Source organism: Leucopleurus acutus (genome assembly GCF_964270905.1).
Source record: "Leucopleurus acutus genome assembly, chromosome: 16".
Classification (NCBI taxonomy): domain Eukaryota; kingdom Metazoa; phylum Chordata; class Mammalia; order Artiodactyla; family Delphinidae; genus Leucopleurus; species Leucopleurus acutus.
The window spans coordinates 8,297,821-8,351,221 of NC_139158.1; the positions used below are offsets into that span (position 1 = coordinate 8,297,821).

The window sequence follows — 53,401 nt, forward strand, 5'->3', positions numbered from 1 at the left end:
GATGACCAGAGGAAGCCTTGCTTGGGACGAGGGGGCTGGCGTAAGGGCCACTGCCAGGGCCAGGCCATGTGGTTTGAGGTTCTGAACCTGCCCCCACTTGCAGTCTTCAGGACACTTGGAGGAAGGGCCTGTTTGGGGGCTGCCAGGAGGGGCCAGCTGGTGAGACACATCAGGCTCTGTAGCCTGTGGGAGACGGATGAGTGGGACCCAGGGGTGTGGCAGGGACAGCAGGTGGGAGGAGAAAGCAAGTCCCCAGGACGGGGGGAAACAGAGCAGGGGCAGTGGGGATGCGCAGAGACTGTGCTGGCGGCCCGGTGCTTGGCCACCCCCACCCGCAGCTGACCCCCATCTCGAGATCCCAGAGCCTCCACAGTCATGGCAGGTTTATTGTGGGCAACAGAGCGTCGCGATGCTCTCCCAGGGAGCACAGCTGTGGCCACGAGGGGAGCAGGGGTGGTGGTGGCCAGGAGCAAAGGGGGTGCTGAGGTCCAGGCCTCCCTCCTGCCTCTCTGGGTCCAAGAAGCATCAGTCCATCTGGGTGTGGACCACCCTAGAGGGGGCTTTCTAGCTGGGTCCACCCTGGGCAGGAGAGGAGGGACCCTGGGGAGTCTGGGCTAGTGGCAGTGATGGCTGTGGGGTTGGCGGGGAGCAGCCAGGCCTCACAGAGGAGCAGGAACCCCCGAAGTCCCCTGGAGATGTCAGGTGGGTGATGACGGGCCAAAACCGTATCAGCTCTGGATTTCCGGACCCCCTGGCTCCCCCAGCTCACTCAGCCCAGGAGAGACCCAGGCCGTGCACCCCAGTGAGAGGGACCGAGGTGAAAAGCTGAGAGTGCACGGGGGTCTCCCAGCACCTGGCGGGGCTCAGCGCATCGTGCGGGGCGGCCTCATGTCTGCAGCTCCAGGACGCGGCTGGGCTCCAAGGGGGGGGAGCCAGCTGGGCTGGACCTATGGGCCTCCCGGAGGTCCTGCAGTACCTGGAGCAGCTGGGCCACTGGGTCCTCGGGGGCTGGAGGCAGATGCAGGATGAGGGCAGAGCAGGTAGGGTCGCGCCTGTCTGGAAGGCCGGAGGGCCCCTGGGAGGGAGGCCCCACCCACCATCCCCGACAGGGGGCTCAGGTGGGAAGCACCTACCTCCTCCGGGACCCGTGAGCACAGGGCCTGCCTCTGGGTCCGCACTCAGCTGTCGGTGCTTCTCCCTGTGGGTGAGGACAGGATGTGAGGGCTTCTGGTGCCCTCGCCCAGAAGGCTGGGTGACCCAGGGTGGGCCTCCTGAGCTGGAGGGGGCTCCTGGGGGCAGGGGGCTGCTTCAATGTACAGGAAAAAGTGTGGACCCAGGTCTCGGCCCCCGGTCGCCTCCCGCTTCCGCCGTCCAGCCTCCTCCTCTGGTCCCCCCCCAATCCTCCACCTCAGCAAAGGTGGATCAGCAGAAGGCACTTTGGAAACCAAGCTTGAACCGTGTCACTTCCTTTTCAGAGGGCCCTTGGGGAGAGATGCAAGCGGGGCCTGAAAATCCCCTCGTGTTACCTGGCCACAGAATGAGTTTCATTCTTATGGGAACAGGAGACAGGGACATTTTAAGCACGGCTCCTACCCGGGGTTCACCAAAGGTCCCGGGGTCGCTCAGGTACAATCCTGTGCGCTTACTCGGAGGGATGGTGGGCAGCCTCGCGGACCCTGTGCTTGAAGCTCCTTATTTAGGAACTCTGCTGGCTCGGCGCCTTGACCATCTCCCTGATCTATTCTGGATAAAACAGATCAAACTCCTCCTCGTCAGCTGCCTCCTAGGCCCTAGAGGGTCGTCTGACCCCTGACCCCTCTGCTCACGTGCTTCTTCCGCTCTTACTGTACGAGGATAAGCCTGTGTTGTTTAGGCCACCAAGCGTATGGTAATACGCTACAGTAGCCACAGGAGACAAACCCTAGGAGAGCTGGGGAGGAGGCAAGGAGGATGCGCGGCGCCCCTCCAGGCCCCGGGGGCAGGGGTGTGGGAGAGAAAACTGCCCCCTTTCGAACAGACTCCGGGAAGCAGTGCTCTCAGGAAGCGATGGCTTTAAAATATCCCTGTGCTGAACCCGCACCCGACCAGAGATTCTGAGTCAGTGGGGTAGGGCCCAGGCATCCTGTTTTTAAAAAGCGTTCTGTGTTCGCTAAGCTGGAGCCAGGGCTGAGAACCACTGAATTAAGTGAGTTGGCTGAGGGCAATGCTGGTGCTCTGAGGGCACCAAGGGAGGGCTGGGCAGATGAGGGGGCCGGGCCAGCCGGGGGCACGGAATAGCTACAGCCTGACCCTGGGCTTCCACCTTCAACCTAAGATGAGCCAGCCTCATGCTGCAGAGATCCAGATGCCCTCCGGTGTGGCTGCCACAGGCAGGAAGGGGCAGAGCCTGATTACGAGGGAAGAGACCAGCCACTGCGGAGGGGCCCTGAGCCCGAATCCCGGCTCCAGCACCCCCCAGCACATCCCCCGGGGCTTCCCAGGCTCTGCCGCGTGGGACTCGCTGCCCCTGCACAGGCCTCCTCACCGCAGCGTGGCCTCTACGCCCAGCAGGTGCCGGTAGATGAGCTGAGCCTCCAGGTCGTGGTCGAGAGGGTCATTCCACTCCTGCAGGGTCACCCGGGACCGCGTCTTGTCGCAACCCAGATCTGGGGGCAGAGAGAGGACAGAGTTACAGGCAGGCACTGTGAGCGCTTATGTCCAACTTCCTGGAATGCAGATGGGGAAACCGAGGCCTAGAGAGGGCAAGGGACGCACTCAGGGGCCCCCAGGGCGGAGCTGGGCTGGGGGCACAGCTGGGAAGTCTGGCCCAGGGCCTGCCTGTGGCTCCCCACACTTCCAGGGGGCAGCCCCTCATCTCTCTCGGGTTCAGCTCCTGAGCCGTGACTGCAGGATGTGGGAGTTGTGCAGAATACAACTTAGGGAGCTGGACCACTTTCTGGAAGATTCCTGCCTGGAAGGAAGCAGGGAGCAGCCTGGAACTGTGAGATCATGGTGAGGGGAGCCGGGGTTTTGTGCCTTGGAATGAGCCGGCCCTGCCACGTGCTGCTTTACAACCTTGGCAGAGACGCCTGCGTTTGCTAAGCCTCGGTCTCCTGCTCCACAAAATACGGCTGCCCAGCCCTGCCTCGTAGCGCCCTGGGGAGCCCCACTGCACCGATGACAAGGGTTACTGTCACAAGGCTACAGCCAGAGGCTGCAGGTCAGGTCAACCAGCCAGGGACGCCCTCGTGACAAGCTGCCACTGCTCAACCTCAGAGCCAGGGCTGGGCTACAGCAGGTGGGCCAGCTTCTGAGGGCCTGGACCCCACCGGGCTCGAGGGTCAGCCTGGCCTGCAGGCCAGGGGCTCCAAGTGCTGAGTCTCCTCTGTGACTGGGGTGCAAGAATTTTGTAAAGCAAAGGGGACTTCCCTGGTGGCACGGTGGTTAAGCATCCGCCTGCCAATGCAGGGGACACGGGTTCGAGCCCTGGTCCGGGAAGATCCCACATGCTGTGGGGCAACGAAGCCCGTGCGCCACAACTACTGAGCCCGTGTGCCACAACGACTGAAGCCCGCGCACCTAGAGCCCGTGCTCCACAACAAGAGGAGCCACCGCAGTGAGAAGCCCGCGCAACGCAACGAAGAGCTCGCCGCAGCTAGAGAAAGCCTGCGTGCAGCAACGAAGACCCGACGCAGCCAAAAATAAATAAATTTATTTTAAAAAAATTTTGTAAAGCAGATAGGGATAAGGAAGGAAGATCTTGAGCATTCTAGAACTTTACTGTCCAAGAGGGTAGCCACTAGCCACATGAGGCAATTCATATTTAAATTAATTGAAATTAAAATAAATTCAAAACTCAGTTCCTTGGCTGCACTAGCTACATCACCAGTGCTCAATAACCACATGTTCAGGCCCGGCACGTGCACAGTATTGGACAGTACAGATACACACCATTTCCATCATCACTGAAAGTTCTAGGAGAAGTTTCTCTCTGCCATCCCTCCAGTGCCCAAGGCCCAGGGTGCCCCCAACTCACAGCTCCAGTATGGAAATATGCAAATTAGGGGGCTGTCTTCAGCCCTCATTAGCAAGGAATTCCTAAAGTGTGTTCCTTGGAACACTGGTTCTGCAAGAAGCTCATTCACTGGGCCAGAAAAGTGGTCCCTGGCAAAGGAATTTGGGAAGTGCTGGGCTACATGGTGTCAGGTATGGGATTCTAACTCATTTTCAGGCCTCCTCCAGGGCCTCTGAGGTACCCACATGCATCACACACATCAAGTGGCATTTCCCAAACCACCTGGTCACAGGACCCTTTCTGCCCAGAGCACCTGCGGGGCCTGGTTGGCCTCAGGTGAGTGCCCACAGGTGCCCAGGTAGCTCCCCGCCAGGCCAGCGAGGCGGGGCTCCAGGGGCCTTTCGGGGACAGACGCAGTGCCATGGGGCCCTGGCCTCCATCCCACCTGTCTTGTCCCTCTGGTGGCAGCAGCTCCACTTGTCCCCGCGGAAGACTCCAGGGTGGTAGGAGCCTAGCAGGCCGGTGTTGTTGATGCTGACCTTCCGCAGTGCAGACAGCCACTGGTTCAGCTCGTTCACACACTACAGGGGGCGTGGGGGGTGGGCACTGATAAGAGGTCACCTCCTCCAGGAAGCTCTCCATCCTTGAAGCTGTCCTGTCTCTCAGGACTACACAGTCCCTGTGAGCCCGCTCGGCAGCTTTGGGTGAATTAGGAAAGGCTGCCCTTTCTCCAGACGGATGCAGCCCGCAGCTGGCACATGGCTTGGTGAGCAGAGTGTGGGCTGGATTTCAGCCACCACTGGCCCCCTCGGCCATGCCCGTGGGCAATCCACAACCTGCCAACTATATGTGGTGGCTCTGCTGTCACCACTTTTTCCCTGTGGCTCTAGACTGACCCAACAGGGAGTCCTTAGAGGTGGGGCCCGTGGGATGGGTCTGTGACCTCCCACCCGTGCGCCCAGGACAGTCACTCGGGGGAACAAAGCACGCCCCCTCCCACTTCACCCTCCTCCTTGCTCAATGTCCCTGCTCCGGTGCTGCCTATCAGAGGTCCTCCCTGAGCACCGCTTCTGCTACACCCTCACTCTGTCCTTTCCCCGTCTCTCAGTCTCCACTGGTTCCCGTTTGACATTTTAAATATTTATTTATGGGTCCATCTTCTCCCCTGGGATGGAAGCTCCACGAGGGCAAGGACGCTGTTTTGTCTGCCACCGTAACCCCACCATTTAGAATAGTGCCTGGAACCCAGAAGGTGCTCAATAAATATTTTTTAGATGAATGAATGAATGAATGAGTGAGTGAATGAATGAATGAATGAATGAGTAAATGAATGGATTAATACGTGAACAGAGGAGAAAGGGACTTGAGAGTGTGCACCCAGAGCCACACACTCGCATAAGTGTGTGACTGTTATGTGTAGATACACACACACACACACACACACACACACACACACACACACACACACAGAAACACACAAGCAGCAACTCAGATACTTGGAAATACAGTTGCCAAAAACATGCACAATGTGAAGCTTCAAGACGTGGGGACACGCCAGTCCACGCACCGGACCACACCCAGACCTACGTGCGGGTGCCAAAGCAGGGCCACGCAGAGACATGGGCACGGCCTCCCAGGCACCCAGCCCCCAGGAGACACACACGCCGCACTCACGTCAGATTTCACACCCCTGCTGTGCCTGACACGGCCGACAAGGGGTGGGAGGCTCACTCGATCCTCATTCCAGCCCACCCAGGCATTCTCCCACAGTACCCCTATTTGCAGGTGCCCCCTCGGCCTGGCCCACACCTTGCACTGCAGGTAGGCGGTCTGGGACCTGCCCGCGTCGTCCGTATAGATGACCTGCATGACGTGGGGGCTGCCGAAGCTCTTCTCCTCCACCTTTTCTGCTGCCCGGATGTGGGCAAGCTTGATGAGGGTGCTTTTCTGGGCGAGAGGGGGAACAGGGGAGAGGAGGCTCAGGGTCCTAGCCGGGGTCACTCCACTTCCTATCTCTGGGCCTCAGTCTCCCCTTCTGCAGCATCAGGGGTTGGTGTTGGGGATCCAGAGTGCCTGCCCTCCCAGGAGCCTACTCTGAGAGTGACCTCAGCCAGGACAGAGCGCAGACACATGTGCCTGGCCTCTGTGGGCTCCCAGCAGTCCTGGGAGGTCTGAGCTTTAGCAAAGGGCCAGGAAACGCAGCTTTCCGGGGCTGGAGAGCACTGCCTGCTGTGGACCAGGCCCTGTGCCTTTGCACTTATTTTCCCAACTCACCTTTGTTCTCGCAGGCCCTAAAGGTCACATCCCACCTGCCAGACCCTGCCCCACTCCTGCTGTCATCGAATTTGATGAGATACAAATGGGACAGACAGAAGCTCTGGACCTAAAACGTCCATGACCCTGAGGGACTCCCAACCTGCTAAAGCTGAACTACGCTGCCAGCGCCCAGACGCTGTTCTCCTTGCTTCGGGAAGTCACCAGCGCCCTTCAGCATCCGAAGGACCAGTCCCCACGGCCCTCAGGCATCCAAGCTCACCACCCCTGCTGGCCTCAGGGACAAGCAGAGAGGGGCAGTGCCATCTCTTGGGAGGAGTGGGGAAACCTGGAGGGGAGCCCTGAGGACCCATGTCTGAGCTGTCTCTGGGTGGGGCTTCCCAAAGGATAGAAGGGACAGTCCAGAGGAGGATGTGCTGCGTGTACTGGGGTGTCTGCTGGAGATGAGGCAGAAACGAGGCAGTAGTGCGGGCGGTGCTGCACAGGGGGATACACGGGGGTGCCCAGAGGATGGCACAGCTCCGTGCCTAGGAGCGGAAAGGGGCCCAGAGCAGGGTGGGTAGCCAGGCTTTGCCCAGGGAACCCGAGGGCCGGGCAGCTGCCCAGAGCGAAAGAAGCTGGAAAGTGGGAGGCCTGGGCTGAGGGGCCACCTGAGCTCCTTCACTCCCTCTGCCCCCACCCCAAACCGCACAGGGCTGGTTGGGCATCCCTGGAGACCTTCCCCCAGATCCTGGCTGACTGGGGGTTAGGTTGGCCCTGCTAGGGGGTCAACAGGTCCATTCAGGAAGTATGCGCTCAGCCCTTTTTGGGAGCAAAGTGCTCAGGAGAGGCCAGCCCAGGGGACGTAGTGTCTTCAGTAATACCACTGGTCTAGATCCTGCTCTGTGCCAGGCTCTGGACCCTTAGAGAGCTCATCTCATCTAATTCTCAACAACCTGGTAAGTAGGAACCATTATCTCCAATTTACAGGCCAAGACACCAAGGCTCAGAGAGGTTGACACACTTCCCCTAGGTGCACAGGGCAGGAACCCAGGACGCCTCTCAGCCCCTCTCTGCTTCCCTGAGCTCCCAGTGCCCCATCTTCCTCATGCACCTGACCTAGAAGCCAGGGCTAGACACTGCAGCCGCTGCCCACACCAGGACCCCCTGAACAGAGGACCTTCTTTCTCACGGGTCTTAAGTGACCTTGTGGCTGACACCAGGAGCCTGCATCTGTCTGGCTTTCTTCTGATCCCGGTGGACCCTGGGATGGGCTCCGAGGAAGCGAAAGGTGCCTCCAGGGTGTTATAACCCCTCAGAGTGCTGCTTGCCCTCATCCTTCCTTACCCACCTTGGAGCTGGGTGTCTTGGCAAAGCTGAGGGCCTCCGTGGTGAGGGAGAAGTGGAGCTTCTTAAAGGAGGAAGACATGAGGGGGCCCTTGCCCTTGGTCCTGTGTATGAAGAGCGGCCCCTCCTTCACCAGCGGCGCCTGCAAGCTCAGGGCCCGCTGCAGGTCCAGCTCTGTAGGCCAGGGAGGGAAGGTGACAGGTGAGCCCAATGGAGGGGAAGGAAGGGCGGACCGAGGCCGGGGACTGGGGCGGAGCAAACTTCAACAGCAGGTTGTGGGTGGAGCTGCGAGAGGCACTGAAGGGGGCGAGGCCATGGGACGGGGGGGGGGGGGGGGGGCGAGGCCATGGGACGGGGGCGGGGCAAACGTGATCGGCGGGTGAGGGCGGGGCCGCACGGGGAAGCGCTCACCCTCTTTCTCCTGGATGTCTACCAACTTGGTGATGAAGTCCTTCAGCTGGGCCACGCCCTGGCGCACCGTGGGCTGCAGCGGTTCCATCCAAGCCTCCTTAGCCCTGGAAGCTGGTGTGTCCATGTTGCCCACATTCTGGACCGCCTGGGGGTTGACAGCAAGAAAGGCCAGGCTCTGCTGGGTCAGAGGCCGGGCCACTGCCGCTCCCCCCACCCCCACCCAGTCTGTACTACTCCCACTGTAGACACGGAGGTTGAGATGGCCCAGGCTCTGCTCACGGGCCTACTCTATCCCCACTGGGGGTCAGGGGTGAACGATCACAGCTTGAGACCTTTCGGGGACTTACAGTTGAGACCACTTGGGCCCAACCTGGTGACCTTCCTCTGCAGATTTAACAACAGATTCTGCTCCACTGGGTACCCTGGCCCCAACCTGGTGCCAAACACATAAGTGCAGTCTGGGAGTGAGTAGATCTGGGGGTTAGAAGACTCCAGTTCACCCCTGACAGGCTGTGAGGCCTTGGGCGACCTCCTGCTGTGGACCTGTTCCCTTATCCATGAGACTGGGTGACCATGAGAAAGCTCTGTAGACTGTGAAGCGCAGTGTCACATGAGGGTACCGTGGCCTGCCACAAGGCTTTCCTCGAGCCAATGAGGAACACACGGCAGTCCAGGCAAGGACCCCTATTCAGCAGCCAGCTAAGCACCTCCCGCCAGCGTCCACAGTCCCGGACCTTGGCCAGCAGGAGCAGGGTGCGGCTGGTGCGGGCGTCCGCGTGCCGCTCCCGCAGGTGGAAGAGCTTGGGCGCCATGATGGCAGGAGAGATGAAGCGCAGGCACAGGAAGCTGGTGACGGCGATGAAGGGCACGTTCTGGAGGGGTGAGCGAGCGTTGGGGGCTGGACTCCCCTAAGCCTGGGCTCTGACAGCCCCTTTCCCTTTGGCGCTGTCCCCACAACTCCGCATCAACTTCCCACCCCGGGCCCCAGCCCCGCCCTCGGCTTCTAACCATCAGGCCCTTCCTACCACATCTTGGGGCTCCACCACTTCTTTTCCCCCCACTTTCTCCCCTCCGCCCAGTCCCACCGGCAGCGAGCGCACCTCGTCCTGGGCGCTGGGGAAGCGCTCGCGCACGCGCCGGAAGAGCTGGCGGAAGGTGGCGCGGACCACGGCAGGGCATGCGCGAACCGAGCGACTGAGCGAGCTCAACAGCGTCCCCAAGTGGGCGCGCAGCGTCTGCGCGCTCTGCTCCAGCACTTCAGCTTCGGTCTGCGGGCGGTGCAACCCGGAGCACCTGAGTGAGCCCGGGGCAGACCCGCAGAAAGGTCGACGTCAGCGCTTGCACTCATGACTCGGACAGGGGCACCCGGAGACACAGGCGTAGAAAGACATCAGCCAAGACAGGGACACAGAGACCACGCCCAGGTGGGCAGTGCGGACGAAAGGTAGACCAGGCAGAAAGAGCACTTAAACACACACTTGAAGAAAGGGCCTGACTCCCCGCACCCCCCCCCCCACCGCGCCTTCAGGGATCACCCCTGGCCTCACCCTACATCCTTGACCTCCACCTTGCTGGGGTCCAGCTCCACGTACTTCTTCTCCTCAAACACCCTGTCAATGATGGGGCCCAGGACGCCGTGCAGATACCGCATTCCAGCCACCTGGGGGCCACCGCGAGCCGCATTGGTCCCATCTCCCACCTCCTGCTGCCCGCTATCTTCCTCGCAGCTGGCCTCCCAGCCACCTCGGGCATCTATCCACCCAGGATAGAGCCAGGCACACAGGGGAAGGTGGCTCAACAAACTGCAGCTACATGAATGAATGAATGAATGAATGAGTGAATGAGTGAATGAGTGAATGAAATTCTTATCCTTAAAGGGCCCTGGACGGGAGACAGAAGAGTCAAGTTTAAGTTTCAACTCTGTCTCTTAGCCTCTCTGAACCTCAGTCTCCTCATCTATAAAACAAAAACAATATACTATGCAAACTCACCTTCAGAAAAGACTCCATGGACTTGGAGGCCAGAGAATTGCTTCGAAACAGGGTGTTGGCCTCACCTACGAGCAGAGGTCCCCAAGGGTAGGGGGTTGGCAGAGGGACAAGGCTTTGGGGAGGAGGATGGAGGACCTTGGGGCTGGGGGCTCTGTGCTGGATGCTCAGTAAAGAGCCTCCTGGCCACCTCCCAACCCAGCACCCCACCTCTGCCTTTTGCTCTTTCTTTTGCCTCCTAATCTGACCCTTCTCCCTCCTTAATCGGACCCATCAGCCTCCTACAGGAGGACTTTGAGGTTTCTCTCCTCCCAGCATCCCTGGAGTCCTGGGCTCTGGTCCCCCACCATGCCCTCAGACCGGCCACTCCCTCCCAGGCCTCACTGGTGCGACCCAGCTCTAGCTGAAAGAGCAGGTCCAGGAAGTCTTTGGCCAGTCCCTGCCCCAGGAAAAGCTTGAGCAGGGTGGTGGCCACGTCCTGGCGGCATTCCGTGCTTGTCGTCTCCTCGATGAGTAGGATCAGCTGCCCTGGGCTCTGCGGGAGGCAGCAAGGAGAGGTGCAGCTGCAGGACGCACAGGGGAAGCCAAACCCTTCACTCTGAGGACCGCAGAGGACCATGGGGAAGGGGGGGCACTTTCCCAAGGGACGGAGGGGCCCTGGGCACTGGCTGGTGCCTTACCATCCTGACAACTCAGGTCTCTGCTCTTCAGAGTGGGTTTAGAAGGACAGGGAGGACACACGTACTGTCCCTGGACCCTCCCACCTTCCCCCAGGGGCCCGCTCACCTGGGTGCCCAGCTTCACCTCATGGCAGAGCAGCTGCACCAGGGGCTGGTAGCAGCCGGAGGGCAGCACCATCTCGTCCCGCAGCCGCACCTCCAGCTGCAAGGAGCCCAGGTTGCCCCTGGAACGGGCAGCCTGTGACCTCTCCACCAGGGACCCAGGCTGCCCGGGGCCGTGCCCCCTTCCCCACTGCCTCCGTTTTCCCTGCGGTCTCTCCGTGCGTGCCCTCCACCGTGGTTCCCTACACTGCCTCCCCTCCCATCTTCTGCCCAGGCTGTTCTCTCCGTTTGGAAAGCTTTTCCTGCCTCCATCCTCCATCCGTCTTCAAGGCCTGGCTCCCCGCCACCTCTAGACTCCTGTGTACTCTAGGCTTCACCCATGTGGACTCTCCAGCCTTGAGCCTGTCAACTCCCAGAAAATAGCTCCCGCATGTATATATTTTACACTGGAAGCAAATCAGATCCCCAAGCTTCAAAACAACCTGCCAGGGGAAACTGAAGCTCAAACAGGGTAAGCACCTGGCCACATCAGACCTAACTTCCAAGCTCCCTTGCTCTGACCCTTCTAGGGGAGGCTGATGACCAAGGCTTGACAGTCTCTACGGCCCCCCGCTACCCGCAGCACAGCACGGCTAAGTGACACGTGGCTTCTAGAAGCCATCAAGTCTGCCGTGGCTGGTTCTGTGGAAATGCCTTGGAGCTGGACACAGGCGTGTGCCCAGCCCCTGCCCTGCTGAGGGTGGGGATGGGGGGGCCTGGGGCCTCCTGTGGAGAGACAGAGCTGAAGCATCCGAGGGGGGGGACACTGCTGGTCCTCCACTTCCGGGCTAAGTAGTGGGCAAAGAGGCCAGAGGGCTCCCTTGATAAGGCTGCCAGATTTACCAAAATAAAAATACAAGACACTCCAATAAATTGAGTATTTGTAATATAAGTTTGTCTCAGATATTGGATGGACATACGCTAAAAAATTATTCAAGGTTTATCTGAAATTCAGTTTTACTGAATATCCTGTATTTTATCTGGTAATCCTATTCCTGGAAAATTGGGAGGAGCTATGGCTCAGGGACACTGCCTCAGAGCTCTGGGGACTTGAACACTGGGCTAAGTAAGGTCTGCAGAGAAACCCTTAAAGGGAAGGTATCTGAAGGCTTGTTCTAGAATCTGCCAGAAGACAGAAGGCAGGAGACGTGTATTGCCTTGGAGCTCTGAGGGCAGGGCTGAGTCCAGGACTGTGAGAAAGAGGGAAGAGGCGGGATCCGGCGAGATGGAGAAGGATGCTGGCCTGGTGGGCGAGGGCCACAAGAAACCTGGGGCGGCATCACCCACCCGTTACCAGCACACCTGTCTCCCTGCTGGCGCCAACGCTCTGCCTCCTGGGGCCCAGAGCCCGCCAGCCCTGCCAACCCTGCCACCGAGCCACGGGCACTCACTCTTCTCGCCGACTCTTGGACTGGTCGGGCTGCAGCCGGAACCAGCCCTCCTCCTGCTGGGCCGCCCGGAGTCTCTGGACATTGAACACCACCTGGGGGTGGGGCAGAGGCGTTATGGGTCGGGGGACATCCTGGGGCTGGGATCCTCAGGTCTCTTCCTTGCCAACTACTGTTCTTTTAAGAGGGGGTACCTTCCGAGGGTCCCTGAGCGCCAGTGGCTGGCTCTGGGGAGTCCCGGGCCTCCTGGGGATGGCCGGACAGGATGGCCGGGAGGGAGGCCGGGCGGGTGTGGCCTGAAGGGGCAGGGTGCTCACTTTGCCCAGGAAGTCATTGCGGCTGACAAGGTCCCAGTCCCAGGCCTCCACACACAGCGCCTCCGCCGCCCCCTCTTCCAGCTCGAATTCAAACGTCTCATTCCAGCGTGGGTAGCGTGACTTCTTCACGATCTGCCCAGAAAGGGGTCAGCGGGGGCAGGGCTGATGCCATGCGGCTCCCCAGGCCCAAGGACAGACCCCCCCACACCGCACCTTCCCCGCAGGGGTCCTGATGCAGCTTCTTCTCCTCGGTCCGGGCAGAGGCCCCGAAATAGCAGAGGTAAAAACTTCCTGTCCAAACCCCTACTCGGTTCTCAAGTGGGGAAATTGAGGCCCAGAGTGGGTAAGGCACTTGCCCAAGGCCACACAGCAAAATGGTAGCAGGTTGCACTGAGAACCCCGGTCTCGACATCCTCCCCGCTCAGGACTGAGCTCACCACCCTGGCTGTTCCCCAGAGGTGAGAAAAGTCGCGTGGGCAGCTGTTGGACTTTGCAGATTAACCGCAGGTGGGCTGTCTTGGCCCATCTGGGCCAGGAGTGAAAGGCGGCTGAGGCCACAGGAGCTGGCACCAGAAGGGCTTGGACCCACCGTGCACTCTCGGAGAGGTGGTCCCGCTTTTCTGAGCCTCCTCTGTAAGACTGCAGGCCCAACCTGACCTCCCAGGTGATGGTGAAAACCCCCCTGCCCCCTCCCGGTCCCCCAGCCTCCTCACCGAGGTCTCCTGCGTCCGGCCGTTGTAGCGCACTCGGACAAAGGGGTCAGATGCACCATTCCGGTCCTTGGGGGCTAGGTCCCTGCGAGGGAGGAGAGCATCCACTTGTCACCAAGCGTCCCCTGGGCTAACACCCCGCCACTGTGGGGTAACCCCACGCCGGGCTGGAAAGGCCTGGGCTCATCCTGGGCCTGGCCAGCTGGGTGGCTGTCAGCCTTCCAGCCGTTCCCACCATGGTCACCCCATGGACCCCTGGGGTGGGGGCGTCCTCCAAGGCTCCTTCTGACTCGGCCGCTGCAGGTCGGCCGCTGCACCTCCTCTGGCGGGCGGGGCAGGCAAGGCAGGCTCAGCCCTGGGTCAGCCCGGGCCAGGGGCGCCCCCCCTCCCCCTCCCCCTTTCCAGGGCAAGGGCCACCTCCCTGAGGCTCCGTTTCCGCATCAGTAAAATGGAGAAGATAATCCCTTGAATTGAGATGATGGGCTTCTAGAAGGCCTGTCCCCACAATACCCCCCTTACTTGAGGGAGGCCTTGGTGGGCGGCCCCGACCACCATCCTGCCCTCTCTCCACAAACGGTCCTTTAGGAAGCCCAAGGCTGGCCGCGGTGCCCCCAGCTTAGAACCCTCTGGAAGAAACTCAAAGCCCAGCCCCATTCCCCTCCCTGGAAATATTATTTTCTGCTCTTTTCCGTCTTTTCCATTTTATGCCTCTCGTGACTGCTTTTCTTTCCTCCTCAGAACTGTCTAATAAAATTCCAGAGTTTCGCCTTGAGAATCTGCCCAGAAAGATGAGGAGGAAATGTTCTGTTTCTGCCACGAAGGCAGCTCCTTATGGGGGTTGGAGCCAAGGAGCCTGGGGGACGAGTGCCCTCACACGCCAGACAGAGGGCTGACTGACCACTGCCCTCCTCTCCCACCCAGGCACTTGCTAAGAGGAGGCCGGGCTGGCCCAGCCGTCGTGTCCCCGACAGTCTGGGCAGCGTGTGTGCACGTGTGTGCGTGTGTGCGAGTGTGCGTGAGCGTGTGAGCATGCGGGTTACAGAGAGCCTGGCCCGGGCGAGGCTGAGGAAGGAGGAAGTGGGTGAGCAGAGGCGTGGATGGCCCGCGAGGATGACAGAGCGTGAGGGACGTGACTGTGATTCTGCCCAAGGCCAAACCTTTTCCAGCTGGCCCTGCCTCTTCCACATACCCGCCCCAGGACAGAAAATAAAGCCGGTGGAGCCGCAGGCCTCATGTTCAGGAGGGAGGTCTTCCTCCCAGCGTGGCCAGCCACCCCGCGGCTCCTCCACAGGTGGCGCCTCCAAGGGACGCAGGCGGAGGCTGGGGGCCACCGCCTGCTCCCACCCCAGAGCCAGGCAAGCAGCCGGTGGGGGTGAGTTGGAGCCAGACAGGAAGGTGCTTCTCATGGAGTGTATGTGACTCACACTCAGGCCCAGGTGGGAGTGGGGCCTGCAGCTAAAAATACCCTGCTAGGGGTGGGGGGTTCCCTGTCACAGGTGACAGGCCCATCTTCCCATCCAAGTCGCTGTCGCTCCTGGAGAGAACCCCGCCCCTCCCATCTGGAGGTTTTCAGCAACTCCTTCCAACCCCCCCCCCACCCACCTCACAAGTGGGGCCAAGTTCATATTGAAGATAAAGCCAGGGAAGCCCAGTCTTGGCACTGGGGCTGTATGATCAGGGTTCAGGGTCCCCTGTCACCCATCACCCCCACTGCTCTAGGATGCCTGAATTTCCAGCATTAGAACATCATCCCTTCCCCTAAGAGACACAGCCTCCTGAGTGGGGTCACCTGGGAAACGCCTTCAGGTCAGAGAAGCTGCCCCCATGTGCCCAAGAGCCCGCTGTCCAGGGAGGAGGCATGGGGTCAGGAGGCGGACTCGGGGAAGAGGAGGCCCAGCGTCCACAGTGGATTTCTCTAGTTGTTTTGTTTGTTTGTTTGTTTGTTTGCGGTATGCGGGCCTCTCACTGCCGTGGCCTCTCCTGTTGCGGAGCACAGGCTCTGGACGCGCAGGCTCAGCAGCACGGCTCACGGGCCCAGCTGCTCCGCGGCATGTGGGATCTTCCCGGACCGGGGCACGAACCCGCGTCCCCTGCGTCGGCAGGCGGACTCTCAACCACTGCGCCACCAGGGAAGCCCGGGTTTCTCTAGTTTTGTGGGGCCCACTGCCTGGTCTCCCAGGGCTCACCTGGCCTCCAGCACAGAGCAGCGCAGCCGGCAGGCCTGGGTCCCCAGCACCACTTCCAGCCGCAGGTGGATCTCGCCCTGCACCTCCTCATCAGGGTCGACCTCCGTCAGATGGGCCCATCCACTGAAACCTGAGGGGCCGCGGCTCAGCCAGGGCGCTGGCCCTTCTCTCTCAGCCCCTCCAGGCACCACGGGCCCCTGCACAGGCCCCTCGGAAGCCTGTCAAGCTCCCACGAGGCAGGGGCTGCTGTCCCCAGTGACAGATGGGGAAACTGAGGTTCAGAAGCTGAACAACAGTGGTTAGAAGAGCCTGGGTCAAAGTCCAAGTCCTCACCCTTGGGCCACGCTGCATTTGGTGGCCCTGACCCTGACCCATCCTGGGATCGGCCTCTCTGCCTCAGTTTCCTCATCTCAAAACAGGGGGAGAGTGGCTCTCGCCCAGGGGTGCTGGGAGGAAGGCCTAAGCCCAGATGGGGGTGCGACGAGGCAATGGCATCATTAGGGCCACTGGCCCCCAAGGGGCTGGCTGGGGCCACAGGCAGGACGGGCCTCAGGCCTGGCAGGGGCCAAGAGGCTCCGTGAGTCAGCAGACGCCCCTGCCCCCAGGCCTGCCCCAGCCTCATGGACAGGAGCAGGTGTGTGCCGGGAAGGCCCCTTGAGAGTCACAGGGGCTCCGGCAGCAGAGTCTGAAGCATCTCAGAGCTCCTGGTCTGAATCTTCATTGGCAGATGGGGACTCAGTCCAGAGGAGGCAGCACCACGTCACACGGTGAGGCTAAGGCAGGGCTGACCCCTCCAAACAATGTCCGCATCCCCAGAATCCTCCAAGGCGCTCTCCAGCCTGGCCCCGCTCCAGGCCGACCCCTCAGACTTAGGACACTAGGACCCAGGCTGAGGGGACCCCGTGGGGTACAGAGCCAGCCAGATTGGGAGGAGGGGTTCCCACACCTGGGCCATGCAGCACAAAGAGGCCCCTTCCTCTGCCTGCAGAGGCCTCAGATTCCACCACTAGCAGCCCCTCTTTGCCCTGGGGGGATGTGGTCCCAACTGAGGGTGGGGAGAATGGGGCACAGAGGCCGGGGTGCAGGAGTTGGAGAGGGCCACAGGCCCTTCTGGGGAGGGTAGAAATGGCTTTTCCTGAGCATGGGGGCCTGAAGGAGCCCAGAAGAAGGGTCTCATAGTGGAGGATGGGCCGGGGACTAGGCAGACAAGTGGGGGGCCAGGGAAGGGAGGCCAGGGGAGGAAAAAGAGTGGGCTCCCTCCCGGGATCTTACCCTTAGGGTGAGTAGCCAGGGTGTCCCTGGTAAGGCAGACCTTCCCGATGACGTCGTCCCGGCTGGAGGGTGGAGAGGGAGCCAGAACTGGGCGGGGCTCGGTGCGGAGCCCAGGACCCCCTCCCACACAGGTCGGAGCCCCTGGCGGGAGCAGGGAGACTGACACTCCAGTCACTTACCGGAGCCCACGGAGCCAGACCCATGACCCTTCTGTAGGCCCTCTCATGGGCATGGGATATGTTTCCGCACGTGGACTGACACACATGCCCACAAACATGCCAAGCTCTTCTCTCCAGGGGCCTGTTTCCTAGCTTGCATCCCCGCGCACACACAGCCCGGTGCACGTGCACACGCGTGATGTGGTGGGAGCACAAGGAATCCACACACACATACACAGACACCGCACATCCAAACCCTGCACCTTCCAGATCCCCCCGGGCTCCCCCTCCCTCCAGGCTGTAAAGAGGATGCCGTGACCAGCAGTCCCAGCAGTGAAATGGGCCAGAGAGGGACAAGTGGTGGGGTCTGGGCCCCAGCTGAGGACTGGGGTTCCACCCACCTGAGGGCATCCTCGTCCATGACGTAGAAAGCCACCGAGTGGAAGGTGGGCAGCAGGTGCACCTGATACTCCTCGCCCCAGAAGGGGCACAGGGTCTTCCACACAGTGGCTGTCCTGCAAGAGAGGACCCTCAGCACTTGCCTGGGCCGCCCGCAGGCCCCGGGCTGGGACAAGGCGGGGCTGTGTGGCTTGAGCCCACCTTTCCCCACAGCTGCCTCCATTCCCGGGAGAAACTGCTCTGCTAGGTGATGATTCTCCCTGTCCCGGACCCACCGTCCATCACCAATCATTCCCTCCTGACCTTCCTCTCTGCCCTGGGTGGGGCACAGGCTGCATCTATCAGGCCATTTTCCATTGGGGGAAACTGAGACCAGAGTTGGCAGTAGCTGGCCTCAGGTCACACAGCAGGACAGTGGCAGAGCCAGGACCAAAGCCTCCCCCTGGCCCCTGATGCTGGACAGACTCACTGTAGAGGCAGGGGGATGGCCAAGTTGACTCTGGAGACAGAGTCCTCCTGGGGGCTCTGAGAGCCAAGGTCTGGGTCCTGACCCACAGAGGTCCTGTATGGGCAAAGCCTCACCCAGTTCTGGCCGAACCCCCCAGGACAGAACCTTCATCACATAGGGCTCAGCAGGGTATGTGGATGCGGGGAAGCTGCAACTCCCCAAGGACCCAGATGAAGGCTCAGGGGATCACCTTCATCCCAACCAGTTCTTGGACAGGTCACTTGAACTCTGGGGCCTTGGTTTCTCTGTCTGTCATTGAGACAATCAGAGCATGCATGTCTCCCCCCTCATGGTGCCCATGCTCAGGAGAGAATCTGGAAAAAGGCGTCTGCAGTGAGAAGAACTGTGTACGGCAGCCTTGGTTCTCAATCAGCAGAGGACACCCAGATGGGCAGAAGAGCTGAGCTGAGCTTTGGCCATGAACTCTGAGGCAAAGGCCTGAGTGAGAGAGGGGACCAAACAGCAAAGACCCTGCCGGAATCATGGAGCCCATGGAGAAAGGGATGCCCAGGGGAAGCGGCCCTTCTGGACAAGTTAGTTCTTCTGTAAACAGGATGTGACCCTATTGTACGGAGCTCACTGGAAGCATTGAACGGGCTGGAAAAGGTTTCTCACAGGGCCTGGCAGAGACCACATTCCCTAAGTGACGGCTGTGGTAACTAGTCATCATCATCTGTCCCTTCTGCGGGTTGTAAAGAGTGACAGAGTCGGGAGAGGCCCTTGCCTGAGCACCCAGCCCACGGTAGATGATCCCTCCATGGGCGTTAAGGTCAGCAATTAGCAAGACTAGTGGGTCTTTCTTACCTCCCAGCAGGCTGTTAGGGCCTGATGGGCTCCAGGGGATCAGATGCTCCAAGCCCTCGCCACGCAAATTTCACACACACACACACACACACACACACACACACACACGCGTGCGCGCGCCAGATGTATGAGTTCAAACGGGCCCGGGGGCAGCCCATCTCACTCACCCTCGGGTGGGGGTGGGGCGAGGGCGGTACCTTATGATGGGCTCGTGGTCCACCTTCACGATGCAGTAGGGATCACTGCTGCCCGTGCTGCAAGAGACAGGCGGGGAGGGGCTGACTGATGGGGGGGCCGGCCGTGGGCACCCCTCCTTCCTCCTCCAGGGGCTCCCAGCGACCCCAGGAAAAAGACAGTCAAGGCTGAGGCACCAGGTCCTGGGCTGGGACCCAAAGATTCCTCAGGCAGGAAAGTACCTCCACCCTCAGTCTGGGAGGGGGCTGGTGAGGCAAAGGCAGGATCGTGCGGCAAGGCTCCCCTGCCTGCTGCTTCTCCAGCTCGGGCGGGTGGGGGGGGGGGCGGGGGGGAAGGTGCTTCTCCTTCCTGCTGGCTCCCACAGCGCCCCCACCCCGCCCCGCCCCAGCCAGGGAAGATAGAAACAAGTCACAACAGCCTACCCCCAGCCAAGTCAGCCCCTCACTCTCTCCGCTCAGACTTGCTTCCTCCAGTGCCTCCCGCCTGGACTGTCTTCCCACTCCTCCCAAGACCCCTCCTCAGTCCCCTTCACTAAGAGCCCTCTCCTGTCCCAGAGGCCCGGAGTGAGGGCTCCCCTGCCATACCCCTGCCAGCCCCCTCCCTGGCACGTTTCCCTCCATCCCAGCACTGCTAGCTGCCTCCCCTACCCGTCTATGAGCTACCTGAGCGTGGGGACCACTTCTGTGTTGACAGGATCCCTTGAGTGTTTGTTGGATGAATGAATGAATGAACGAATAAAACCATTGGCCTCAAGCTCCCAGCCATCTGGAAAAGAACGAATGGGCCAGGCAACCCAGACCGCTTGGTTCCTCCTGTCTCTGTTGGTGGGGAATTGATTCCTGGGGTTGAGGGCAGCACCGGCCTGGCCCAGGGCCACTGTTGGGCAAGAAGCGGGGGTGGGGGGGGTGGGGGGGTGGGGGGGTGGGGGGGTGGGGGCGGCCTGTCTTCAGAAGTGCCCTTCAGGCCTGGCATCCATAAAAAGGAAGTGTATTTGCATGTTGGAGGTTGGGGAATTCCAAGCCCAGCTTCCCTTCTCAAAAGGGGATCTTCCGGCAGAGGAAGCTACTGGAGACAAACATCTCCAAAGGTTCTCCTTACACTGATGGGAAATGTCTCCTAAGACTGGGCACTGCCCACTGCGCAGCTCAATGAATGAATCCCTACTGAACAGTGAGGTTTGGGGCTCCTGTTGCAGGCGGGGTCACTGGGGTGGGCAAAGGCCTGCAGGCAGGAACAGACCTGCAGGGCAGCCATGAGCTGGGGGGCTGGATCAGAGGGGTGGAAGGGGGCAGTGTCAAGAGTGGGCTGAGCCCAACTGTGGCTGGCCCAGCCTGGCTCCTTGTGGGGCCTCTATATTTGGGGCCTTGGCAGTCTCCAGGCTGTGGAATGGGGAGGATCAGGGTAAACCCCAAAATAGCCCCGGGCCCGTCCCCAGGGCCACTGGGCGTGGGAGCCAGTGGGTCACTGGTCACCATGAGACTCAGCTCCTGTATGGCTGACCCAGGCACCCAAGGATGGGAGGAAGCATGACAGAAACAGGTGGGCTCTGGAAGCTGTTGGTGATAGGGTGCACAGCTGTGCTCTGTGCCCTTAAGGGGACTAAAAACCTATGAGTGGAAGTGGCCGGGAGGCAAGTGGTCACTGTGTGATGACGCCCTTCCTCAGAACTGCCTCAGTCAAGATGGGTCACCATGGATGGAAGTGAACTCCCCGTCCTCAGAAGCATGCAAGTCCCAGCTGGAAGGGATGCTGCTCGGGAGACAAGCTGGGGCTGATGAGGTCCAGTGGGGCAGGCTCACCACCCCCCATGCCTCCAGCACTTGGGGAGGGTCTCCTGTGATCTCCAAACCCCCGCCATGCCTGAGCCAACGCTCTGCGTGGCATTTGCAAGGCTTGGTCCCCACTGAGCGCCCCCCGGCAAGCTTGCAACCTGGGTCCAGCTCGGTTGGCCTGTCAGCAGCAGACTGGGTTTGAATCCTGACTTCTCCCCCTACTGGCTGTGTGGCCTTGGAAAAGGACTTTCCATCCTGAGCCGCGGTTTCCCCATCTACAAATGGAGCATATCTACGTTATAGGGTTAATAAGAGGATTAAATGGGAAGGTCCTGGACACATCTGAATCTCCCCTACTGTGGACCAGGCGTCCCAAGGGACCTGGCATGCCAAGACGAATGAGTCATGGTTCCTGCCCTTAGAGTCACGTGGTGCAGGCAGCCCACGAAGAAGCAATTGCTATCAAGGGCTTCGTCCTAATTCCAGCTCACCCGAAGTGCCAGAAGGCATGGAGCAGGGGCAAGGAACCCTGCCCAAGGGCACCAGGGAAAGTCCTGAAGAGGAGTAGAAGTTTGGAAGAGGTTTTAAAGGGTGAATAGGAGTTTTCCAGTGAACCCTGAAGGGGAGTCCTTGAAGGCAGAAGACTCACACATGTGCAGAAGCAGGGCTGTGAAGGCCAATAGCCCAAATGTGAGGGGCTGGGGTGGCGGAGGTTCACAGCTGGATTTAAGAGATGGTTGACGGTCAGAGCTGTGCACACCAGCCTCTGTGCGGAAGGCAGAGGAAAGGAGGTAGGGGGAGGTGAGGAGGCAGGAGGGCAGGGCAAGGAAAGAGATTCTGGAGGCAGAACGCTCAGAACTTGGGGGCCCCTCCCCTGGGGATGGAAGCACCTGGTGGTGTCCCTCAGCTGTGCAGAGGCAGGGCTGGGCAGGGAACCCGGCACCATGGCTCCCAGGTAGGCAGAGTCCACAGTTTCACCGCCCTAGGCTGGTGAAAGCCTAGAGTCAGGCACTAGGGCCAGCGCTGCAGGGATGGGGAGGGAGGCAACAGATGGAGGGGCTGCTCCTCCCAGGCGCCACCAGCCAGAGGAGGCCAAGCTGACCTAGATACCAGTGCCCGCATGGGGGGCGCTTAGATGCTGGGCCTGGAGGCCGAGACCCTTCTCAGAGCTCATCTGCCTTCCCACCTGAGAGACCACATTCCCAGCTCCCGCCCCAACTCCCCCCCACGCAGCGAAACCCACCTTGAGACAGCCCGCCCAGCACCCTCCCTCACCCATTGCCATGGCAACTGCTGAGCCAGGCCTCCTCAGGCCCAGGGGGCCTTGAACTGGAACTGCTCATGGCGCTGAAAGTGCTGGGAAACTCACAGAGGCCACTGTGCGCGTGAGGGAGATGCCCTTGCCCCGTCCTCCTGCACCCCACTCCCCAGTCCACCACCTCTCTGCATCCGGGAGCTCTCTGAGGAGCCCGGGGGTGGGGAGGCTGCCAGACTTTGGACCATATGCTGCCTCCGGCTCCCCCGTCCCCGCCCCCTCCCCTAGGCAGCCAGTCCCCTCAAGCTTCGTACTTTCCACCGCTCTTATCCGAGAGGGATTCCCACCTCCAGTTTACAGCAGGGAAACTGAGGCTTTGGGGACAGTGAGCTGCCTAAGGCCCGTGCAAGGGAGCCAGTGATGGGGTTGGACTGCTCAGCTCTGGTACCTATTGAGGAGGGTGGGGGCTTCAGAAACCTCCTCAAACCTGGCCAGGGGCCAGGGAAGGTCCTAGGAGTGCTTGTTAGGAGCCCTAGACTCAAGGCCTTGCTCCGCCACTTGGAGCCAGCGTTTCACGTCTCTGAGCCTCGGTCTCCACATCTGTAAAATGGAATGGTGAGAACGACCTTGCTGGGTGGTTGTGAGGATTAAAGGCAATGGCTCAGGTGAAGCCGAGGCTACAAGAGCAGCTACTACCCAGCCACCCCATCCTGCACCGGTCCCAGCCTCCTGACCTAAGGTCCACTCTTCAGGCCAGGCCCTCCCTTCCCAAATGCACAGCAGGAAGCCCCAGGACAGCCCCTGGGCCCCATGGTGTTTCCCGTGCACTCCCAGGTACTAAGGGTTCCAGAACTACTGAGGAAGACCCCTCGTTTCTAGGGGGGCACCCCACACCCTCCAGCCACACCCCGCTCCCCCCCCCCGCCGGCAGTGCATGGAGACAACTCCTTTTCGATGTCTCCCCCACGCCCAGCTCCTGTCCTATCAAAGCCCCTTCCCCTCTTGAGGGGCCGTTCTCTCCCTCCCTATTCACTAAGGCCCCTTACGGATCCCCGCCCCCTCCCCAGACCCCGGCCCTTCCCTGTCACCCCTGTCCGGTGCTCGCAGCAAATCTCACTGTCCCCATTTCCCTGCCAGTCTCCCACTGCAGCCACACTCGCCACACCCTCACCACTGCTCTACTTGTGGGCGGGCCGTGTGGACCCCAGAAAGGTCAGGCAGGCATAAGGGGCAGCGCCCCTCCCCGGAAAGTTGGGGTTCCCTCCTCCGGCCGCGCTCACATGTCCTTGGCGGGCAGGTTCTTCCCCTCCACGATGCGGATGAACAGCGAGCTGCGCTTGGCCATCGTGGGTCCGCGACGCGGGGTCCTGGCACGGGGGAGCCGGACGCCAGGGTCCAGGGCAGCGGCAGGCGGCGGTCTGGCGGGCGCTGGACTGGGCGCAGGAGGGGCGGGCCCCGCTGGGCCTGGTAGGTAAGCGCGGGGGCGGAGGAATCGCTCCCACTTCATTCACCCCGCCACCGCCCCATGTGAGGAGGGGGGGACACAGCGCCCGGGAGGACCAATCGGAAGCCGGGGCTCCCCGGGGTGGGCGGGGCCGGCCCGAGCCGCGGCGCTCATTGGGCACCTGGGGCGGTTTAGGGGAGGGGCCTGCGCTGAGGGGTTGGGGATCGCAGGCTGGAGCTGAGCGGCGTTGGGCGCCCGTCTAGTCTAGTGGAGCCGTAGGGCCCCCGGTGGCTTGCGCCACGGGTCCTTGTGGGCGGCGGGCGTGGTCCGAGTGCCTGTACCCAGGCGCTCAAGGGCTGTGGGCCCGAGTGTGCTCTGGGAGGCGTGAGCAAGTGCGGGATGCGCGGGGGGGGTCGTGAGAGGAGGATAGCCCTGGCCACCCGAGGCTGACGCTTGGAGGCCCTGCAAAGGAGTAAATTGAATGGATGAAAAATCGGATGAACTTAGTAAACAATAGGAGTGTTTGTGTTAGAGTTGCGTGGACCCAGAAGGAGGTGAAGCCGGACAGCTCAGAGATTTGGGGGATCCAGAGGTGCGGGGGCCAGTCTGAAAGACCTGGATTATTTGGGTGAACCTGCTTGTGAGGAGGGAGCTTTCGCAGTCTCACCTCGTTTACGGCTTTTACATCCCCTCAGTGGGAACCTGGATGAGGCGCTCAGGTTCAGAGAGGGGAAATTACTTGCTGGAGGTCACACAGCTGTCCCCTGGCAGGGCTAGGCCTGGCTTCCCCAGAGCTCCGTGACTGAGGGCCTTTCCACAGGGGGCACGACCTTTCTCCCAGACTTGGTGTCTAGAGCTGAGTTTCTAGAATTGTCCCCCTTCCCAGATCTAGAGGTCACAGTCCGGGGCTGGCACAGCAACAACTGGCCCTGGGCAGCTGGCTCCTGGTGAAGGTATTGCCCCAAGCATGACGGCAGACTTGGGTCCTAGCCCCAGCCCCACTACTCCCTTGCTGGGTGATGCTGGGTGGCTCCCTGAACCTCTCCGAGCTGGTTCCATTTCATCACCTGCAAAGAGGGAGCAGTGACACCTGCCCAAAACACCCAGGACACACTTCGTGTCGGGGTGCCTAGCAGGTTCTATTTCCTATCACATTTTGTTTTCTTTTCCTATTTTGTTATTTATACACTACATGCATGCTTTTCCAAATTCAGAAGGCATTGGAGGTTTACAATGCCTTCAGTGAAAAGTCAGTCTCTCTTCTCTCCCAGCCACTTCCACTCCCCTGAGGCAGCCACTATTCCTGATCCCTTGTGCATCCTTTTGGACAGTCTCTGCCTACAGTGCATCAGTAAACATGTGGTTTTCTTTTTTTTCGTTCACACACAAATAGTAGCTTAGTGGTTACACTGAGAGTTTCACTTTTTTTTATCTTGGAGAGCCGTGCATATCTGTACACAAAAAACACCCTTGTTCTCTTTGCCGCTTACCCAGTTTTCTGTTGTGTGGAGGTACCATCCATCATCTCTTTGATGTCCCCTGCTAGTGGATGAGCAGGTTGCCGCCATCATTTGCTTTCACCGAACAATAGCATGGCTCACATGTCATTTTGCACGTGAGCAAATGTAACCAAAGATAAATTCCTAGAAATGGAATCCCTAGGTCAGAAGACATGTGTGGACGGGACTTCCGTAGGATGTGCCAAATTTCCTGCTGCAGTGGTGGTTTCAGTGCACACAGCCATCAACATACAGGAGAGTGCCAGCTCCCCTGTGTCCTCGCTAGCACGCTAATTATCAATCTGTGACCTTTGGCTAAGTGATCAGTAGGAAAATAATGGTTTCTCAGCGTACTTAGGGCTATTTTTTCAGGTGGTTTATCAAGGTCCTTATCAGTCATCCTCAGCTACTGAGATTTGCCCCCTCTGCCTGTTCATCCTTCAGGCATGCGCCCCCACATCCCTGGGTTTGGGCGAGGCCCCCTGGGGAGTAAGAAGAGGTTTGTTGGCTTCTTGGTAAATTTGGGGCTCACTCCCCACCACCGTGGGCTGTTCTCCCGAGAGCCTTCAGCCTACTCAGCTCCAAGTCAGGCTCCCCTCCCCCACTATGAATTCTAGACCCACGCTGACCTGGTCATTGTCCCCCAGTAACCTCCAGTTTGTCACGAGCGCTTCTGGAATATAGCTTCCAGCGTGGGGCTGGGCCTCCCTTCTGTGCTCTTGCTTCACAGAGCAGACATGAACAGATCAAACCCGCCCTTCTTCTGGGCACTAGATCTTTTTTTTTTTTTTTTTTTTGCTGTACACGGGCCTCTCACTGCTGTGGCCTCTCCCGTTGCGGAGCACAGGCTCCGGACGCGCAGGCTCAGCGGCCATGGCTCACGGGCCCAGCCGCTCTGCGGCATGTGGGATCTTCCTGGACCGGGGCACGAACCTGCGTCCCCCGCATCGGCAGGCGGACTCTCAACCACTGCGCCACCAGGGAAGCCCTGGGCACTAGATCTTTAATGATGCTACTCACAATCCCCTTAGCTTTGGGGGGCCACACTTCCCAGATTTCTGGTTTGAAACAACAGAAACCAATTCGGACTAATTTAAATAGAAAGGGGTTCATTAGAGGCTATTGAGTGTGTCATGGATTCTCCGGGACAGCCAGAGAACCAGGCCCAAAGGCCACACCCAGCCAGGGACAACGCCCCAAATCACACGCCAGAAGCGGCTTGGCGCGGACACCCCCACTGACGCCCTGGCCAGACCCCTCATCTCATGCCAACTCTGGACGCCAGGTGCTGCCAACACAACTGTTACCCAGCCGCACCCCCTGCAACCCCATGGAGCTGGGAAAGCTGGGGTGGCATCTGTGCTGGGAGGGGCCTGCCTCCGAAGATGGGGTGGGGGGAGGGAGGAAGGCCCTGGACAGAGGAAGGGGGTTCAGGTGCTGGGCATCCCAAGGGGTGACGGCAGTCCCTGCAGGGTCTCGAACTTCTCCATGTTGCACCCCAGATGACATCCCTTTAGCACCCACTAGATGCCACCTGGACTCTGGGCACCCACAGTTTTCTCATTTGGTTCTCATGACAACCTACGAGTAGGTGCTGTCATCCCTTTTTTCCCGGTGTTTCCCGTGGTGCCCGGCATCCTGCATCACTCCACTTCAGAAGAAAGGGAGGAGGCTCCGTGGGGGCTGCCGGGAGGGCCTCAGGCTACTGCCCACCCTGACCCCATCCCCACTGACACGCAAGACCCTTTCCTCTGCACTGCCCGGTCCCTGGCCCAGTGTCCTCAGAGCACAGCCTCTGAGCACAGGGACTCCTGGGGCAGAATGGGGTCTACACAGAGGATTCAGCCAGGGAGGCAAGCCGAGCTTCCAGCACTTTCCCAGAAACCAGTCTCTGGGGAGGGGGTGAGTCAGAGGGTGGGACGGGGAGGGGACCTCAGCCTGGCTCCACCATCAGTCCAGACCCTCCATCTACCGGGGGGGGGGGGGGTGGGCTACAGAGGGGATCCCTTTCCTAAGTGGACCACTGCTCTCATTTCCTATTTCCCTCATTCATTCAGTCAGTCATCTGTTTATGTCGTCAGCATTCAAGGACTGGTGCTGGGGATCCATGGGAAAACAAACTGCCCTGAGGGGGTTCACAGTCAAAGGGAAGAGATGGACGTCGAAGGGCAGGTAAGCGCTACAGCAGAGAATGAATGAGGAATACAGAGGAGGGAGGGGCCCAGGATCTTCAAAGAGGAAGTGACATTTGAGCTGGCTTTCAAAAGATGCACAGGTGTGCATGATGGGGTCCAGGTGGGAAGGGGCAATGCTCCCAGTGGAGGGGGCAGCCTGAGCAAAGGTGTGGGGAGCGGTGAAGCCTGGGGTGTTCTGGAAACATCCAAGAGGGAGGTGTCAGAGGCCTATGGAAGCTGAGCCTGCGAGGGCAGATGAGAGCCAGCCAACGGAGGGTCTTGACCGCTGGGAGGGAGCTCGGATGTCCTCCTGGGCAGGGTTCGGAGCAGCAGAGTGACGTGGATGGACTTGGGTGCTGGAAATTCAGTGGGCTGACATTTTGAAATGTTAGCATGTGGGTCTCCTTCCCACCCTGAACTTCCTGTGCCCCTAACCCACGTCATTTGAATCGAGTACCCCTGCCCACATATTTTTAGGGACCTACAAAATGTTTAAATTTCTTTTAGAATCAGAAGGAAGAATGAATATGTACCAACGAATCCAGCCTGGATTGCATCCATCTCTATACCAGAGTGGTCGTAAAATATGTTTTAAGACCTTGACCCACACTAGCAAAAGTGCCTAAGCCTCGTGAAAGTCTTAGTGCTCCTGGCACAGGCCAGGAGGCAGCTCTTGAGTTTCGAAGCACGTCTATGAAATTCACGGCAAATCAGTAGCGTAGAAAGAAAAAAGTGTTTGAATTGCAGAGTCTGGGGTTTTGAGCATCAGAGGAGACTTGGAAGGGCCGGGAGGACCAGCTGCCCCTCCAGCCTCTTCCAGGGATGAGGAAAGAGGCTTAGACAAAGGAGAGCCCCCTGGGTGCTACCCCAGGGAGGGGGTCGGATCTGAATCAGCTGAGATGAGAAGTGAGGGTCTGATCAAGATTACATTGAGTGATAGGAAATTAAAATTTTATTTCTGGATCTCCTGAGCTTGTGTACTGCATGCCTTGCCCGTCACACGGACTATTTTTGGAGCTGCATCAGCCAGGGCTCCACTCCACACCCCAACAAACATTTTAAAATGCACCCAGTGGGGTGTGTGTGGGGGGAAATGAGGGGTGGTCCAAAGGTACAAAGTTCCAGTTATAAGATAAATAAGTCCTGGGGAGGTCATGTACAGTGACTATGCTGTATTGTATGTTTGAAAGTTGCAAAGAGAGTAGATCTTAAAAGTTCTCCTCACAAGAAAAAACTTGCAACTATATGTGGTGACGGATGTAAGCTATTGTGCTGGTCATTTCCCAGTCCATACCTATATCAAATCATTAACCTACAACAAATGTTGAGTGTCAATGATATCTCAGTAAAACTGGAAAATAAATTTTAAAAAAGCCACCCATACCATGTTCCTCAAAAGATTAAAAATAGGATTATCATATAATCCAGCAATCCTACTTCTGGGTATATTTCCAAAAGAAATGAAAACAGGGGTTTTCACACCCTTGTTCATTGTAGCTTTTTTTTCACAGTAGCCAAGAGGTAGAAGCCATCTAAGTGTCCAGTGATGGATAAATGGATAAAGATAATGTGGGGCTTCCCTGGTGGCGCAGTGGTTGAGAGTCCACCTGCCGATGCAGGGGACACGGGTTCGTGCCCCGGTCCGGGAAGATCCCACATGCCGCGGAGAGGCTGGGCCCGTGAGCCACAGCCGCTGAGCCTGCGCGTCCGGAGCCTGTGCTCCGCAACGCGAGAGGCCACAACAGTGAGAGGCCCGCGTACAGCAAAAAAAAAAAAAAAAAAAAAAGATAATGTGGTCTATACACATACAGTGGAATATGATTCAGCCTTTAAAAAGGAAGAAATATGGACACCTGCTACAACAGGGATGAACCTTGGGGACATTATGCTAAGTGAAATAAACCAGTCACAAAAGACAAATGCTATAAATTTTACTGATACATGATGTCTAGTGCAGTCAGACTCAGAAAGAAAAAGTAGAGCGGTGGTTGCCAGGGTTCGAGCCTCAGGGAGGGAGAATGGGGGGTTGTCGTTTAATGGGTATAGAGTTTCTGTTTTGCAAGATGATAAACTTCGGAAGACTGGTTGCACAGCAATATGAACGTACTTAGCAGTACTGAGCTGTGCCCCTCGAAATGGTTAAGGTGATACATTTTATGTTACATGTTTTTTGTTTTCTTTTTCACCACAATCAAAAAAATGCACATATGCCCCAACTTTATATGCATTTCTGTGGCTGTAAAAATATTTGAAAATAATTTTATAGTTTAGCTTTGGAAGCTCTTTGGATTCCAGGAACTCCTTTGATTTGCTGCTGGCCTTGATTTCTCCACAAACATCGTGCATTCTTAGGAATCCTGGGGATTCTTCCAAAGTGAGAGAATGTAAAGTGACCTCCAAATTGTTTTCAAGCACAGTGACATGTCTTAAAATGCTAAATTTAACAACGGATGAAACTGACATTTAGAAGAAATTTAAGTAAACATTTACTATTTTAAAATTTGTTTTTTTTTTTTTGTATTTTGGAGCCAAGTGCCCTTCCCCTTCCCCAGACTTCAAGGACTGTAATGAACTGGAGACCTCTTGCCCACAGGGTCTCCCAGGGAAGCTGTCCCTGCCCAGATGAAAGGCATGCCGCCCTTCCGTCCTCCCCGCTCCCAATGCCAAGTCTCGGCCGGGACCCAAGAGAGGACTTCTGGGAGGAGACAGAACCCAAGAGAATAGGGCAGTGCAGTCATTGCTGTAAGTTAGAGAGGAGGCCAGAGAAAGTGGATCACAGAGAGGAGGGGGGTGGGGGGAGGGAGCTGGGTGCAGGTGCTGAGGGGGGGCAAGGGCACCCCCACACACAGGGGTCAGAGGGGCCCAGCTATGGACCCACAGAGGTTGAGTGCAGAGCTCTAGACTGAGCCCGGGGCCACGGGGAGCCCTACCTGGCAGGCTCTAGGCCGAGTGAGTGACAGCAGTGTGCCAAGAGGTCTGGACTGGCCAGGTGTGAGATGCCTGGAGGGGGCCGGCTGAGAGTCATTCACAGGCAGCAGGTTCTGTTCCCAGCTTCCCCCTGCCAGGCCAATCTCGACACCCCCGCCTTCCCCGTTTAGTCGGAGAGCATTAAATACAAGCTTAAAACCGAGGCCCGCAGTAAAGCACGTGGGCGCTGGAGCCAGACCACCGAGTTCCAATCCCGGCTACACTACTACAGTGAGACCTGCTGTGTGACTGTGGGCAAGTAACTCAGCCTTTCTGAGCCTCATTTGCCTAATCTGCAAAGTGGGGCAATGGTAGTGGGGCACATCATAGCATGGCTATGAGTAGAGCTCGCTGATGTCAGCAGAGGCACTTTTCTGTGCTGAGAACTTCGGGAACATCCTCTCACTAGTCCTCCCAGGAGCCAGGGGCCATTCCCATCATCCTCCTTTTATGGACGAGGAAGCCACAGACCGAGGCCGTACTATGTGCGGGCCGTGCCTCATCGTCCTTGGTCCTCACCACAACTCCGGGACAAAGGGCTGGGGTTATGTCTGCTTTGTAGACAAGTTGCTGCAAAGGCATTTTGACAAAGTCACGCACTCCTAGCATGGCCCCCAATCTCCCTGGGACGACAGAGAAAAAGAGAAACAAGTGGAGAAAAACAGAAGCAGAGAGACAGACAGGAAGTCAGAAAGAGAAAATACAGAGACAGAGGGAACGTTCTAGACCCTGACTGAGCTGGGGGCAGGGCGAAGTGGAATGTTGCTCCCTGCCAGTTCTCCCCAGGGACCCCTTGTGCGGGGCCGGGGAGAGACTGCAGGTCCCTTGGGGCAACCCAAGGTGGCCCAGAGTGGTCTTGGGCCGAAGCCTAGGTGGGCAGGGCAGGCACACAGGTGCTGACTGGTGTCCCTAAGGTGCCCTGTGGGCATGGGGTTCCCGACGGTGGCCGAGCAGGGCTACCAGGAGGAGCTCAGGGGTCCCCTTTCTCTGAGGCCTCCCCAGAGCTGCAGTCACTTATGCCCCTCAGCCCCAGCACCTGTGGCTGAAAACTGCCCCTTCCCAAAGCGGAAAAATGAGGCAAGGCAAGTGGAAAACCAAGAGACTTGGGTTTTGAAAGATGAGGGTTGGGAATCCAGAGTCTTGGGCCCAGATCTCTGCCCCAGCCTCTCGGAGCAACCAAGGGCACCCCCTTTCCATGGAGGGTAGACACGTTCCGAGTGGACTTCCTGGAAGAGGTGGCACCAGGCTGGACTTGAAGGAGCGGGGCTGGGGCTGGGAGGTGCGGGCAAAGGGGCCAGGCACAGCTCTCAGGGCACCCCCTGAGCAGAGGTGGTCCAGAACTGGGGGGGCACGGCGTGATTCTGAGGAGACCCTGAACTCCAGAACCCTGGCTGAGCCTCTGCCAGCTCCCAGGCGAGAAGCATGACTATGGGCAGGACAGGGGACTCGGCGCGGGGCCAGCACAGCAGGAGCCACAACGTAAACTTGTCGCGGCTCCTGGCGCCACCGCCTCCCTGCTGCAGCTCTGCACAGGCCCTGGCTGGGCTGACAGACGCCAGGAGCCTTGGAGCCACGGTGAGGTGGGGGGTGGACGGCTGGCGGAGCGGGGTGGGACAGGTTGGGGAGGCGGCTCCTGGAGGGCTCCAGCACACCCTTCACCCCTGCTCAAAGGGCTCTCCACGCCGCCACGTCAGCTTCTCCACTCTCACAGCTTCGGTGCTCGGTGGGTGTTACCGAGTCCCAGCTCGTACTGCTCACTGCAGGGCAGGCCACTAAATCAAGAGATGAGTTGCTGGGGCAAGGAATAGCGACTTTATTCCCAAAGCCAGCAGACTGAGAAGATGGGAGACTCGAGTCCCAAAGAACCATCTTCCCCAAGTTAGAAATCAGGCTTCTTTTTTTTTTTGCGGTACGCGGACCTCTCACTGTTGTGGCCTCTCCCGTTGCAGAGCACAGGCTCTGGACGCGCAGGCTCAGCGGCCATGGCTCACGGGCCCAGCCGCTCCGCGGCATGTGGGATCCTCCCGGACCGGGGCACGAACCCACGTCCCCTGCATCGGCAGGCGGACTCTCAACCACTGCGCCACCAGGGAAGCCCCAGGCTTCTCTTATACTAAAAGGGAAGGAGGTGAAGTCCTGGTTCCGGCCAGACTGCGGAGGGGGTGTGTTAATTTCTTCCTTCCTGCAGTCATCCACGGGTGGGCGTGGTCAGGATGTTCCCCGTGAGCTAATCAAAGGTATTTTAGCTTAACGCTCATTACCTGGGAGGCAGGGTTCCCAGAGATGGGCCATTATGTATAATATAAGCATATAGGCAACATCTCTTTAGTGATTAACTTGTAATAGAATACAAAGGCTCTTTCCTATTACCTGGGCACTTGGGACCCTGGCCTCTGGGCACCCTTTAGCCCTCAGCTCGCCGGGGTCTCCCTGCCGTACTTGCCCTCAGCAGGACCTCCACTGTCCCTCCTAGCATCCCTGGGACCTTCTGTGTGACTGTCCCCTCCCTCCCCTGCTGGTCTCCACCCATGTCTCTCTGGCCTGTGCCTGAGTGAGGGGCAGCCAGGCTGATGGTGTGCTCAGTGCAGAAGGACCAGGCCTCCCAGGGCAGCAGACAGCTCACCACCCCCCAAGCTCCCCAGGGGCAGAGGCCTCTGTCTGTTCCCTGCTGTGGCCACAGTGGCACACAGTGACAGATACTTGCTGAATAAACATGGACTCCTTTTCTTACAGTAAAACGCACATTTTAAAAAAAAAATTATTTTTGTCTGCGTTGGGTCTTTGTTGCTGCGCGTGAGGGCTTTCTCCAGTTGTGGCAAGCGGGGGCTACTCTTTGTTGCGGTGCACGGGCTTCTCATTGTGGTGGCTTCTCTTGTTGCGGAGCACGGGCTCTAGGCGCACAGGCTTCAGTAGTTGTGGTGCACAGGCTTAGCTGCTCTGCGGGATCTTCCCGGACCAGGGCTCGAACCCGTGTCCCCTGCATTGGCAGGCGGATTCTTAACCACTGCGCCACCAGGGAAGCCCAAATGCGCACATCTTAAGTGAACAGCTTGATGGATTTTTACACAGGTATACCCCCGGGTAACCATTCCCCAGATGGAGATCTAGAACATTTGCAGCCTCCAGCAGACTTTCTCGTGCCCCAGTCCAGGGACAACCTCTACCCCAGCTTGATCATCCTGGTTAGTCTTGCCTGGTTCTGATCTCCCTACAGATGGGATCACACAGTGCAGATTCCTCCACGTCAGGCTTCTCTCAGTGTAATAAAGTCCAGGACAGTCACCCACGTGGTTGCCTGGGTCAACTCTCCACACTTCATCATTGCTGAATAGCGTTCCACAGTGCGGATGGAGCTCCCACAATGCCCTTCGCCCATGGACGGACCTCTGTACTGTGTCCAGTTTGGGCCTGTTATGAATACGGCTGCCATGAGCATTCTCGGATATGACTTCTGCTGGACGAGAGCGCAAGTTTCTCTCTATAGAGGAAATACCATGAGCAGAACTGCTGGGTCCCAGGGGGACATGAGGACACTGAGTCCTAAGCAGGTAAGTTCTTGCTGTCCCTCTGTGGGCACGTCGCACCTGTCCCCACCCTCTCCGCAGTGGACCCACCGTGTTGCACCGCCCAATAGCAGGAACTCTAGATCCTTTGGTCTTATTTGGGAGAGCTGGACAGCTGTCCTGACCTCACTCCTGCCATCCCTGTGGGCCCAGGGGCCCCTTTCACAGCAGAAGGGGCCACTGGCTTGGGCAGCAAGGAGAGAGCCCTCTCCCCTAAGAGAGCACAGAACTTTCTTCCTGCAGGCTGGGAATGCTTCCCATGGCACTTTGGGACTGCCCACTTGGGGTCTGCCCCTCTGTTTTGGCCACCTTGTTCCCATAGGACAGCGGGCTGTGGTCAAGCCGTTCCCGTCCCTGGTGCCCAGCACGCAGCCCAGGCAGCCGGGGATGCACAGAAAGGTGGGTTGGGAGAGAACAGCCTGAGATCAATGTCCCCACCTTGGGGACTGAGCCTGGAGGTACAGGCTTGAGGTCCAGTCTGCCTGCAGCTTTTAACTCCTTGGGGCTTTGCTGTGGGCTTGGCATCCCTCCGGGGTCCAGGTGGCATTGAGAACCTGCTCTTCCCTTCACCCCGCCAACTGCGCCTTAGACGTAAATCAGCCCAGCTGGGGACAACCACAGCCATATCGGCCACGCTCCCCAGGCCCCAGGAGTCCACCTCCCAAATAGCCCAGGCTGGAGCAGGTCCACGGTGGGAAGAGAAGGCGTCTCCTGCCCTGTCGAGGCAGAGAAGGCCTCCAGTCAACGTCTCTGACGTTCTCAGAGACTCCTCAGGGGCCTGGTGGCTGGGCAGGAGGGCCAAGCTGTGGCCCTGGGACGGCGGGCGGTCAGGCTCCGTGAGCAGAGGTGCTGTCTCCCACCCTGCCCTTGGCCCTCAGCCCAGATCCAGGTTCCTCTCTTCCCAGAACTTCATCCCCCTGAGTGGTGTTACGTGCTTTGCCCTCATTAACCTCCGGAACCTTCCAGAGAGAAGTGGAAATGCCCGGCCTCATCCTCCCACTGAAGGAAGCTGGGGGGGGAGCAGGGAGGAGAACGGGGGACCACCCTGGCTGCTGCCCAGATCAGAGGCAGGGTAGGGGAGCTGACCACCCCTGCCTTCCCCCCAGGGGTCCTGCAGACCCCTCTGCTCCCCTCCAGCGGAGTTCTGAGACCCCTCCCGGTCCACCCCTGCTGGATTCCCATCCTGTGTTTTCTACCCTGGTGGCACCTACCACAACCCCCATTTCTTCATCGGTAAGGTGAGGCTAACCACGGGATTGCCCCAAGGACTTGGGGGTTCACGCACGTGAATTGTTCAGGCCCGTTCCTGGTGCCCAGTAGGTGCTGGACGAGGACCAGCCCCTCCCGAGGCACGGTGCCCTCTGCGCGTGGCCTTCGCTCTCTTGGGCTGGAGTGACTGGGTGGGGTGCAGAGATTGAGGAGGGGGGGTCTGAGTATCCCGGTCTCTGCTCCCCATCTGTCTCTCTCAGTCCTTTCATCCCACGAGGGATGGATGTAGAGACAGCCTCGTGGGCAGCCAGGAGGGCAAAAGGAAGAGCGTTTGCGAACCCTGAGTCATCAGAATGACACCGGAACCTCGGGCCTGACTCTGGGCAGCTCAAACCCGCCTAGCAAGCGACACGGCTCCCACCACACCACGTTCCCAGCAACCCTGAAAGTCCCCAGGGCCACCAGCGAGCAGCCTGCACCTGGGCCTGGGCTTAACCGACGGGGCCTGGGAGGGTGGAGGCGGCCACCCCCGCTGCCTGGACTGTCCTCCTGGGAGGGGCCTCCCAACAGAGTGGCCAGGACCCTGGAGAGACCCCTCTCTCAGGTCACACTCTTGCATCTTTGTGTCCCAGGTGGAAACGTCCCCCGGGGAGCTTAGGCTGATGGAGCCCACCCCACCAGACTCCAGATGAGCTGATTCCTTCCCCTCCCAGGCCTCAGAGCCCCTCCTGCCTGCCTGGCTTCCAGCACCGCCGAGATCTTCACTCTACTGTGTGAGCCAGCATTCCCAGGAGAGCCCCAGATCCATGCCAAAGAGGGGGTGCAAACACACACTTGTGGGGAAGGGGGGCGGAACAGTCCCCTGGGGCCACCTGGGCTCCCGCCGCAGGGGACAACCGGGTGTCTGGAGAGGAACCAGGGCATGGAGATGGGGAGCCTGGAGGCTGCAAAGGGCATTGGGGGAGGGGCCCAGGGTGACCCCTCTGTACCTGCCGGTGGGGTGATGGGCTGTGAACGGTCCCCATCCCTGACACACATAGTCTTTCTCCCTCGTCCTTCTGCTTCCCTTTTGCCCTTTTCCTCTACTGAGCCCAAACCTGGAACAGGAGCCAGTTTTCTGATTTTATCTTGTGTTTATTGCGAAACAGTTGTGTCCACCTCTCAGCTCAGACGGCTTCCCCCCAGGGAGTGAGAGAGTTCCCATGGCTTGTCAGAGTGAAAAACAGAGACAAAGGACTGTAGTCAGAGGCAGAGAAACATAAGAGGGGAGGATACAGAGAGAGAGAGAGAGAGAGAGCGCGAGAGAGCGCCAGAAAAACGGGCAGAAAGGCAGCGGGATACAGCAGGTCCTCTGCCCTGAGCTGTTGGTCCATTTATCAGGTTGACATCAGGTGACATGTGGCGCCACTTCATGGCTCGAGGCCATTGTCCCTGAGTCTGTTTTCCTCAGGCTTGTGTGCCTGAGAGCTGGAGGTGAGTGGGTTGATGTGCCGCACCCTGTGGTCAGTGTCGCCCCACCAGGCCCTGCTCCCGGCAGCAGTGTCAGCGCTCTCCGTCCCATGATGGCCCCCTTGTTATCTCTGTGCAAGTCTACCTCTCACTGATGCAGTCCTTGAGACCCAGCACTGAAGTCAGTGACTGTCCCCTGAGTGTGGGAATGAATGAATGAGTGAATGAATGAACACGGAGGGACTGAGTGACCTGAGGACCCTACCGCTCATCTCTTCCATCCTTTTCACGGATGAGAAAATTGAGGAGGGTCAGACAGGATGCCAGGGCTGGGGCCCGGATATGGACCCTCCTAGGGCCCTGGCAGCTCCGGGGCACTGCCCCGCACAGCGCTCCCTGAGAGCAGGTCCCACGACACAGCTCCGGAGCCGAGGCTCCCTCTCTGCTCCATAGGGGTCACCATCAGCAGCTCTACGGGGCCAGCCACCCTGGCTCAGGCCTTCCCTTCCAGCCAGTCCTGGACTCCCAGGCCCCAGAAGAGCCCGGGGAAGCAAGGCCGGGCACAGCTGAGGTTCCACGGGGAGCCTGGGTTGGTTGGGGGTGGGGCATCCCACCAGCCCCGGGCTGGGCTCTGAGCTCAGCACTGGGCATGTCCCAGGGAGCTGGCTTAAACTTTGTGGCCAGGCTGTGCCTGTCACAGAAAGTGGTGCATGTCCCCCGTGGGGGCCTGTGGTCCAGGACAGAGGTTGATCAGGGTCGTCTTCAGAACTCAACTCAGGGGCTGGAGGACCAGGGAACCAGGAGGGGGTTTGGGGCTGGGGGCAGCTCTAGGTTTGGCTGTGGGGTAACGTGGTGGCCTGAAGGCCCTCTGGGATATCTGGTCAGAGGCGGCCAGGATCGCTGTCCTCCACGACTCAGGGGTCAGCTTCTGCAGAGCCCCCTCTGCACGCCCAACCCTGGCCTCAGGCAGCCCTCCGTCTGGGACAGGACTCTGTGGCCCCTTTCTCTAGTCTGGAGCCCACAAAGGTGGGGAAAGATCTGATTCCATAGAATCAGCACAAAGGCGGCCTGTGCCCCCTCTGTGATGCTGTGATATAATAAGTAACACACATTTGGTCTTTGTCCGGTTTTGGGGCACAGAGCTCTTAAAACCCCTGCAATTTTCTGAGTGCTGGTGTGAGAGGAGCATCTTCTGTTATCCATAAGGGGAGCCCCTTTCAACCATGCCTGAGTTTATGCTAATAAGCTGACTCTGGGTGGGCCCCTAGATAGCTTTTTTTTTTTTTTTTTAATTTTTTTGGCTGCCCCACGCAGTATCTTCGTTCCCTGACTAGGGATCGAACCCCAGCCCTTGGCAGCGAAAGCGTGGCGTCCTAACCACTGGACCACCAGGGAATTCCCCCTAGATAGCTTTAGGATGGAACCAACCATGTGACTAAAGGGCTGGAACTTTCAGCCCCATCCCCCCACTCTTCCTAAGCAGCCTCCAGGGAGGGCACTGGGGTTGGTTCAATCATCAATGGCCAATGATTTAATCAATTGTGCCTATGTCATGGAACCTCCATAAAGACCCTAGACAATGGGGTTTGAAGAACTTCCGGGTGGATGAACACACAGAGGTGCTGGTGCACCCAGAGAGGGCATGGGAGCTCAGCACCCCTCCCCCCATACCTCGCCCTGTGCATCTCTTCTAGCTGGCTGTTCCTGCGTTGTATCCTTTATAATAATCTAGTAATAGTAAGTGAACTGTTTTCCTGAGTTTTGTGAGCTGTTCTAGTAAATTATGGAATCTGAGGAGGGGGTCATGGGAATAAGCTCTTTGTAACCAAGTTGAATAGACGTGCGAGTGCCCCATACTTATTCCTGGCATCTAGGTGGGGGCGATCTTATGGGACTGAGCCCTTTACCTGTGGGGTCTGCACTAACTCCAGGGAATTAGTGTCAGAATTGAATTCAATTGCAGGACACCCAGTTGGTGTCCAGAGAGCTGGAGAATTGGTTGGTGTGAGAAAAACCCACCCATTTGAGAAGTTCCTTGGTGGCCTAGTGGTTAGGATTCGGCGCTGTCACTGCTGTGGCCCGGGTTCAATCCCTGGTCAGGGAACTGAGACCCTGAAAGCCACTTGGCATGGCCAAAATAAAAATAAAAAACAAACAGAAAACCCCCACACATTTGGTGTCAGAAGTGCTGTGAGTAAAAACCAGATCACAGTACCCTCTAAGGCCATTCTTGGCCCCTCTCTGTCCTGCTCTGGACGCAGGTCTAGTTGGCACATGGACCACACCGTCCAGACCCCCCGCCCTCTTGCTTCTGGTTAGGTGTGGTCAGCACGCGATCAGAAGGCCAGAGGAGAAAGGCCGGGGTATTTAGTCCCCCTGCTCCCTCTACCTACAGCCCCCCCGCTCCTGCCAGGCAGACCCTTGCCCGTGGCTCCTGCCCACTGGCTCTGGAAACACCACCAGCCCCTCAGGGACAGGAGTGCTTATGGCCCCATCGGTGCCCTGGGTCCCCTTAATATGCTGCCCAAACCCTTGTAAATGCTGTCAATTGCCCCATTAGACAGCGTGCCATCTGTTTCCTGCCAGTGTCTGACCCATACTGGGTGCTGGTGGAGTGCAGGGCCTTAGAGTTACCCAGTTCAACCTTCGCTTTTACATTAAGGGGAAAACAGGCCCAGAGAGGGTAAGTGATATGTCCAAGGTCACCCAGCCCCAGGGTCGGGGCTCATGGCTGCTCTGGAAAGGCTGTGGAGAGATCAAGGCTTAGCTGGGCAGAGGCTGGAATTCTGTGTGCCCCCCTCCCCTCCCTGCCCTTCCCAGGCTGGTCATGTGACCATTTCCTCCACAGCAAGAGCCAGCTGTGTGTGCACCGGCTTAATAAACCCATTAGGGCCATTTGCACCACCCGGACACAGGCACCTGGGCATGCAGCCAGAGCCCTCCTTCCCTGCCCCATGCCCCAGGGGGTGAGGCCCTTCACGCAGCAAGGGGCATCCCCTGGCCTCCTCGTGGTCCCTCACCCCACCCTCCAGCTCTCCCCAACCTGCCCACCCAGCAGTCACCGTGGTTTCCAGGCCTTTGTACACGCTGCTGATCCTGCCTGGGTTCCCTTCCCGGGTCCACCTGTCACAGTGCGGCCCCTCCTCCAAGGCCACGCCTGCCCAGGAAGTCTCCTCCGGCCCTCAAGCCTCTGCACTCCCTCCACCCCTTGTGCTGGCTGGTTTCCCCTCCTCTCCCACACAGCGGTGGGTGACCTGAGGACAGAACCTTGCTGGGTCATCTTGGCCCCAGGGGGCCTGGCCTGGAGCGGAGTGGATGATGACAGGTGCTCGGTGCCCTGCATTAGGTTCGGGGCCCGAGTCTGAGCCCAGGCATCTCCAGGAGCTGCAGCTTCTCACGCATTTCCACACCCCCACCCCAGCGTGAGCGCAGAGGTCGGGGTGAAGCCTAGAAGCTCTAAGTCCTCCAGCCAGGAGGAGAGGCCAGATGGAGGGAGACCACAAAGGGGAGCGGGACTTGCCTGGTGGCCCGGTGGTTAAGCTTCCGCGCTCCCAATGCAGGGAGCCCCGGTTCGATCCTGGGTCAGGGAACTAGATCCCACATGCAGCAACTAAGCCCGCACGCGGCGACGAAGATCCCGTGTGCCGCAACTGAGAGCTGGTGCAGCCAGATAAATAAATATTAAAAAAAAAGAAGAAGAGGAGGAGGTGGGGGCGGGGGTGGCGCCAGCAAGCGCCAGACGCGCAGGGCAGGTGGGCATGACCACCCCCTTGGTTCGGCTCCATCGGGCCCAGGGGGACCACTGGAATCACCCCCACTTTACAGACAGGGCCATTGAGGCCAGAAGAGAGGCTTGCCCTGCCCCAATGGCTCAGCTGGCCTAGGACCCTGGGCTTCACCCCCGGTTGCTGTATCCTCCCAAGAGGAGCTGGGGACAGGGATGCAGGGAGACTGCCCAGGTGTACAATGACACAGCCATTCAGGGGGCTGTCCCCAATAATGGGGACATTTATTTCTGACAGGGACAGGCCCAAGCTTTGGACTAAGGACACCCTCCCCCGCTTCCTTATTTGGAAACACTCTCTCCCAGGGCTCTGAAGCAGCAGGGCGAGCCCCCAGCCCATGCTCTGCAGCCTGGACCAGGGGCGAGGCAAAGGGGCAGATGGGGGCCCCCTGGAGCCTCTCAGGAGCCCCCCTCAGCTGAAGGGCTGAACATGTGGTGGGCGTTATATCTTCTCATGCACGCCAGCTCCCCTGGGCCAGAGATGGACGTGCTCCCACAGGTGTCATAGCTGGGGGGGAGGGGGGAGGGGAGGAGAGATGGAGAGAATGAAGAATGCAGGGCCTCATGGCAATCCGATGGCTATTGCCTAGAGGTTGGAGGCTACTCCTCTAAACCTCACAAATCCAGCTCTGTCTCCCTGCCCTTTGTCATCACCCCACCGCAACGCTCCCCTCCCCCACTCCCCACACCCAGGATGCCTCTAAAACACCATCTGCCTGTTTCCCCTGATCACAGCTGGCCACTGGCGCTCTCTGGCTTTCAGCATACAGCCCGTTTCCTCAGCTGGGATCAAGGCCCAGGCCTTCCTGGCAACTCTTCTGCCCCCAGACCCTCCCCCTCCTCTCCAAATCCTCGTCGGGGACCAGACGTCCCTTTCCTCCAGGAAGCCTGGTGGACACCCCCTCCCCACCAGGCCTCATATGAAGCCTTGAGCGCTCAAGTCAAAGCTCAGCGCTTAGATTAAAAGCAATTCACCTCCACCTGGATGTCTTCCACCTGGAACATCTGCTCTGCGCTCCCACTCGCAATTCCAGCTCTTGCCACCAGGGGGCAGATGGTGAGCACTCAGAAAATGTGGCCCCCACCCCCCCCAACCCCTCAGCAGGCGTCAGGCAGAGGGACAAGAGAGGGAGGGGTTAATGCACACACCACCCCCACCTAGAGGTTCTAGAACCTTGGGGATCCCTTGATCAATAATTGTCAGCCCTATTCGGCCTTCAGGGAAAACCCTTCCAGCAGAACAAGCTGGGCTGGGGGCCTGGGCTGGGGGCTTGGGCCGGGGCGTGGGGAAAGGATAGAGGTGGCCCAGGAGAGGGACTCCACCCCTCCCAGGGCAGTCCCGACCCGCTCCACTTACCAGGTGTAGATGAGCAGGGTGAGGAGGGTGGTGAGGACGACGGCCAGCAGGACCGACACGATGGCAACGATGACCACGGCGCCCGCGCTCTGGGGCCCTGGGGCAGCCTGGAGTGCCTCGGCTGAGGGTGTGAGGGGGCCCACAGGCAGGTGGGGTGAGAAGGGAGGAAAGAGATCTGACCTGAGAAGGGGGGCCTGGAACAGCCTCCAGACCAACCACCTCTCACCGCAGCCCCAGGGGGGCGGGGCTTGCAGGCGGCCTGTGGAGGGGCACCTGCAGACAGCAGGATGGTAACGGTGGCTCTGACTGACCGGGGGCTGGCCCATTCCTCCCCACCCCACCCCCAGTCCTCAGGAGCCCCCAGCCCTAGAGTTTGAGCTGCACACCTGGCCCCATACCTTGCTGCAGGTGGGTCTCACTGGACCACTCTGTCTCAGCCATGGGTCCCCTGTCTCTCACCACCAGAAATTTCACTCTGAACAGGAGACCCAGCACTGGGGGTGGGGGGTCCCCAGGACCTGAAACCCTCCAACCCTGGTGCCTGTCAGTCTCTCCCCCTGACTCCCAGGGCCTGGGGGGAACAGCCTAGAGCTAAAAGCACAGTCTTAGAGTCCACCGGAAGGGGCTCCATCCCAGCTGTGACTGGGATGTCTCAGCTGTGTGGCCTTGGGTGCATCCCTTGCCTTCTCTGCGACCCTTAGGGTCCTCTCTTGGGAAATGTGTGTGGAGCAGACTAGATGCCTCAGCACAGAACGTCAGTGAATCAAGCCCTGAATGAGGAGAGATAGGGCCAGGGCCCACCACTCTGCCTGGATGGGGAGACTCTCCACATGGTCCACATGGCCCATGGGGGCGGGGGCTCAAGTTGGGGGCCCTCTGCTCAAGAAGATGGAAGAATTCACCGCGGACTCCCGGGCCCCAGCCCCCTTCTCCTAATGGCAGGAACCCAGGCACTCAGCTGGGAGCCACCCAGGCTCAGGTCTGGACACAGGCAGGAGCCCTCCCACTCCAGCGCGGGGCTGGCCGCTCACCGGTAGGGGCCCGGGCCCGGCAGGGGGTGGTGGCAGCCTCTTGTCATCGGGGAGCAGCGGGTATCGTTGGCGACATGGAGGACCCGGAGCTCGTTGCCGGGCTGGCCGCCCGGGTAGAGTGCTCAGCTGGTCTTCAGCGTGACGTAGTAGCCCCTCTGGGGCAAGTTGGCGGGGACCGGGGTGTCCTCCACCCTCTGTGGGGCAGTGAAGCTCTGGGTGGCTGAGGGTGGCACCGAGGGTCAGAAGGTGGGGGATGCATGGGCTCTACCCCATCCCGCCAGGCCAGACAGCCTCTGGCCACATCCCCGGAAGCACCTACCCCTGCTCCCTTCAGGCCCGCCTGCCCATTTCACAGAGGGGAAAGCGAGGCCTGCCCCGGCAGCACCCACCATTGCTGTGGGCCAACACCAGCCAGATGGCGTCAAAGTCGGCGACGTGAAGGTGACTGAACTGGCCCCGCGGCTGCTCCAGTGTGAAGGTGGGCTGGGTAAGTCTCCCTGCCAGGGTGGCGCTTGAGAGCTGGGGCGCGTAGCTGATGTGCTCTGGGGCCGGTGCGGGCAGAGAGAAGAGGCTCGACAGCATGACCAGGTCCCCAGCGCCTCGTCTTGGGGGGACGGGCTCATGGCCCTGGAAGCCCCCGTCAGTGGGAGGAGTTAGGGCTTTTCCTGGGAGCTCTGGTCAGGCGTTAACCAGGAATGCTCCTTGGCACTTCCGTGTCCGGCCCCTGGCCCCTGCCTTGGGAGCCTATTAGGGGTGGGCACCGTGGGAGGTCGGGGGGAGGCCTTGCCCCCCTGCGTCACCGGGGTCTCAGTGATGGGCAGGGCCTGGGGAAGGAGGACAGGTGGAGGCACAGGAGACCCCTCCCCAGCTGCATGCACAGTTCTTCTGGGGAAGGCGTCTTAGGTCCTGCTGGGGTGACACTCAGATTTGGGGCAGCCTGAGCCCAAGCCCAAACCCTAGGCCGGGCTCTTGACAGAGCCCAGTGACCTTGAGCTCTGACGCTCTGCGGGCCTCAGTTTACCCACCTCTCAAGTACCCCCCCAGCTCCATCCACACGGTCCAGGTTGGTTTGCTTGATGAGAGGAATGAATGGCTTGGTTGGGGGGGGCGGGGGTGACACAGGAAGACCCTAGGGCCAGAGGTGGGCCTCGAGGAAGTGTCCTGGCTCAGATCCTAGGGTGGCCTCTCCTGCCCACCCAGTGCTCTGCACCTCCCACCCCGTCCCAAGGCTCCCTCCCCTAGAGAACTTGTCCCCCTCTCAGCCCCTCACAGCCCTGTCTAGCCTTGCTGCTCTGCCTGGAGGGCTCAGAACCCCTAACTCCTCTCCAGGCCCCCTGAGGTGTCCCTCAGCCCCAGATACTGTAGAGCAGAAGAAAGATGAGGTGGGCTTTATGGACGTCTCCAGAACCCTCTCCCTCTTTCAGTTCAGTTCAATGCAATTCATTTCCATTTAATTCAGCTCAACCTCAAGGGTTCAGGGCTAGAACCCTCCTCTCTCAGAGCTCCTGGCTCTAACGCTGAGGCCCAGGGCACACGGCATACAGCAGGTACTTAATGTTTGCTTAAAAGAGAGGAAAGACATGGAACAGCAGAGATGGGGGCATGGGGGCTGCATCTCTTAAGTCGCTCCAGTTTCAGAGCCTGACAGTGAACAATGCCTGTAGACACCCTTGGAGAGCTTCTTTTGGGGTAAGTGTTACCCTTGAAGACTTCTTTAAACCTCTCCTCGGGTCGGGGAGGAGGGGAAGGAGGGGAAGGAGGGGAAGGAGGGAGCCATTTGGTGAGAGTCGGGCTCAGGAGGCACGGAGATGAGAAGCCCAAAGAGAGGGAGGAAGCATTCCTTGCTCCCAATCTTGGGGCGGGGGTAGGGGGACAGGTGTCTGTCTTGTGACCTCTTCTGGTGGCCTGTCTCCCCTGACCCACCTGGCACCCAGTCCCCAGACTCGGGACTCAGGAGGCGGCGGGGGAGGTGGGGTCTGTCTTCCTTAAGCCTGAAGCACAGTGGGCACCCCTGCCCTGCCCGACCCTCACTCACCCAGACTCATCCCCAGATGGAGGCAGGTCAGCAGCGGCAACAGTGCCGTCAGAAGAGAAGACTGTCCCCCGCTGAGCCTCATGGCCAGGCCAAGCGTCCAACTGTCTGTCTGTCCGAGGGTCTGTCTGCAGCATCCGGAGCCCCAGAGGCTCCGCTGTGCCTGCTGGGCTGGGGGAGGCTGCTTCTGGCACCTCCTGCTGCCCCTCCCACATGCCCCCTTTCTCTCAGACAAGTGGTTGGACTGCTTAGGGGCTGAATGTGCTGGCCCCAAGGATTTGGCATTGCAAGGGAGGAGTCTGAAGAGGAAAACTGCACCCCACCCCCGCTCCAGGAGGGCCTGGCTGGGGAGGGGCCACGGAAAGAGGAGCCAGTCCTGGGGTCCAGGCAGCCCCAGGGACAGCCCTGCCGCGCCTTGTGGAATCTCCTCGTCCAAACGGTCCCCCAACCTGGCAACCACGGCTCCCCACGGCCCCCCTCTGCAGAAGGGAGTTATCCTCATTTCTCAGACGAGGCATAGAGCAGGGAAGGGGGCTTGTCCAAGACCACCCAGCCAGCCGGGCCAGACCCAGAACTGGAGCATCACCCCCCAAGGCAAGCCTAGGGGCACTCCCTCCCTGCTGTCCCCCTACCGCCTGGCCCCGGAAGGGGGCTCCCCAACATCACCCTCCCTCCTCTCCTTATCCAGGTGACCTGCCCTCTCTCCTTTCTCCATCTCTGGCCACTGCCAGAGCAGGGCAATCCCTCCTCGAGACAGAAGGTGCCCGGATGGGGCCCAGGGCCGGCGGGCAGAGCGTGTACCGACCACCTCTCACCTGGACTGGAGCAGCAGACCCTCAGGGTGGTCCCCTGCCCCGAGCACCAGCCCCCACCCCCGCCAGCCCAGCTCCATAGCTGACTGGAGCCACCCTCCTAAAACTCAAACTCCTTTGCGGAGCACTTAAAAATTTTTTTAAACAATTAATTATAAATATTCTTTAGTTATTAAAACACATTTAATTTATATCTCTATATAATCAAATATATAATCTATTTGATTACCAGCCCACCTGCATTATCTTCCTTTCCCAATATACTTAAACTGTGCAAATTGCTTATTGCAGTGAACTTCGAAAAAGGAAAATATTCCTACCCACCCTATGTTATTACCTAGTAGGGTTTTTGTGACCAACTCTTTACTCGGACGAGCTAGTTCCAGACTTTTCAAGATTGAACATTACTGCATTTCACCAGTGACTGACTCAGCCCCAAAGGAACTGGGGGCCAAAAGCAGAGCGGAAAAACTCGGGAAGGCAGACGAGGTCGGGGGAGTTCGGGTGTGCGCCTGGAGAGCCTCAACCAAAAGGCCGCTGAGGGACTTCCCTGGTGGTCCAGTGGTTAAGAATCCGTCTTGCAATGCAGGGGAACTAAGACCCCACGCGCGCCGCATCGAAGAGCCCGCACACCGCAACAAAAAAGATCCCGTGTGCCCAATGCAACCACAAAATAAATAAATATTTTAAAACAAACAAACAAAAAAACACAATAAAACCAAAGGTCGCTGGGACCCCTCTTCTAAGGCTTCTCCCCTCTCAGATGGCTCAGGCCAGGCTCCTCCCGGAGGGCCCTCGCTGCCTTGCAGTAAGTACCCAGCGAACCCTTGTCCTTCAGTCCTACCTACCCCAGGGTCTGGCACCACTAGAAACTGTCCCCTGGTTGGCTTTGGTGCCTCCCCTAATGTCCTCCCAGCACCTGGCACGTACCTCCATCTTACAATCATTGCAATAAAATGTATTGTTATATCAAGTGCATCCCTGTGCACACCTGGCCCTCCTCCCGCTGGAAGCTCCTCAAGGCAGGAACCGGCCCTCCTTCCTCACGGGGTGGCAGGGAGGAGGGGGTGGGCTCGCAGGGGCTGGCACAGGGCCGTCCGCAAAGCAGCCACTTCAGCGTCTGGCGGTTACCTGGACGGGCTTGAGATGCAGGTCATCCTGAGATCAACGTTTAGACATGGGACGCGGAGGTCGCACAGGTAGAACGTTAAGCAGGTGTGTGGGCCTCTGAGGGAGCGGGACCAGCGCTCCTGGACCCAGATGTGGAAGAGAGGGGGACACAAGCTGGTCCAGCTGGGGCCCAGCCGGCGAATCCCGGTCAGACCCAGCCCCGGAAAGGCTTCTTTATCTCGCCAGCCTGTTATTACAGAAATGGTCACACCTAGGAAAGTTGAAAATATATAGTACGAAGAATGCCCATACATATAGCCTCCACCCAGATTCAACAACTGTAAACATTTTGCTGTATTTTCTCTCAAGCCTCTCCCGCCCATATATATATATATTTACTATATATATACACACACACTATATGTTACTCTCTCTATACCAATATATACTTATATGTATATATAATACATATACTTATATGTAAATATATGTATACTTACAAAACATATGTATATATAATATATACTTATAATACACATATATTTTGTAATATAATGTATATTGATAAGCATATAGATTTACTTTTTTCCCCTCTTTTTGTCTTTTGAAAGGCAGTTGAAAGCAGACATCATAACATGGGAAGAGCTTCTTCCTTCTGAAAGTACATTCTTGCCCATCGACTCATCTCAGATCCCCAGAAGCGGGCAGGGCAGGCACGATTGTTAATCTCATAATACAGATGAGAAAACCAGGCCTCCACGGGGAGAGGAACTTTCTCAGCCCCGTGGACGGTCAGTGGCAGGGCTGGAAACCAACCCTCGGTCTTCTAATACCCAGGCAGGGCTCTCTCTCTTTCCCCTTTTCATCTGTGTTTAATTGGGAGGCCTTGCAGGAGCAAAGGATTACGTTTCCTTCTCAGTTTTCGTGGCACCCTTCATTACTGCTCTGCACAAGGTCCTGTTTTTATTTTTTAATTTTTTTCTCTTCGCGCCCATCTCTATCCCACTCCTGCCCTCCCCGCCCAGGCATCCAGTCTCCTTAGTTTGGTACGCGTCCTTGTATCAGTTACCTATGGCTACTCTGATGTATATTATAGTCTTTGTCTGTGGTAGGGCAGCCCACAGCTCCTAAAGGAGCATCCTCTGTTCCCTGAAATAGCTCCAGGGTGATAAAGGTGAAATGCCTGTTTTTTGTTTTTTATAACAAGCCCCTGTCAACCACACCTGAGTTTCTGTTGATGTGGTGATTTTGGAAATCCCCTAGATAACCACAGGAAGGGGGTGGCTGGTTGCCAGGGGAACCAGCCACCTGATTAGAGGGTTAGAACTTTCAGCTGCATCCCCCCCACCTCTGGGAAGGGGAGAGGGGCTGGAGGTTAGATTAATCATCTACGGCCAATGGGTTAATCAATCATGCCTACGTAATGAAGCCTCCAAAAAAAACCCCAATACTGAAAAAAACCTAAAATACTGAAAAATCAGTCCTTTCCCTACTGATGTGAAATGCTATTTTTAATCACACACCACAGACGGAGGCAATCTTCAGTGTCCCCTCTCAGCTTGATCTGAGACAAGTTCCCTTGGGTACCAGGGGTGTCCATACCCACAGCCCACTTGGGGCCCCAGCTGGCTCCGTTTGTCCCCCCAGGCCCAGGTATGAGGGCTCCTTCCCAGACCCACAGGGCTTGAGGAGTCCCTCCTGGTCCTGCATTCAACCAGGGCTGCTGCATGTGGCCTAGAGACAGACCAGGGGATGAGAAGAGAGTGGGACCAGGATGCCCAGAGGGGCCAGGAAGGGCTGGGGGTGGTGGTGAGTGGGACATACCAAGCCCTGGGGAATAGTCTATTCCCAAGGACCTACCTGGCTGTGTACCTTTGGGGTGACTCATGGGACAGGGTGGGGTTCCGAAACCCCCCCCCCACCCGACACACACACAGGGCAGCCAGGTAATGCTCCCAAAGGCCCACCCAGCCCTGTGTTACCACACAAGGCCCCAGCTCCATGGCTAGCATCACACCTTGCCCCGAGGAGGCGCACAGGGAGAAGCTCTGGGCTCACCCTCCCCAGCAGAGCGAGACACCAGATCTGCAGCCTGGGGTTTCAGGCAGAGAGGGAGAGTGCAGGTGACCTAGTCCCTTCCCCTGCCACCAGCTTGACCTCGGGGCCACTCATCAGACCCTAACAGACACCCGTCTGTGCTAATTTCAAGGGGAAAAGACCCTACAGTTCATTGACCCCACCCTGCCCCGAATCTTTCTACTGCACAGTGGTCCAGCCCCTTCCAGGTCTGCTTTTACACCCCTCATGACAGGCAGCTCACCACCTCTCCTGTTTAATTAAAGCATCGTAAACCCAGAATCATAAACCAGAAAGCTCTTTTGGTAGAATGCCCCCTTGGAGTGAAATCTCACAATGTAGGGCCGAGAGGCAGCCACCGTGGCTCTTCCTTGATGCATGCAAGCCTGGGACCAGTGGTGGAGGCTGAAAAGGGAGGGCCAGGACGCGGCTGCAGTGGCCTCTGGCTTCTCCACAGGGAGGGGAGGAGAAGGCCCGGAAAGCTGGGTCAAGGGGCCAGCGTGATGGCCCTTCCTGCCTCCAAGCCTCTGCACACGCTGCTGCCCGTCAGCTCTCATCACTGACCCCTGCCCTGTGCACTCCGCCTCCGTCACCGCTCATGTCCACAGCACCGTGATGGTGGGTGGGTGGATTAGCCTGCGCCAGCTAAAGGGCCCCAGACCAGGCTGCTTAAACAGCACTTCCTCACAGTTCTGGAGGCTGGAAGGCCAAGATCACATCAGCAGTGTTGGTTTCTTCTGGGGCCTCTCTCCTTGGCTGGCACACGGCCGCCCTCTTGCTGCCTCTTCACATGGTCTGTTCTCTGCAGCATCCCGGGTGTCTCTGTGTCCCAATCTCTTCTTATAAGGACACCAGTCAGACTGGATTACATCCCACCCTCAAGAACTTACTTAATGACCTCTTAACTTCGTTACATCTTTAAAGACCCTCTCTCCAAATACAGTCACATTCTGAGGCACTGGGGGTTAGGGCTTCAACACAGGAATTGTGAGGAACACGGTTCTGTCTATAACAGTGTGTGTGCCTGGAGACTGGCCACCTTCCTGGGCATGAGAGATGATTGCCATTCTGACTGCCCAGCTCCTGCAACACCCATATTATGTCGGGGACATGGCTTTCTTGCTGCCATGTCCCCCGGCCAGCGCTAGCCATATGATGTCTTTGTAAGAATCACAAAAAGGTGTCTCTTCTCTGCACGGACTCGGCCCCCTCACCCCACCCAGGAACCCCACCTGTGGCGGAGCCTGAGTCTGCACCTCCCACTGTAGCAGCCAGAGGGTGGGACGTGCCAGGCTCCTGGGCAGCCAGGGTACCCACCGGTCACACACCCGCACCGGGCAAAGAAGCATGTGCCCTGGCCAGCCGATTGCAGTCGGTGTGAAGACGCCTTTTATAAAGCATTCAGGCAACAAATATTTATTAAGCAGCTACTGGGAGCCGGGCACTGTGCTCGCTGTAGGAGTACCCTGGTTAGCAAAGCAGACGTGATCCCTGCCCTCCTGGAGTTTACAGTTTAGTGGAGGAGACGCAAAAGCTCACCGTTTTAAATGTCTAATTACAAAATGGAAAGAAAATGTGCCGAGAAAGAAAAGAACACAGCTCTAGGAGAGCTGAGAGAGTCAGGAAGGGCTTCCTTGAAGAAGCGACAGTGAAGCTGAGGAATGATCTAGAGGAAGGGGAGCGAAGTGGAGGAATGGTCTACATTGAGGGAAAAGCAAGTGCAAAGGCCCTGTGGCATGGGGGCTAACGGAGGGTGTGTGTGGCATGAATTCAGGCAGCAAGGGATGGATCATGGGGCCTCAGGACTGAGGTGATGAATCTGGATTCTGTTCTTGCAGCAGGAAGTCCCTCTGAGAGTTGTGAGCAAGGGTGTGACACCATTAGGTGTATAATCTGGTCCCTTGGGATGCTGGGAGGAGAATGCGGGTGGGGATCAGGGACGCTGGTACCGGGAGACCAGCAAAGGGGCAGCTGCTGACACCCTGGCAAGAGACCAGGGTGGCCGGCCTGGGGACTGCAGGGATGATGGAGTGACACGGGTGGTTCAGAGATACAGAGGAGTAAAGTGAACCCAGAGGGTGAGAGGGAGGGAGGGATGCTGCCCGGTTGCCTGGTTTCCATCCTGATTCCTTCGATTTCTGGCCTGATGAGTCATTTGCTAGTCATCGCCCCCACAACCGTTGCTGTTTTTCTTTTTAACAATGAGCTTGTTTTTAGCCACTGAGCCATTATGTTATGGGCCAGTGGATTTGGAGGTACTTCCCCAAATACAGCCCTGGAGAAAATTTAAAACATTATTTAATGAAAAATTCTCCACAATGTAGTTCTCACTAAGCACCCTGCTCAAGGCTGTCACGAGCTGACCCTCGCCGGGCTGGCGTCTGGCTCATGGCACGGCTCCCCGGGGGCCAGCGTGATGGTGCCTGTGTTGGCGATGACTGGTCCCGCCAGCCACCCCTTCTCCGTGTGGACTCTGTGGCGCCTGGGCACACCTGTCAGCACAGCCCTGGGGCAGCACGCCCACAGCTGGGCAGGCTCACAGGGTGGCCTCCCGCTGACCAAGGTTGGCTTCCATCTTTGTAAAATATTAACAATTTGTGGACTTCCCTGGTGGCGCAGTGGTTAAGAATCCACCTGCCAACGCAGGGACACTGGTTCGAGCCCTGGTCTGGGATGATCCCACATGCCGCGGGGCAACAAACAAATAAACAAATAAAATAAATTAATTAAAAAACAAACAATTTGTTAGTGTATTTGTAGATTCACCGACCTAAGATGATGTTCCCAGAACCCCCTTTTCTGGGGATCTGCTCTAAAGCTGGGGTGATAGAACTACTTTCAGAACATAAAGGGCCCCATTTTGCATTCATACCCATCCCCACATCAGAAACTCAAGCACAGGGACTTCCTTGGTGGCACAGTGGTTAAGAATTTGCCTGCCAACACCAGGGACATGGGTTCGAGCCCTGGTCCAGGAAGATCCCATATGCCGCAGAGCGACTAAGCCCGCACGCCACAACTACTGAGCCCGAGTGCCACAACTACTGAAGCCCGCGCACCTAAAGCCTGTGCTCTGCAGCAAGAGAAGACACCGCAATGAGGAGCCCGCGCACCGCAACGAAGAGTAGCCCCCGCTCGTCACAACTAGAGAAAGCCCACGCTCAGCAACGAAGACCTGACGCAGCCAAAAATAAATAAATAATAAATTTATTTTAAAAAACAAGCCTCTTGTTTTAAAAGGAGAGCACAACCTCTCCTCTTGGCTTATCCCCCAAGTCTGAGAAGTGCCTGATTCCTCCAGCCACCTCCTGAATATTTCTAGAATCCAACTCTTCCCCTCCAACCTGCTTCATCTGCCCCAGCTGGGTCAGGGCTGATTCCATCGGCCTGGAGGTCACCCTCCCTCTTACTGGCCTCCTGGCCCCCAGTCCCTGCTGCCACGGTCCCGGGCACCATCCGTGCCACCGTAGGGCAAGACCATTTACACCTGATCTCCCTGAGTCACACCCTCTCTTCTTTCCTCTGACTTGACTGACTTGCATTTGCCTCCTGAGACTCATCTCAGCCCTAGGAAGTCCCCTTGACCATCAGGTGGGGTCAGTTGCCTCCCCTGGGCTCCCCTGCCCAGTCTTCACTCACCATGTTGCAATGTGTGTTCAGAGCCTGTCTCCACGGTTAAGCCCCAGTGGCCCCGATGGGGCGACAGCAGCTCCTCAGAGGGTTCGAAGATGCTGTTCAGAAGTGAGGGGCAGCCCCAGGCCTGCACAGGATGTCGCAGCTCCTGGGACCTGCACAGATCCTGGCACTAAGAACAAGCCACAAAAGGACCCTGGGACAGAAAGAGCCTGGGGCAGTTCCTGCTCCTGGCTGATCCTCCAGCTTTGGGCAGGTTTTCATTTTTTCACTCAGCAAACACCAGCGGACCCCTCTTCCTCCCCACCATATCCCTCCTGGGCAGGCCCCAAGCTGGGCATCCTGGGCCTCAAGGGCCTCCCTGTCTGGTGTTGGAGCCAGGCTGGGCAGGACAGTGTGAGACTGGCTCCTCTGGGGGTAGCTGGTGCAGGGGAGGGCACTTTTAACCGTCCTCCAATTCCAAGAATCCAAGAGGGTCCTGGGCTCTACAGTAGCAGAATTTCAAAAGTGGCTGACTGAAGGGGCTGGTTCCCATGGCCAGGTGTCACCCAGGACACCAGGGCCTGAGCTCCTGACTGCATCTCAGTCTGCTTCTGTCTGCACCTAGAGCGGGTCTTGTGGCTGGTGGGGATGCAGGCAGGGTGGGGGAGAGACCACAAGGGACCAGGGGTGCATGGGTTTTCAAAGTAGACCCCCCTAAAGTGTTTGCCTGGAAGGGAGCACTGCTAAACCCACTTGCGTTGGTGGGAGGCTTCCTGGCCCTGCCCCCCACTGTGGGTGGGTTTCCCTGGGCCCGTCAGGAGATGGGGCACCCTCAATGTATAGTTAGGGCTGGCGATCAAGGGCATAGGCTCAGGGCAGCCCCGGGTCTGGTGTCGGGGCCAGGCTGGGCCCTGCGTGTAAATTCTCCTCTTCCAGAACCAGCACAGGCACTACTAGGATGGAGGAGCCAGACTGCATTTATTCATCTCCAAAAAGCAGGGAACCCCGCTGGCCACCCTCTTCGGGGGGCCTGCCTGCTGGGAGCCGTGGTCAGACTAGAGGGGCCGGGATTGGGTCCAGGGACACGGGGTGCGGTGACAGTGGACAGTGCGCGGCGGGGAGGGTACTGAGCCTCAGTTTTTCCGTCCAGAAAACGGTGGCGGCTGTGCGGATTAGACGACACATCGTAGATCCTCAAGCGAGAGCGTGACTGCTCATCCCTCTGGCTTGGCCGAGGTGGGACCTGGAGCCCTGACCTCCAGAGACCCCCCTGAGTGGTGGTATCTCTACGACATCGGGTCAAGCGGCGGGACTCGCAGCAGTTCATAGGAGTGCGCAAGCGCGGGACCCTGCGGCTGCGTTGGACTGGCGCCCCCTTGTGGCCATAGTGGGAACTACCGGCCTGGCGGGCGGGCGGACGGACGCTGCTGAGTTAAGTGTATCCTCCTGGGTGATGGGGGCTCTCGGACCCGAGAGTCCATTGGGGTGATCGTCTGAGGAG

At 58.6% G+C, this 53,401-nt stretch overlaps 2 protein-coding genes across 3 annotated transcripts; both read right to left on the bottom strand.

Moving 5' to 3' along the window:
- Positions 1 to 368: 368 nt before the first annotated feature.
- Positions 369 to 23,123, bottom strand: RASA4B (RAS p21 protein activator 4B; the record flags this gene model as incomplete). 2 transcript variants are annotated; one of them, XM_082858028.1, is made up of 21 exons in its annotated part: positions 781 to 1,008; positions 1,134 to 1,198; positions 2,525 to 2,645; positions 4,440 to 4,575; positions 5,804 to 5,941; positions 7,599 to 7,768; positions 8,006 to 8,150; positions 8,740 to 8,877; positions 9,106 to 9,298; positions 9,553 to 9,665; positions 9,997 to 10,061; positions 10,378 to 10,528; positions 10,780 to 10,897; positions 12,206 to 12,297; positions 12,520 to 12,651; positions 13,233 to 13,314; positions 15,416 to 15,545; positions 16,688 to 16,749; positions 17,247 to 17,360; positions 18,754 to 18,810; positions 23,059 to 23,123. In XM_082858028.1, the coding sequence occupies 21 exons, from the start codon at positions 23,121 to 23,123 to the stop codon at positions 887 to 889; spliced, it is 2,409 nt and encodes an 802-aa protein (XP_082714154.1). In that variant the 3' UTR covers positions 781 to 886. The 2 variants fall into 2 exon arrangements, with proteins under 2 accessions (XP_082714153.1, XP_082714154.1); XM_082858027.1 differs by having other exon boundaries at positions 369 to 1,198.
- Positions 23,124 to 40,266: 17,143 nt separating this feature from the next.
- Positions 40,267 to 44,372, bottom strand: LOC309972770 (uroplakin-3b-like protein 1; the record flags this gene model as incomplete). Its single annotated transcript, XM_082856610.1, is given in 7 exon segments — positions 40,267 to 40,375; positions 41,225 to 41,345; positions 41,623 to 41,699; positions 42,256 to 42,377; positions 42,381 to 42,475; positions 42,645 to 42,797; positions 44,291 to 44,372. Coding segments are annotated over 7 exon segments (759 nt in total).
- Positions 44,373 to 53,401: the final 9,029 nt, after the last annotated feature.